This window comes from Lepidochelys kempii, chromosome 2 (genome assembly GCF_965140265.1).
Source record: "Lepidochelys kempii isolate rLepKem1 chromosome 2, rLepKem1.hap2, whole genome shotgun sequence".
Taxonomy (NCBI): Eukaryota; Metazoa; Chordata; order Testudines; family Cheloniidae; genus Lepidochelys; species Lepidochelys kempii.
This window is the reverse complement of record NC_133257.1, coordinates 156,839,896-156,900,843: the sequence shown is the minus strand read 5'-3', so window position 1 is coordinate 156,900,843 and position 60,948 is coordinate 156,839,896. Positions and strand designations below refer to the sequence as shown.

Here is a 60,948-nt window from a genome sequence, read left to right as displayed (position 1 = left end):
ATGATCCGCATCCCATCACGGCCGTGGTTCATCTCCGTAAGGGCTTTCACTTGATTTACCAGTTCCCTCAACATAGCACGGTCTTGAGCAGCCTGGTCCATCAGATGGCGATTAGTCTCTTGCTGCAGCCATACTGCCTCCTGTTGGGCGGCTGCCTGGACACGGGTAGCCTCCTGCTGGGCAGCTTTGGCTTGTATCAGTGTTCGCACTACCTCCTCCATGGTGGTGAAAAAAAATAAATAAACCCTCTCTCTTTTTTTTTTAAATAATAACACCCTCCTTCTGCTGCGCTGTGCGCACCAAATCCCACTCCTGACACGAGTTGTGACAAAGTTCCTCCTCTGCCTTGGTGGGTCCTGTGCTTATTGGCGGATTTTCTCGCCTCAGAGGTTCACAGCAGCCCTCAGTTGGCCACTTTCGTGGCTCAAATCTGCCGTGCACTCAGTTAGCCTCATCACTGGCCAGCATGGGGAAAGGAAGAAGAACAATCCCCGCAGTCTCTGCTGATCCACCTAGTAGACTGGGGAACAGGCCAGAGACCTTCCCCTCTGGTGGAACCCACAGTCCAGTTCAACTCCTCTGGTATGAAGTAGGGAGTTGCGGGGGATGGAGGGATGGGGGGGAACCCGGGCCCACCCTCTACTGCATTGTATACAGTAAGGTGGTTACTCTTCCCTTTATATTTATGACAACCTTACCCAGGGAAAAGGGACCAACTTAACCTGGGGCTAATATATCTGCCTTCTATTACTCTCCTGTTGCCATCTGGACCGACCCTGTCACATGCTTTACAAACATAGGAAAGAAAAGTCCTTAGTGCTAAACATTCATAATTGAATATCTATATACCAAAAAGAAAAAACAGCAGCAACAACAACAAAAACTGGTTGTTTGAGGTGATAGTGTAACAAACCAGGAGGAGACATGAAAACTTTAGTATGAGGGATGTGATAGGATGACTCCCCAGTTCAAAATCAGTTTATACGACTTGGTAGTTTTGCTAGATTTACATTCTTATTTCCTCTGTTTATACAGACTCCGGGTGGCTGGGCAGTGCAGCCGCAGCGCTCCCAGCCCCATGTGCTGGACGGCCAGCCCCAGAGTGCCGGCTGGCACAGCTGCAGCACCCCCAGCCCTGGTGCGCCAGCTCAGCACCAGCTGCCCTGAGTGTGGGAGGCAGACAAGCCAGCCATGGCAGAGCACTGGGCACTGCATGGGGGGCCTGGCCTGGGGCCAGAGCGTGGGTGGGGCCATGCTAGGCTGTTTGGGGAGGCACAGCCTCCCCCTGCCTACCATACCCACCACCCATGCCCCCAGGGCCCCAGTCACACTCTAAAATATCTAGTTATTTTTACCTTAATGAAATTGACACACCCAATTTAAAGTAAGTTAACTTCTTTTTTATTGTACTGTTGTGAAGCCTGTTGTGCCAGTTCCCATATGGTTTAGTATTTTGTTTGTAACAACTTAGTGTATCAGCAATGGTCTGTTATTACTAAACTAAATTGGTATGTGGATGCACATGGTGGTTTTTGAGCTGCTTGGTTTCTGTGGAAGATAAATAACCCCAACTCTAAGCTGGAATCTTGCTAAGAAAAGAATTTGCCTTATTCCTTATAAGGCATGGGCAGGCTCATAAATGGGTGTAGTTACACTTTCTTTGTGCTGTGAGCGCACTCTAGCACTGTCAGCTCTGCAGGCAGTCTCTGCAGGCTTGGAGCTCTACAAGGAAATTACAGTCAGCTCAAAACACATCTTAATCTTATAAGAGAAACTAAGTCAACAGAAGCTTCAGGTAACAATCAAGAACGTGGTCATGGGAAAGTCAGGTTGGTGAATATTTATATGGAGCTTGTTGTGAATACTTAATCTGTAGATTATGTAAACAAAGCTTGTATGCTAAAATCTTTCCTTGTGGTTTAAGAATTGCAAAAATGTTAGTGGCTTTGTCTTGTATAAGCTGATTGCTTTTATGCATACAATAACAGGAGTTTCTTTGTTTTGTGACAAAGGAATGTTTTCATTAGATTTAAAAATACTGTACAAAATGTATAAGACAAAACCAGTTACCATATTAGATATGACAGGTTTCAGAGTAACAGCCGTGTTAGTCTGTATTCGCAAAAAGAAAAGGAGTACTTGTGGTTAGTCTCTAAGGTGCCACAAATACTCCTTTTTGCATATTAGATATGGTGACTTTAATATTTAAGGTAGCTTTGCTTTTATGTATGCAGTTAGACTAACTATACAGTATTTGAAGCAGGATATTTATAATGATAAGCACCTTAGTTTTAAAACTGCAGTTGGTGTGTGGCTCTTACGTATAACTGAGGCAAATCATGTAGTTATAAATACGCTTATTGAATTAAGTTAAGTATTTCTTGCCTAGATGACCATATTCAGGAAACTGTTAGGATCAGCCTTTGGCTACAATTCAGCAGAATATAGTCTCTGGCTCTGCAGGGTTCATAGGTTTCACAGCTGTGTATCCTCCTCCCTGTTGTGAGGATGAAATCTACCCCCTCTGCTGCATTAGACATTCCACAGCTGTCCTCTTTGCACGGCTGAAGTCTGTGGATATGATTCTGATATCTCTAATGCTGGTGTAGATCAGAACAAATTCCACTGAAGTCACTGGAAATACACCTGTTTTACACCAGTGTGTCTGAGATCAGAACTGGGCCTAGGGCCAGCATGATGTCTTTGTATTAGTTATCAGATTTATGGAGCCGATGGAGATTTGCTTATTATGTTCAGTCGAGTCTATTAATGTGGGGATATGAGTTTTACCCAGTTGATTTTATATCTGTTAGTCTGAAGAATTTGAAAGGGCTCATGCCGCAAAGATACTAAACTATCTCACTGAAACTGCATTTCAGAGAAGGGGAAGAAGGGCATTATGCAATTTAAAGATTAATGCTCTGTCTACACACACAGTTGACAGGAACTGAAAACCAAACATAGCAGAAGAGGAGTTCTGACTCCAGTAAAATAGCTTTTAGATGGTGGAACAGAAGTTTCCTCTAATACAAATAGGTAACTTGAAAAAAAAATAGTCTAAGCACAGGCCAGGCCAGGCTTCAATCATGCCGTCCCCTGGCGGACACACAGGAGAAGTTACTCCACTAGAACACTTGTAACTCTCTTGCTCACATGGGGATATTGACTGTTCTGAGAAAAATAAGGGGCTAGTTGGGCATGAAAAATGGGGAACTTATTTACATATTCTCACCGCTGTGAAGCTGAATCATTTCTTTTGACACAAACAATGGATGGTCACCAATAAATGGCATATATAGGGCCTAGAAACTAGAACAGAGGACTTTCAGTTCTTAAAAATGCAGGCCTCTCCCAGTTAAGCTCAAGAAACATCTTCATTATCTGTCAGTTATGGTAGGGCTTTTTGACCTTATCTGTTTATTGGGAGTTGAATTGTGCCTTTAATCCTTGGAAGACCATATACCAGGTGCCATATCGTCAAAACCACTCAGCACCAATAATTAGGATCAGATTTTCAGACAGCTTATCATGTTGAGTGCTGAGGTCTTTAGAAAATCTGGTCATAAAAGATGAGACAATTGCAAAAACCTGAGCAGGACTTAATCCATCCAACAGAGGGAAGTAGGATACATACATTCTATGTCAGATGTTACGTGGCTAGCAAGTGAGTGCTCTTTGTAGTCACATGGCTCTGAAGGCTACAGACATTTTCAAATGGATTAGGTCCTTAGTAAATATGTTTGTGATTTAAATACCTATCCTGGTTCACCACTTCCAAATTTAACTATACAATTTTTAGATTGGAATAACAGTTTTATGCTATCAAGTTTTATGCTATCAAGTTAGTCTGTATCCACAAAAACAACAAGGAGTCTGGTAGCACCTTAAAGACTAACTGATTTATTTGGCCATGCATCTGAAGAAGTGCTTTTTTACCCACGAAAGCTTATGTCCAAATAAATCTGTTAGTCTTTAAGGTGCCACCAGACTCCTTGTTACTTTTATGGTAGTAGAATAAAAACAACAATCATCAGATAAATTAATAACTCAGTGCTACACCAATAAAGATTATGTTTAATTGGGCAAAAGTGGTGGAAATCAAAATAGGTGGAATCCAATTACAATTTGATTAAAATCTTTTTATCTTGGCATGGACATGGTCCATGTTTGAATACTGGTAATTCTGTGGATGATGAGATTAATCTCTGTAATAAATAACCGATTATGTTTCCCTGATACTTATTATTGAGCGTCAGTTGTGGCTTTTTTTCTGAAATTACTTCCAGTCTCTTACTGGTTTTTTTTAGTTTGCCAATCTTGACAGTTCTTGTGGGTGTAGTTTTTAGATAACCATTATACAAATACATCCCAGAAGTGGATTTTCTTTGGTTACTTAATAGGTGGTCCTCCTCCTTTTGAATCAGCACTGGGTGACCCAGCATGCTATCAGTGGGCAGTGTGTGTTGCTGGGGGTACATTCAGATATGATATATAAGTGAGGTCCTCATAGGTGCTGCTACAACCCCTGGCTTGACGTGGTTTCCATCACATACAGGACGTACAGTTTGGTTCAATCTCTCCGTACCTGCACTATACAAATTGTTCCAGCACCACTGGAGATCCTGACCATCTATCATTAAAAATCTTCCAGGCATACAATAAGAGTAGGGGTGTTGAGCCCTATGTCCTGGCCCTGTTCCCTCTTAGACAATTAGATTCACTGACTAATTTCTCTGTGCAATTTCAATTTGATGTAGTATTCTTCATTTCCTGTCCTGAACCATTCTGTGGTCTTTGCTCTTTAAATAACTGTGTGTTCCATACAGGTGGCTGCATTTCAGTGATAGGTGAACTGATTCCTAGTATATATTCAATGTTGTGAAGCTTAATTAATATTTGTAAAGCCCTTTAGGTAAAGATCCAAACTCCTGTGCAAATGTAATGTGCTCCACAGATCACATTTCTCATCCCAAATACCAAAGCATTCAATTAATGCTACCTCCTCACCAGCTACAAACTAAATCAGTTTATGAGTTCCCTAGGACAAGTAAATGCTAAACAGCCCTTACCTCCTTAACAAATTGATTTGTGCTGGCCCTACACACACAACCTTCTGGTGAGAGGATGGGGCAGGAGGCTTCCCCCCATTCCCCTACTCAGCCCTTGATGGGGCAGTATTGGCAGGAGGCCCCCCATACAAGCAGAGCTTTCTGCTCCAGGAGCTATATAGAACAAATTTTTTTTCAATGAAGAGTACATTTACCGAAAAATGCATTTGTGGAGGCACCCAAACTGTTTATGAATTCAAGTCAAATTTGGCAAATAGTTTAACCTGGAAAAACAGCCAGAAAACAAAAGTTTTGAAAATATTGAAATGTTTTGAATCAACATTTCAGGAAAGAAATGAAGATTTGACTTGACAGTTTGTTTGACATTCCGAATTTTCCGTTTCAACTCAAATGACTTTTTTTGTTTTGAGAAAAACCGAAAGAGTTGTTTCTGTTTGAAATTAATTTGTTTTTCCAGTTTGCCCATGGAACCAAAAGAAATCAATGATTCACTCAGTTCAGAGTCACAGGCTGGCCAAAGAACCGTACTCCTAACAGCAGCAGCTGTGCCCCTCCTACCGAGCACCTAATCTCAGTGGTTCTCAAAGTTTTGTTCTGGTGATCCCTTTCACACAGGAAGCCTCTGAGTACAACCCCCCTTATAAATTAAAAACACGTTTTAAATATATCTAACACTATTATAAATGCTGGAGGCAAAGCAGGATTTGGGGTGAAGGCTGATAGCTCACAACCCCCTGTGTAATAACCTCACGACCCCCAGTTTGAGCACCCCTGCCTTATCTGCAATGCCAGCCAGGTTCCCCCCTTACAGAGGCAGTTGCTCTCACCCTGCTCCCAAACAGTGGTGTGGGTAGTAGAACCATCTCTCTGAGCCTGCGGACAGATATCGCTACATGGGATATGTTTAGAAGATTTTGTTTGAAACTTTAAGGGCATTTTTAAAAAAAAAGGTAAGCCGAGGTTCTGCAGAAATTGATGCAAAGATTGCTATTTGCTGTGGGTGAGTGGGTTTTTCAAGCCCTAGTAGCGATATTTCTAAATTCCTAGCCTAGCAGTCAGACTGCCTTCTCGCTTTGTAATTTTAGAACATTGAACATGATAGCAATACTCCCGTCAGGACTAGAACATCCCCTCCCATGAAAATAACCCACTGGAGGACACACCAGTCAGGAAACTCCCCAGATTTTACCTACGTTTTCAGGAAATCATTCCTTTGGGGACAGTATTTGGGGCAGCCTTTCAACTCCATGAATCCTGGGGATCTGAAAGGAAAAGAATCTCTACATACTTCTTGACAAGAAATGACCACACCAGGGGCTGGCAATTCTATGCTGCTCTGTTGCTGTTGACCTCCACTCAGCAAGATTCCTAACAGCTGAATCCACTGCAGCTGTGCAGGGGCTCTGCAGCTTTAACTCCCATTTGGATGTCTGTAGGGCCAGCTGGCAATGATGTTTCAGAGAGGAGCTGGTTGCCAACCCCACCCTAGGCTCTGAGGAGCCTGATCCTTGCTGAGAACCCATAAATAAGCTTCTAAAGGTCCCTAGTGAAGGGGTGGAAGAATATTGCAAAACTGGCACTGCCTTTCTCTCCCTCCCCCTGCCCACTTTCCAGGCTCCAAGAAAGGCATTTTTAATTTGGGCGTTTTCTACTCCTGAGCAGACGGGATGGCCCGGGGATCTGTCACTAACTGCTCTTTGAAGTAATCTTGTTAATGTGGTATAAAATAACATCACATTAGGGGAGATTCAATAAGGAGTGACTCAGTAGATATTTTTCAGAGTAACAGCCGTGTTAGTCTGTATTCGCAAAAAGAAAAGGAGTACTTGTGGCACCTTAGAGACTAACCAATTTATTAGAGCATAAGCTTTCGTGAGCTACAGCTCACTTCATCAGATGCATATCGTGGAAACTGCAGCAGACTTTATATATACACAGAGAATATGAACCAATACCTCCTCCCACCCCACTGTCCTGCTGGTAATAGCTTATCTAAAGTGATCATCAGGTGGGCCATTTCCAGCACAAATCCAGGTTTTCTCACCGTCCACCCCCCCACACAAATTCACTCTCCTGCTGGTGATAGCCCATCCAAAGTGACAACTCTTTACACAATGTGCATGACAATCAAGTTGGGCTATTGCAAGGTAGCCTGTTTCCTCTTGTTTTTTCCTACCCCCCCCCCCAGATGTTCTGGTTTAACTTGGATTTAAACTTGAAGAGTGGTCAGTTTGGATGAGCTATTACCAGCAGGAGAGTGAGTTTGTGTGTGTATGGGGGTGGGGGGATGTGAGAACCTGGATTTGTGCAGGAAATAGCCCAACTTGACCCACTCCCCCACACCCTGCCTCCCAGCCACACTCACCTGCTCTGCTGGGAGGCTGAGACAGCAGCATAGCCAGGGCTGGTCCCGGGGTGGGGAATCGCTCTGGCCCCTCGGGAGTGACGTGATCAGCCGGCCCTGGCTGGGCTCCCTCAAAACGCACTTGCCTGGAGAGGCCCAGCCAAGCCCCCCACATTGTTCCCCCCACCCCCACCTGGCTGAGACTGGCCGGGCTTCTGCACCAGTCCCAGGTGGCTCAGGTCTGGGTGCCCCACAGGTGATAGGAAGCAGAGACTTCCTGGAGCCGGAGATGCATTGGGGTCTGGCCAGGGGGCAGAGAGGAGCGGGGGAGTGGCGTGGGGGGGTGGGGCCAGGGGTCAGAGAGAAGCCCTCGGCCAAGTGGTGGGCAGGCCAAGAGGAGCAACTGGTGGGCGGGGGGAACCAGTGGGGTCTCGGGGCGCAGTGCAAGTGGAGCAGGCTGGGGCCCCTTATGAGCATGGGCCCGGCTCCATGGCGCCACTGACGCCATTGTAAACCCGGCACTGCCTTTGGCGGTTCCCGGTCAGCCACGCAGCGGGGTGATAAGGCAGGCTTCCTGCCTGTCCTGGCATCGCGGACCCAGAAGGGGCCAGCAGCAGGTCCGGCTCCAACCCGCAGTTTAAAAACCACTGTTGTATATCCTCTTACATAGCCTTCTGTAAATATGAGTCAGAATTGAAAACAAAATAACTGTATCCGTGAGAAGTGAGTGAGCACTAGGAGTATCCTAGGTTGTACTGCCAGTTGAGCCAGTACAACAAATAAATAACTGATAAAATCCAAAAAGAATACAAATGATTACAAAAGAAAAACAAATTACTTTTCAGAATTTGTTTTAAACACAGTTACAGCTTTAGAAGCAAATGTCATTTTTCTCTTTAAGAAATGGGGGATAAATGCAACTTCTGGAAATATTCAAATGCCTTCCATTTCTTTATGCAGAGTGAGATACATCTTAAAGTGAGCTAAAATTCATGTCCCTGTTATGAAGCTGTTACACAAAATGTCTTTCGACACTTGTTGCAACTGCCTTGTTCTCGCTCGTAAGGAAAGTATCACAAGTTCACTGGAGACCCCATCTATTCATTTTCTGTGAAACCTGATGCACACAGGCTACCAAAATGATCATTCATTTTCTGTGTTTGTATGTTTTACCAGACCAGAGGGGATAGACAGGAGATGATGAATTAGTCTGTTAGCAACAGGATGTCCATGTTCAGGACCATTAGGGCAATTGCTGATCTTAGAAATGTTATCTCTTCTTATTATCTAAGGCTCTTTCTATACAAGGGATAGACTAAAAAAAGTGCTTTTTTTAAATCAAGCTACTTAATCCAGTTAAAAACACACAGACCTGCTTTTAGTCTGTTCCTTGTGTGGAAAGGCCCTAAATCAAACAAAGGATTCGAGATGCTATGTTTAAAAAAAATCAAAATACAGTATTCCTAACCAGCAAATAATGCTTTAGGCCAAAATCTGTCTTGCACTCCATGTAACCCTGCTGAAGTCAAAGGAGCTGCATGGTGTGTAAGAGAGTGCAGAATTTGGCTCTAATTTTGCATAGCACTTGCCCTTTAAACATGAGACTCACCAATGTTGCAGTAGATTGTGGCATATCTCCAATTCTTCCTGTTTATTGAAGGTTAAGTGCAGCCCACCTGTGCTCAAAACTGAAAAATGCTCAGAGCAAACATATCCGAGCAATTTAAAAGAGCAAGACAGACTGTACTTGTATGCAGTTCTATCTCAAGGTTCTTCATAAAGTAGAACTGCAAAACATGCTCTCTTTGTTGCTTTCTCCTAATCCAAAGGAAAACCGTTGGGTTTTTTTCAACAAGTTAATAAGGCATCACAAACATTTTTCCTTTACTAAAATTAGGTGAAAGTTATTCATCCAAGCAATGAGTCTTCTGGCGGTGTTGCCAAGTGGACAGAGCACTGGACTAGGATTGAGACCTGTGTTCTGTTCCCAGCTATGCCACTGGTTTCCTAGGTGACCTTGTACAGGTCACTTCAACACTGTGCTTTAGCTTGCCTGTCTGTACAATGGAGGTAATGATATTTATCTCCTTTGTACATTGTTTTGAGATCTAGTGATGACAAATGCTATATGAATGTGAGGTATTATTATTGTTATTATTATTATTTTATTTATTAATACAGTGGTAGTTTCTGCCTTTGCTTGTGTGGGTTTGAATTGCACATAATCACTGCTTCATATACACTGGAGAATCAGAAGTTTGGGTGGGAGAGAGTGTGCTATTTTGTATGTGTGCCATGCAGACTTAAGAGTGTGCCCACCTTCAGGAAGGTCATCATAGTAGTAGAGATAGCATCTGGTGCAAAAACTGCTGACAGGACCTTATGCATACAAAGACCACCCGATTGCAGTAATCCAGCCTTCAGGGCTTTATTGTGTCTATGTTGTGCACGTGTTCCAGAGTGTTCTGTGATATCTGACCCCAGAGTGAGGTAAGTCACATAAGTGCTAGCAGTGGGACTGAAGGAGTATTTCATAGTTCTAGTTTCATAGTGCAGCAGAAATCCAGGGATGTGAGTGTGCAAGGTAGATTACCAACTCCTTTTAAAGATTCATCCCATGGATTTAGAGGATGGCACACTGGTGTCCCCTCCCCCCTTGAGTTTCCTTTCCCCACTCTCCTCCCCAAGGGAAGGGCCCGATGTCAGGTAGCTGCTCCCCTAAAGAAATATGGAGGTGAGGGAGGGGGCCTGTAGGGGCAAGGTTGTGGAAGATTGGCGAGGAGCTAAGTGGTGGACTATGTGACTGGATGTAAGCGGAGGATGCAGGCAGTTTCAATTAACTTTCTCTGACAGACCCTGCCAAAATATATTGTTGCATAGCTCAGCATAGTTTTGCCTGTAAACAAGTTAGTTTATATAATAAGCATAAAGCAAACATATAAGAATGTAACCAGCTGTTGACCCCATGTAACCCCGAGATAAGCGCGGAGAATATAGCGCCGCAGAGGACTCCCCCCTGGCGGAGTCCTGCCTGGTCAACTGTCCCGAACGGCCAGAGTCCCCTGCAGCCCCTCCGCGCGTCCTAGGGGCTCTCCACGCAGATTGGAGCGTAAGTTCTTCTTTCCTTCCTTCAATAAAGCGTAGTTTACTATTCTTAGGCCTGAGTGTCCTCCTTTCACTGGTGTCTCCCGCCCAGCCCTTGCGGGCACAGGGCCAAAGGCTGCTATTCTCCCCCAAACCCTCAGAAGATCAAAATAAGGAAGGAGCAGGATGAGTCATTTGGAGGAAGAGGTTTTGGGCCTGCCTGAGGTCAACACAAATCTCTAAAGTTCACTGACAAGGAACCAGAATGAGTTTTAGATTTCCATAGAAACCATGTAATTTTCATGTGGTCTCAGGTTTCAGTGTGATCAGTTCACACAGCCATGTGTACTGCGCAAATAAATTATGGTATGATAAGGTAACTTGGAAGATAACCTGTGCCATCACTCTGGAGTCTTATGCAGCTGTTACTGTGATGGAGGGGTTCACAAATGATTTTATAATTAGAAAAAGCTCTTTAGGGTATGGACTGCTTCTGAATGTGTTTGTACAGTGGTTAGCCCAAATGGGGCCCAATCCTGGCTGGAGTCTCTAGGTCCTACTGTCATACAAATACTGTAATGAAATAAATTGGACCACATCTTCACAGAGTGTTGTGTGGACATTTTCCGTCCCTGTGGCAAATACAACAATTGTCTATGTGGTAAAAAAAAGTTAGGAAACTATTTAATGTATTTTAAGCGTATTTTAATGTGATCTAGAAACTGGAAAGAAGGAGCAATAAATCTCCATGGACAAGCAGCAAGACCTTGTTACGTGATGTGGCACATATACTATTGCATAGCCAGTGTAATGTAGAGAGAAATAGTGTGATGAGAAGAGATTCTGTCTTAACTTTAATGAGAGCTTGAGAGACATGAGCCTCACTGAAAATATAGCCCCCCCCCCATGTTGAGAAATGTGTAAGAAAAGGCAAGATGGGAGGGGAAAAAAATACAAAAATAGATCAAGGAAAATCCTCACCAAAAGGGATCTCATAGATTGAAATGAATGCTATTTTGAGCAGGTCTAACACACACACAAGAAAGTCCAGCATAAAAAAAAAAAACCCAGTGTTCCTGGAAACTGCGTCCCTTCCAGTCCATGTATAACTATAACCCCAAAACCTCTAGTGCCTTTTGGCAATACTTTCTCTGTGAACTTGAGGTACCGCACCAGGAGGTATTTTTTCTTAACTCCTGCCATGTGCAGGAAGTTACAAGAATGCTCCTCCCATTTTCTGGAAAGATGGAGTTGCCTCTTTGCTCTCCTAATACAGCATCCTTCACCCTGTGCGTACATAACTTTTTATTGCTTCTGTGTTTCCCATAATTATTGCAATTATTTCTTTTATTTGAAAGAGGGGAGCCTTAACAGTGGGAAAATTCAAAGTTTTGAAATGAGGGGAAGGAGAAATTCTATAATATTAAAATGGAGTAAGAAATATGAAATTTTAACTCCTTGATAGCATTCCAAAAGGTTTCATAATTAAAGTAGCAAAAATCCCCAACGGCCATGTGGTACTAGATGGAGAGGGCTCTAAGTTACTACAGATAATTCTTTCCCAGGTATCTGCCTTATGGGTCTTGCTCAAATGCTCAGGGTCTAACTGATTGCCATATTTGGGGTTAGGAAGGAATTTCTCCCCAGATCAGATTGGCAGAGACTCTGGGAGCTTTTTGCCTTCTTCTGCAGCATGGGGCACTGGTCACTTGCAGGTTTAAACTACTGTAAATGGTGGATTCTGTGTAACTTGAAGTCTTTAAACCATGATCTGAGGACTAGTAACTCATCCAGAGGTTATGGGTCTATTTCAGAAGTGGATGAGTGAGGTTCTGTGGCCTGCAACGTGCAGGAGGTCAGACTAGATGATCACAATGGTCCCTTCTGGCCTTAGAGTCTATAAAGACCATCCTGAGGCCTTTGGGACCTTAGGCATGTGGAACAAAGTGAGGCACAGGATAGGTATAGCTGTGGACTTTTAACTTCTCACCCAAATCAGAAATCTCAGGTATTTCTCCACAGAAGGGCTGTTATTGTAGGGGAATAAAATGATTAAATAAAGATTACTGTAGCTGGTCTTGCTTCAGAGTAGGACGTTTGTCCCAGTACATTTAATTATATCTGTACTATGTGTTATGATATTCCCATTTTTATTTCAGAGTCATAGCTTTACTAATAAAAGGTAAGTTATAAAATACCTATCATAGGTGAACACAATATGACATGTACAAACCAGCACAGCTTCTACTAAGGCTCTGAAGCACCTTTCTAATCCCCTGATCCTGGGTCAAACAAAGACCAAGAGAGCTCCTGGCATAATTTAGCCTGGAAATTCTCACTAACTCTTACTTTCAGTGTCTGGCTTCTCAGTTAATGGCATGTCACTGAAATGGAAAACTAGAATTCCTTCCAAAACAAACTAAAAGATTTTTGGCAGTTTGGAGTCTCTACTTGCATATCAGAGCACACAGATCCTTGGGTGGGACGGGGGGAGCAAAAATAGCACATGGCCCTGAGATCATGGTGGATAATTGCTCATTTATATAGTTGTTCTATAGTAGCTTTTTTGTGGGAGTGGGAAAAGAGCAGAGAAAGAGACAGAGAAACTCTAGGCAAAATTAAGTAATCTTTGCTAAGCCTTGAGGAAATTGTTGGTATTGTCAGCTGTGTCTGTTACTTATTTGCTTTTGTAAGCCAAAATGTGAGTGCAAAAATAATTTTCAGTGCTATGTTTCTGCTAATACGTTGAGTGACTATTTACATGATCTTGTAAATCTCTGGACTCTTTGGCTAGTATTTTTCTCTTTTGCTCTTGCTGTTATTGGAGATATTTGTGTCACAGTTCCTGAGTTAACTATACTTCCAAACCTCCATGGTCCCCATGAGTGTATCTCATTAGGTCTTAGGCCTTTAGCTGTCACCTTTCTCAGGGCAAGATCCCACAATCCTCTCCCTCCAGACATGACTACATACCTGTCATTCTGTGATCACCTCAGCACCTCTCACTTCAGAGGCAATGACAAGGTTATTCAGTGACCAACCAGCTCTCATAAAGTAGCATACTATTTTTTTAGAACAAAAACATTTCAGCTCAAACATATCTTAAAAAACAATAAACAGCTCATAAGCTCATGGTTTTTCAGGTGGTCATCCATCTTTCATATGGAAACCCTGGCAGGCTTTAAAGCACTTCAGGTCCTCTCACAGGGCCTGTCTATGGGCACAGACTCATGTCAGCTCTTTGATCAAGTGTGAATGACCCTCTCCCAGGTCAGGGCTGTCACTGTGTACAGTTTCAGGTCCTCTGTATTCATAGGCTTCTTGAACTAGGTCAAACCAATATACGCTATTTCTGCAAGGAGACGTAATTTCAAAAACTTATCTGCATTGTTTCAGAATTGGGGATGTTCATTAACTGTCATCCATTGATTTACTGCAGGAAACATTTTTAACTTACCCATTGAGCCAGGGATGCTCACTTGCAAGCCCACAAAGATACATATAACATTTATATAATAGTCATTGAATAGTCCATGTTGTTAGGGGGCTTATTCCTTCACCCGCTTACTTCCATGGTCCTTCTCGCATGAACAGAGAGCAACAATAACCGAAGTCCGAAGGTGCAAACAATTCAATGTTTATTGGGGTAAACTTCCAGCAAGCAATGATTCCAATTTCCTTCCTTAGTGTCCCCCTTCCCAGCTCTGACACCACAGAGCCTTGCCTGTGTCCCTGTTCCCATTCCCCCCTTCAGCAAAACATGATTCCAATTCCCCCACCCCCATTCCTTGTTCCCATTCCACCCCTTACTTCCTGATTGACTGTAGACTATATAGTAAAACTTGAGTTCGGCTGAGCTATACCTTAACCAATCATTTTACTGAAATTTAACTAACCAATCCTAACATATTGTAACATGATTATCTAACCAATTATATCCCACCACCTTATTTAGTTTACACCCAGCAAAATTAATTATACAGCAGACAGAAACAATCACAGAACCAAACAGAGATTATACAGACAAACAATAGGGAAATAGGGACTACAGTGATAGAACAACAAAGAAATGAGGATTTCACATCCCACCTATTGATAAGTGAGTTCTTGCCGGATAGGGTGCTATCAAACTAAGTTTCCTTTAAATCTTCTAGGCTCTTCCCTTTCTCTGGAGGTGATAGATCCGATCACCTTTTTAAGAGCCCTAGATTGCCTTATTTCAATGTGACGAGTTTGATATGTGAGGATGTGACCATACACTTCCCAGCTTATGGCTGCCTCTGCTGCTTAGCCAAAGATCTTAGCCTAAGAACATGGCCTTAGACTATCATAGTGAGAGAAGGCCTATAAACAGGTAGACTGTGATTTTGATTCTTGTTTTGTACCTCTATAACTAGCTAAGTGATAAGAATACACCTAAAGTTTTAAAGTATAGGCCTTTACAGATAGGCCTGCATATCTATATCCTAACACATGTTTCAAAAGCATCTGTCACAATTTGTATTTGAATAAAAGCTCTCTCCCTTGCTGTCCAAGATTTTCCACTGTTTGATACAGGACAGAAGTGCTAATCCACTGTAGATGACATCAGTCAGTCATCGTGGAATTTGATTAGTTGTTGCATGCAGTAGTATGGCTCTTATTCCGGCAAGTGCAGCTTGGAGCATGCAGATGCAACTCCTAAAGCAATCTCTGAGCCAAATTCAGTGATAACAAAAATGGTGGCGTAAATTGTTCAGAAAATGGGTGTATGTGAGTTTAAGAGGAAAAGTGGTATAACTGGCACCAATTTGGCATTTAAAGGTATGAAAAGTGAGTACAGAATACAAGTGGAAGGAAAAACATCTTACAGGAAGATGTAGGGGAGGATGCTAGGCTGGTTTCTTTTAATAAAGTTACATCACCCAGAAAACTCCCATTGCCAAATTCAGACCTGCATAAGTGAACACAAGTCACATTGACTTCAGTGGAAGTTGTTAATCTTTATTTCAGGGATTAGTTTAATGTTTATTTAATGTCAAACTGGTGCAAATCACACTGTTCTGCCACTCAACACTCATTCATAGTGTCTTCTGACGAATGTACACCTGTCATTTTACTGTACATAACTAAGGCTAAAATTTTTCCATGGAGGTCACAGAAGACACGGAATCCATGACTTCCAGCGACCTCCATGAATTCAGCCCTGTCAGCCAGGAGCTGCAGGTTCTCCTGCCACCCTCCGTGGCCACAGGCCCCTCGGAGCGTCCAGCCGCCACGGGAGCGGGGATGTAGCTCCTGGCCGCCGCAGGCAGCAGGGGCCCCCAGTAGCTCCCGGCCAGTGGTGTGGGCCCTCTGAGAGCTCCTGGCCGATGTGGTCGGCAGGGGCCCCCACAGCTCTGAGCTGTTTCAGGTGGCCGCCTCCCTCCCCCGCTCCCAGCCCAACGCAGGCGGTGGGGCCCCCAGAGCTCGGAGCGGCAAGGGACCCAGGAGCTTCGAGCCACCCTGGGTCCTTCAAAGCTCCCGGCCCCTGCAGGTGGTGGGGGGACCCTGGAGCTCCGAACCCGCACAGGCAGTGGGGGCCCCCAGAGCTCGGAGTGGCCCACTCAGCTCCCCAGCCTCTGCAGGCAGTGTATTGAGAAGAAATTTAGGAAAACATAAGGTTAATAACAGGAAAAACTTCCCAACCAGGAGGTGAAATAAACTGGAAATGATTTTACAGGGGAAGAGTTGGAAGTCCTGTTGTTTAGGATATTTAAAAATAGACTCGATAAAACATAATTAAATGGATAATAGTGAACAATTCTGCATCACTGGGGAGTTGGAATTAACATTCTAATGGGAATTGTCCTCTTGTAGAGCAGCAGTAGTTAAAGTTGAAACTAGCTTCCCATTTAAGGTTTGTATATATATTTTTTTCTTTTTCAAATCCAAACCGTCTCCAAAAGAAACTGAAACTTCACACACCACAGCTTATCCTAAAGTATAGTTTCTCTGTGAAGTTTGGAAAAATTCAGCAAAACCGTTGTAAATCTATGATGTCTCAAAATTTCCCTTGTTCATTTTTTGAAACCTTTCCTAATGGCTTTTTGGCTCATTGCATCTAGGAAACTCCAGTCTCTGCAAACTTCTTACTGCCGTCAACAAAGTGAGTTGCTCCTGCTTCACTATTCCAGTGACACCATATATCACTACTTATTCACCCCTTGTTTGCTGTCTTAAAGGTGAAGATTACCAGGGTATAAAAATAAACATCTTAAAGTTTTTGAAAAAGCAAATTTTTACAAGAAACAAAACAATCCTTTCCTGTCTCGCCTCTCAATATTTGTGGTGATTGTTTCAGTCTTTAACCCCTGATTTGTATTTTCAATTCCTCATACATTTTTTTTCTAGTACTGGGTGATGGGGAGTGGTGTGGGGGGGAGAGTGACTTTATGCAATGTATACTTCAAAATATTTGCATATATCTTAACATAGTCTTTTGACTATCTGTACAGGGGGGGTTGACATATGTAGAATGGTCCTGTATAAAAAACTCCTTTATTTTTATTCATCATCATAATATAATGCTACTTATATAGTGTCCTTCCAAAAAAGTATCTCAAAGGGCCTGATTCTGATTTACACTCAGGTTACACTTATGACCTAGCAGTATAAAAGGGCCTTAAATTATGCTTACTTTAAGACCTCTTTACACTGCTACCGTGGTGTAAAAGAGCCTTATTGTTCTGTGTTCTGCAGGCATTAATCAATAATGATCAATTAATAATCAATTAACCCACATAACTCCCTCTTGAGGTCATAGGTAGGTATTTAAATATATATAACACCTTTCGAAATTCTTAGATGTAAAGCACTTGCTATATTTCTGGCTTCATTTCATTCTGCTCATAGGTAATTAGGGTGGTACAGCTCTGTTGTTATTTCACTGAACAGCGCACACAGTATTCTTTGGATTCATTCAGAGTGCTCTACCAGCTTCCCAATATATTTCAAGTTTTCTTTTCCTGATTTTAATGAAGCCTGTATTTGATAGACCTTTCCAATATTTTGCATTATTTCAGCTTCCAAACAATTTGCTGAAGAGGTCTTAAAAGCCCACAATGACTACAGGAAGAAGCATGGCGTCCCGCCACTGAAGCTTTGCAAGAAGTTAAACAGTGGAGCACAACAGTGAGTTCAACCTTTCCTTTCTTGTAATGAGACTTTTATCACATATATGAATTACGCATAGCACATTCTATTTATTCTATTACCCAGCGCTGGGATTGCCTATGCATAGCCCAGAAATATGTGCACTTTGCCATGTATTGTCTTTTGTTGAGGTGTTGCCTCCAATGTATGATGCTTCCATAAATGATGCTTCCGTACCAGTGAATCTCTCATGGTGGTGGAGGTATTCATATTCCTAGCTTCTAAGGCCAGAAGGGACCATTCTGATAGTCTAGTCTGACCTCCTGTATAGCACAGACCATAGAACTTCCCCCAAATAATTCCTAAAGCAGATCTTTTAGCAAAACATCCAGTTTTGATTTTAAAAATGCCAGTAATGGAGAACCCACCACGACCTTTGGTAAAATTGTTCCAATGGTTAATTACTCTCACTGTTAAAAATTTACACCTTATTTCCAGTCTGAATTGGTCTAACTTCAACTTCCATCCATTGGAGTGTGTTACATCTTTCTCTGTTAGACTGAAGAGTCCATTATTAAATATTGGTTTCCCTCATAGGTACTTATACATGGCAATCAAGTTACCTCTTAATCTTCTCTTAAGATAAATAGATTTTGCTTCTTGAGTCTTATCACTGTAAGGCATGTTTTCTAATGCTTTAATCATTCTTATGGTTCTTCTCTGAACCCTCTCCAGTTTATCAACATTCTTCACAAATTGTGGGCACCAGAATTGGACACAGTATTCCACTAGTGGTTGCACCAGTACCAAATACAGGGATAAAATAACCTCTCTACTCCTACTCGAGATTCCCCTGTCTATGCATCCCAGGATCCTACTCTTGTCATCTCCAAAAGTACCCTATTCTGGAGATGGAATAGTGGAGAGATACAATAATTTCACATAGCTTTGACTAATATAATAAGACCAGAGCTTTGATTAATACACATTTTTGTGAGACTACTATTTTGTGCTCTGAGGGAAGGAGGACGGAAGAAATCCTCTTTTAGAAACGTAGGAACTACCACACTGCATCAGCACACTAGTCTTTCTAGGGTCCCTGAAAGTAGGTGTACTAGAACATACAAAAGAAGGTATACAAAATCTGAGAATGGACAATATATGAAATAACCGACCCTTAAAATAAGTTTCTTTCTACTCCTGACAGATAGATAGTGGTTGGTTTGTGTCCTAAAGCATGTAAGCTTATATCCTTTTATCCTTCTAATGTAACTGTGTAGTAAACAAGTCTTCTTGTTATCTATATCAATAAATCATTTTTGAGTATTACTAAATTTTGACCTCAATAAATCATGCAGTAGTGAGAACCCCAGGTTAATTAGGGCTTGATTTTAAAAAATGCTTCAAAATTTGTTGTGTTATAATTATATCTGATGTCCCCTTGTTTTATTTGAGATGCTTCCAATTGCCTTTCTCTACACCATTAATTATTGTACATCTCTCTTGGGTTCCCTTGTATTTGTCTTCTCTCTAAAATGAATAGTCCTGCTATTTTCAGTCTTTCCTTCAGGAGCCTCCCCATTTCTACAGTCCTTTTCATTGGTCACTTTTGGACGACTCCTACTTCTCTCATATTCTTTTTGAGATGCAGTGACCAGTATGCAGTTTCCACAGTATGCATCCGAGTCCTGTAGTGAGCTGTAGCTCACGAAAGCTTATGCTCAAATAAATTGGTTAGTCTCTAAGGTGCCACAAGTATTCCTTTTCTTTAAGTGACCAGAACTTAGCCCCATATTCCAGGTGGTGCCACACTATTGATTGTATATAAACAGTAATATTCTTACTGTTCTCTAACCCATTCTTTATGCATCCTAAATTTTTGGTATTTTAACTGATTGCCTTACACTGGGTTGTCCACAGCCACCCTAGGTCTTCTCCTGCATGATTACAGTTAATATAAACAACAATGTTTATGAATAGCTCAAATTATTCTTTCAAATGTGTATTACCTTGCATTTGTCTCTATTGAATGTCATCTGCCATTGTGCTGCCCAATTGTGTAGTATTGTTAAGTTCTGGAATTCCTCACAATCCTCTCTGTTCTTGACTAATTTACCACTTAACTTTTCCCAGTATGGCATGGAACGGAGAGAAACCTTTGCTTGACTGATGTTAGTCGCCTTGGTGTACAGTATTTATTTATTTTAACTTTGGAAGGCACTCAGATACTAGTGTAAACAGGCACTACAAGCACCTAATAACTTTTGTGTCATTGCAGATGTAAGCCCCTATTCCAATCATTAATATATTAAATACCGGTCCTAGTAGAGCACCTTGGACAACTTCGCTGTACACCCTCAATCAAGCAATTCCCTGTCATTAACTGATGCCTCCCACTGTGCAGAAGACTTCACAGAAAACTTGGGCATTGGTGGCACCTTGGTCTCTCCTCTTCTGCTTGTGGCACACAACAGTTTAGTCTCCTGATGACTGAAATGCTTTTTTTATTAAAAAAAATTAATACATCACTGGGTTCAGTTTAGAGGTCTCTGTGTGAAATGCCGAGTGATAGACATGAGGACAGAGTAGATCTATGGCTCCCAAACTGGACTGATTCACATACTACCTTCCTAAAAAAATTTATGTTTGAGATACCACATGAAAATTTGTCCTTGTTGTGCATATTTATTTTAGGCCTTAATAGGCTTACCTTATGCATTTCCAGAATCTATAGAAAAATAAATGCATACAGAAGCCTAAAATATTTTATTATAATATCATTTGAAAACATCTCAGGTTTTTAGACAGTGCAACAAGAAGCAGCACATTGAAGCAGCCATTATTATAATTGGCCTTTTGTAGTACTCGGATTACAAGGAAACAGTTAAATATCTCATCCATGATGCATTGATCTGTGTCAGTATGCGGTTGTACTACATGCAGTGGCTTGACTTTTTAAATCATCTCATTTAAATTCAGAGTTCCTGCTAATTCTTATCTGGATGGTCACTGAACACAAGCCAAAGGTCACGTTGTTTTCCTTTCGCAAGATGTAAATCAAGAAAAACACAAAATACTTTGAGTAGCTCTCAGAGAAAAAGAACAGTACCATTAATGAAAAGGGGGTGTATATGTGTGAAAGGGCTGGGGGACTCAGGGGGTAGGGTAGAGAGGTGAGGACAGTGCTTAAAGTTGTCTGAAAGAAGGGGTGGGGGTTCTATCATAACCTGGGAGCAGCACCTTTGGTAAAACAGTGCTTACAGTGCACCCCTCAGCAACCCAGCTTGAGTTTAAATTTCTTTTGCTAGGTCTGTCATCTTTTGCATGCTCCTTCCTGCCCCCTCCACTTTAAGCGATGGTGGAAGAGTCTTTGCTGGAAGTTGGGGCCTTTATCTGGGCACCAGGCAGGTTCAGCTCCAGGAGACCTTTTGCTCCTCAGCAGTTCTAGCCTCCACGCCCAAACAGGGCCCATGGACATCTGCAATCCTGGGCAAACTGCACAGTGGCCCCCACTCTTAGGATGAAGCTCAGATTGCAGCCAGAGCACTGTGACTCTGCTTAGTCCTGTAGCCAGGCTTTTATTCACTGGACTTGACCAGCTGCCACCCCACCCTCCTGGCCTCCCTGCAGAGACAGGGGGCATTCTGCATGCATCCCCTGCCTTCCAGCTCTGCAGGGGTCAGGCCTCAGCCTCTGTGGGGCAGGAAGTGCAAAGGAACTCTGCAGCGGTTACTTATGTGTGTGGTGGGGGTAAGGAGGCCTTCAATCCCATGGTTCCCTGTGACTGTGAGCTTTGCAGCTGCCCTGAACCAGCCCTGCCTGTCTGTGTCTTTTCGGATGAGAGGAGCTCTTGTGGCACGACAGGGAACTTTGCGAGTTTGCTACAATAACTTGAGCAGTGCAGCCCAGTACAAGTAGAAGACTAGTCTGGCCTTCTGTTCTGTGTGCAGTGCCTAGCACAACTGGGGCCTTGTCCGTGACTGAGGCTCCTAGGCACTACAGTGACGCAAATAATAATATATCAGAAAGGCAGCTAGCTGGGTGTCTGGTGAGAGTAGAGCGCCCCGGTGGACAGCCACAGCACTCAGCACACCACCGAATAAAACTACTGCACCGGAGCAATTGGCAAGTCATTCACCTTTGTGGCTGAAAGTGCCATGTGGCTTCTTGAAGTCCAGTGGCACCTTAAAGACTAACAGATTTATTGGGGTAAAAAAAAGCTTTCATGGTGCATCTGAAGAAGTGGGTTTTTTAGCCACAAAAGCCTTTGCCCAAATAAATCTATTAGTCTTTAAGGTGCCACCAGACTCCTCATTGGTTTTGTGGACACAGACTAACATGGCTACCCCCGATACATGTTGCTTCTTGGGCATTTTTTGGTCTCCGCAGTGCAGGCAACGACTGTTCCTTTGAAACCGAAAGGGTTTTTTAGAGTTTTGGATGTAACCCTTCCAACAGGCTCCCATCCCGTGTTCATGTACTGCGGTTTGGGAGTCGCTGGACTAGATGATCTAATGGTTCTTCTGGGCTTAAATGCTTTGAAATCACCTCTGTCCACACTGAAAATGGACTATTTATTTACTGCTCACTCTTTTTTGTCTCTTAAACAGTCTCTAATCCATGACTATTTACCTCTTATACCACAATTAATTTGTTCTCTTAATAGCTTCTGGCCGGGGACTTGGGAACCCTGCCCCCAAATATATTCTAATTTATAATCCATATTGTCCCTATGCAGATTTTTCCTATACAGGGGACTAAAAACTATAGGAATTGGCACTTACAGCAGTTTCTGCAGGCTCTTCTCCATACACAGAAGTGGCAGAGGCTGCAGCTCCTGGATTCTCCAGGATCTACGCAGATCTCAGTGACATGAGACTTTGTACCTTGTTGCCTCCAAAGCCTCTGTGGCAGAGAGTCATGCTGTAATAGAAGTGCAGAGGCCCTAGAGGCAATAAGAAGGCAGAAGGGCTCTGGACTCTTCTCCTCATGCTGCTGAGATCTGTGTTGATCTCGGAGCACCCACTACTTTAGGCACCTGGAAATTCAGTAACAGGATTATAAACCCCCAGGTCAGTGTGACTGCTCTCTGCATGCGATATTAGCTGGTACTGCTCTGTCACTGGCATATGATTCCTTTGCTAGGTATGCAGAAACACTGGCTAGCACCAGGGTCCTCCAACACAGCCCTGAGTCTTCAAATGGAAAATGTGGAGAAAATCTAGCGTGGGCTTCCTATGATCAGCCAGGTAAGTTTGGTCTTTGCTCCTAACTCATAGATGTTAAGTAAACAAGCCTCCTTAAAGAAAAGGAGTACTTGTGGCACCTTAGAGACTAACCAAAATTGGTTAGTCTCTAAGGTGCCACAAGTACTCCTTTTCTTTTTGCGAATACAGACTAACACAGCTGTTACTCTGAAGCCTCCTTAGTCATTTTGAATTAGGAATGTAAATACTTATAATACAAAGGCCCAGATCCCATCCTGGCTGTTCGGGTGGCTCAGAGCAATGGCACTGGTAGATATTTCTTCAGCTCCAGAAATCTTGACAGTATGGACATGGTTCCATGGGACTGGCTTAGGGGATGTGCAGTGGTGGACACTTAAACTGCTGTGCTGAAAAGAAGATGTGCATGCTGCAGCTAGCATGGTCTGCTAACGGCAGGTGACAGACAGCTAGTGTGCTGGGTCTGCGTGGTGTGAGTAGCAGGCCATGCCCCTTTGGTGCTGTGGTGCACGGGTTGACTTAGTAGCCAAGCCCCAGACCTAGAGCTCTCCAGAGTGCTCAAGGGATATTCTCCCTGCTGCTTGCATGGGAGCAGAGAAGACGAAGGCTCCTACGCCTTCTCTATTCCCTGTCCCAATTTTGCACCAGCGCAGCAAAGGAGAGTCGTTGACCCAACATTGCCAAGAAGCTTAAGGGCTTGTCTGCCCTTGAAACACTACATTGGCACAGCTGCAGCAACACTTCAGTGTAGACCCATACTACAGCAACCGGAGGGATTCCACACACCCCTGAGAGATGTAGTTAGGCTGATGTAGGATTTCAGTGTAGATCAGCCCTAAGTGAATGCTAATTGCTCCTGCATTCTCCTCTCTAAGTATGGGAACTGCTATGTGAATAAATACTTTCTAAAGACCTTTGCCCTGGTCTACACTAGGACTTTAGGTCGAATTTAGCAGCGTTAAATTGATGTAAACCTGCACCTGTCCACACGATGAAGCCCTTTATTTCGGGCTCTTATAAAGGGCTCTTAAAATCGATTTCCTTACTCCACCCCTGACAAGTGGATTAGCGCTTAAATCGGCCTTGCCGGCTCGAATTTGGGGTACTGTGGACACAGATCAACGGTATTGGCCTCCGGGAGCTATCCCAGAGTGCTCCCTTGTGACCGCTCTAGACAGCACTCTCAACTCAGATGCACTGGCCAGGTAGACAGGAAAAGAACCGTGAACTTCTGAATCTCATTTCCTGTTTGGCCAGCGTGGCAAGATGCAGGTGACCATGCAGAGCTCATCAGCAGAGGTGACCATGATGGAGTCCCAGAATTGCAAAAGAGCTCCAGCATGGACCGAACGGGAGGTATGGGATCTGATTCCTGTATGGGGAGAGGAATCCGTGCTATCAGAACTCCGTTCCAGTTTTCGAAATGCCAAAACCTTTGTCAAAATCTCCCAGGGCATGAAGGACAGAGGCCATAACAGGGACCCGAAGCAGTGCCGCATGAAACTTAAGGAGCTGAGGCAAGCCTACCAGAAAACCAGAGAGGCGAACGGCCGCTCCGGGTCAGAGCCCCAAACATACCGCTTCTATGATGAGCTGCATGCCATTTTAGGAGGTTCAGCCACCACTACCCCAGCCGTGTTGTTTGACTCCTTCAATGGAGATGGAGGCAACACGGAAGCAGGTTTTGGGGATGAAGAAGATAGCTCACAGCAAGCAAGCGGAGAAACCGGTTTTCCCGACAGCCAGGAATTGTTTCTCACCCTGGACCTGGACCCAGTACTTCCTGAACCCACCCAAGGCTGCTTCCTGGACCCGGCAGGTGGAGAAGGGACCTCCGGTGAGTGTACCTTTTAAAATACTATACATGGTTTAAAAGCAAGCATGTGAAAGGATTACTTTGCCCTGGCATTCGCGGCTCTCCTGGATGTACTCCCAAAGCCTTTGCAAAAGGTTTCTGGGGAGGGCAGCCTTATTGCATCCTTCATGGTAGGACACTTTACCACTCCAGGCCAGTAACACGTACTCGGGAATCATTGTACAACAAAGCATTGCAGTGTATGTTTGCTGGCGTTCAAACAACATCCATTCTTTATCTCTCTGTGTTATCCTCAGGAGAGTGAGATATAATTCATGGTCACCTGGTTGAAATAGGGTGCTTGTCTTCAGGGGACACTCAGCGGAGCCCGTTCCTGCTGGGCTGTTTGCCTGTGGCTAAACAGAAATGTTTCCCCGCTGTTAGCCACGGGGAGGGGGGAGGGTTGAGGGGTAGCCACGCGGTGGGGGGAGGCAAAATGTGACCTCGTAACGAAAGCACATGTGCTATGTATGTAATGTTAACAGCAAGGTTTACCCTGAAAGAGTGTAGCCACTGTTTTATAAAATGTGTCTTTTTAAATACCGCTGTCCCTTTTTTTTTCTCCACCAGCTGCATATGTTTCAGTGATCACAGGATCTTCTCCTTCCCAGAGGCTAGTGAAGCTTAGAAAGAAAAAAAAAACGCACTCGCGATGAAATGTTCTCCGAGCTCATGCTGTCCTCCCACACTGACAGAGAACAGACGAATGCGTGGAGGCAAATAATGTCAGAGTGCAGGAAAGCACAAAATGACCGGAGGAGAGGTGGCGGGCTGAAGAGAGTAAGTGGCGGGCTGAAGACAGGGCTGAAGCTCAAATGTGGCGGCAGCGTGATGAGAGGAGGCAGGATTCAACGCTGAGGCTGCTGGAGGACCAAACCAGTATGCTCCAGTGTATGGTTGAGCTGCAGCAAAGGCAGCTGGAGCACAGACGGCCACTACAGTCCCTGTGTAACCAACCGCCCTCCTCCCCAAGTTCCATAGCCTCCACACCCAGACGCCCAAGAATGCAGCGGGGGGGCCACCGGCCAACCAGCCACTCCACCACAGAGGATTGCCCCAAAAAAAGAAGGCTGGCATTCAATAAATTTTAAAGTTGTAAACTTTTAAAGTGCTGTGTGGCATTTTCCTTCCCTCTTCCACCACCCCTCCTGGGCTACCTTGGTAGTCATCCCCCTATTTGTGTGATGAATGAATAAAGAATGCATGAATGTGAAGCAACAATGACTTTATTGCCTCTGCAAGCGGTGATCGAAGGAAGGAGGGGAGGGTGGTTAGCTTACAGGGAAGTAGAATGAACCAAGGGGCAGGGGGTTTCATCAAGGAGAAACAAACAGAACTTTCACACCGTAGCCTGGCCAGTCATGAAACTGGTTTTCAAAGCTTCTCTTATGCGTACCGTGCCCTCCTGTGCTCTTCTAACCGCCCTGGTGTCTGGCTGCGCGTAACCAGCAGCCAGGCGATTTGCCTCAACCTCCGACCCCGCCATAAACATCTCCCCCTTACTCTCACAGATATTGTGGAGCACACAGCAAGCAGTAATAACAGTGGGAATGTTGGTTTCGCTGAGGTCTAAGCGAGTCAGTAAACTGCGCCAGCGCGCCTTTAAACGTCCAAATGCACATTCTACCACCATTCTGCACTTGCTCAGCCTGTAGTTGAACAGCTCCTGACTACTGTCCAGGCTGCCTGTGTACGGCCCTGGCATTAAGGGGTAGGCTGGGTCCCCAACGATACATATAGGCATTTCAACATCCCCAACAGTTATTTTCTGGTCTGGGAATAAAGTCCCTTCCTGCAGCTTTTGAAACAGTCCAGAGTTCCTGAAGATGCGAGCGTCATGTACCTTTCCCGGCCATCCCACGTTGATGTTGGTGAAACGTCCCTTGTGATCCACCAGAGCTTGCAGTACTATTGAAAAGTACCCCTTGCGGTTTATGTACTCGGCGGCTTGGTGCTCCGGTGCCAAGATAGGGATATGGGTTCCGTCTATGGCCCCACCACAGTTAGGGAATCCCATTGCAGCAAAGCCATCCACTATGACCTGCACATTTCCCAGGGTCACTACCCTTGATATCAGCAGATCTTTGATTGAGTGGGCTACTTGCATCACAGCAGCCCCAACAGTAGATTTGCCCAATCCAAATTGATTCCCAACTGACCGGTAGCTGTCTGGCGTTGCAAGCTTCCACAGGGCTATCGCCACTCACTTCTCAACTGTGAGGGCTGCTCTCATCTTGGTATTCATGCGCTTCAGGGCAGGGGAAAGCAAGTCACAAAGTTCCATGAAAGTGCCCTTACGCATGCGAAAGTTTCGCAGCCACTGGGAATCGTCCGAGACCTGCAACACTATGCGGGCCCACCAGTCTGTGCTTGTTTCCCGAGCCCAGAATTGGCGTTCCACAGCATGAACCTGCCCCATTAGCACCATGATGCATGCATTGGCAGAGCCCATGCTTTCAGAGAAATCTGTGTCCATGTCCTGATCACTCACGTGACCACGCTGACGTCGCCTCCTCGCCCGGTATCACTTTGCCAGGTTCTGGTGCTGCATATACTGCTGGATAATGTGTGTGGTGTTTAATGTGCTCCTAATTGCCAAAGTGAGCTGAGCGGCCTCCATGCTTGCCTTGGTATGGCGTCCGCACAGAAAAAAGGCGCGGAACGATTGTCTGCCGTTGCACTGACGGAGGGAGGGGCGACTGATGACACAGCTTACAGGGTTGGCTTCAGGGAGCTAAAATCAACAAAGGGGGTGGCTTCATATCAAGGAGTATTTCAGGCAGGACTTCACGGAGGGTTCCAATAAGAAATGGTGCACCTCAGTTATTGTTCTTATTGGAACAAGGAGGTTAGTCTGGCCTCTGATTGATACATGGCTAGATTTACCTCGCTGCACCTTCTCTGTGAGTGACTCCAGTGTGACCTAGAGGAATGAGTCCCCTAGATGGGGGAGGAGGCAAATGAGTACAAAACAAATCTGGTCTATTTCTTGTTTTGATCCACTCCATTTATCTTTTACATCTTTGGCTGGCAGCAGACGGTGCAGAAGGACTGCATGCCATCCACATCTCATGGCTGCTCGGCAGAAGATGGTGCAGTAGGACTGCTAGCCATCCTCATCTCTTGCCTGCCCGGCAGAAGATGATACAATAGGACAGCTAGCAATCCGTATCGCCTGCCTGCTCACCATAAGACGGTTCAATAGGACTGACTGCAGGACTAAAGAGAATGACCTGGTCAAGTCACTCCAAATTTAGTCCCTGCGCCCATGTCTGCCCAGGCGCTCATGGCCGACGTGGCCAGGAGCACCTCGGACATGACGATGACGGCTACCAGTCGCACTGTACCGTCTGCTGCCACAAGGCAATGGGTTGCTGCTACTGTGCAGCAATGCAGTACCACGTCTGCCAGCACCCAGGAGACATACGGTGACGGTTACCTGAGCGGGCTCCATGCTTGCCGTGGTATGGCATCTGCACAGGTAACTCAGGAAAAAGGCGCGAAACGATTGTCTGCCCTTGCTTTCACGGAGGGAGGGAGGGAAGGGGGGCCTGACGATATATACCCAGAACCACCCGCGACAATGTTTTAGCCCCATCAGGCATTGGGATCTCAACCCAGAATTCCAATGGGCGGTGGAGACTGCGGGAACTGTGGGATAGCTACCCACAGTGCAACGCTCCGGAAGTCGACTCTAGCCTCGGTACTGTGGAAGCGCTCCGCCGAGTTAATGCACTTAATGCACTTAGAGCATTTTCTGTGGGGACACACACACTCGAATATATAAAACCGATTTCTAAAAAACTGACTTCTATAAATTGGACCTTATTCCATAGTGTAGACATACCCTTTGTGTCAACACCTTTGTGATCCCTCTTGAATCACCAGTGCAAATACTTTCTGACCTAAAAGAGAGATGACTTTTATGTGGGTTAGTTTAGACACGTGTGACGAACTGAGCTCTTAGTAAAACTATCTCACATAGGCAGCATGTGGTGAGTGCTCAGGAAGAACAATTTTCACTGAGCTCCCATTCATCCCTTCTCCAGTCCCTTATTTTAGTGACTTTAAGGCTTGCTTTCCCGCTGCTGGGACCCAGCAATGCAGTAGGTTAGGAAGAGCATTTGACTTAGAAGAAACATAGTTTCATACTGTCACCTTAGACCATGATTTTCAAAAGAGCCCTGGGGAGGTCGGAACCCAAATCCCATTGTTATTAGGCCTCTAAGCGCCTTTGAAAATCCCAGACATCCCTTAATGGATATTCGTTCACAGTGAAAAATCATTAAACGCTTTGGCTCACTTCAGAACTATTAGCATGATGTCCTTTGGAATAGCATGAAACGTGCTTTTGGGGCAACATGGGGGAGCATAGTTGTTTGAAGTTAGCACAGGGCTTGTCCCTTGCTAGCTGTACTTTATTTCCTCCTTTTTATTAGCACTAATGTTCCAAAAACATTTTTTAACAGTTTATATGATGACTTTGTTCGACAACTTAGCAAAGAAAAAAAAAACCCTCTACATTATATAATCCGTACTTCTTCACGGAGCAGCTTTTTCTTCTACATGCTGTTTCCACAGCTGTTTTGTCTACTCTGCACCGAGAGCTTTTTACATGGCTGTATCTAATTTATTTATTTACAGTGTTGCACATCCTGCTGAGCAGTCTGAGCCATGTCCTCTCCTTTTTCCCCAAAATGATAACTTTTATGATACAAATCTTTTGAGACAACTACACTGTCTATAGAGCAGGGCCTTTTTAAGCACTTGTGAGTGAAAACTAGTTGTGTGCAGAAAATTGTTCTCAGCTGTTGGCTTAGGCTATGCCCCTGTGGAGTTGGTTCTCTTTCCACTTTTTTCCTTGTCCAGTTCCATCCAAATAATTAATTTGTGTCATGCTGAATGAGGCTGGAAACTGGCTGTATTATGGAGTCTATTCAAGTAGTTAACAAAGGGAGTTAGTGTCTTCCAATTTCCTTTCCAGATGAAGGAAACATCAGTAAGTCTCCAACTTGGCATGCAGTCTCTCTAAAAAGAGCTGTTGCATTGCTGGATTCTTAGTGTTCGACAAGAATGCTGGCATAGTTGGGTTTCATGTGTCAGAAAAAAACTAGGGTTTGAAAATGTAATGCCTTAACTGTGCGTTTTTAGAATTTCTTTACATTTCATTATAAGAGTTCCAGAGTAAAACGGTCTGTGGCTGTTGTTTGAAATTTATTTAGCCCTGTATTCTACCAAGTATGCATCGGTCATTTGCTCCCTCTGATCTTGAGGAAGTTGAGTTGCAGACTTTCTTTTTCTATGCTCAGATGAGTGACATCATCATCACCATTTACCTAGTGTATTCTACCTCTCTCTTCTTTGGACTGCTCTGGTACACCACACACCTGATGGCATGCCAGGTGTCTCGTGAACTTGAAGGCAGGTACTAGAGACGCTTAGGACAATATTCTGACTAGACCCTATGTGGTGGGAAGTACAAGAGGGCACCTTGTGATCCATGAAAGGGCCATAGAGGAATGCAGGCTGTGCATTCTGGGGAGAAAAGGGACTTCACTATTCTACTGCCCAGGGGACACATGATTTCCCAAAGGATTGGAAGGATGCAGGCCCTAGCCTATGGAGATGGATCAGCATGCAGAAGGGAACAAGCTTCACCACAATAAAGGAGTGTAGTAGCAGGCATGCCTTGAGACTTCCCGATACGCCTCGTGGCAAGGATGGCTCCTTACCACTCAGTGCAGAGTCGCACACTACGGACTTGATCAGTATAAAGGTTTGTATAGGCTGGAGCACCTGGTGCGTTGCAGCAGCACACACTGCATGTCTACTAGAAAGACCTGTATGAGGGCTGGCAAAAAAGAAAGTTTCAATATTATAAATAAATATTGGTTACAGTAAGCAAATACGTGGTTTATTTTTGAGGGGAAACAAATCTACATTTCCTCATAATTCTAAGACAGTTTTTGTTTAAAAATGAAATTAGAAAAATGTTATTTTTTTTAAAATCAAGCCCAATTCCGCTGCTTTTCTTTACAAGGAATAATATCTAACTCTGTTAGTCTACTTACGAAAATCACTAGGATTACTCATGGAGTAACGTACTACTCAGTATGAGGAAAGGCACCACAAGATATTAAGGAAGTGTACAAAAAAGCGAGTGAGAGAGAGAAGAGGTTTTAGAGGGAGCAGTATAATGCATACCTCTTCTCCATCTTCACTATAAAATCACTATCATCACAATAGAGCAGTATCAACTCTTAGAACATAAAGTTTCTGCTTATCGGGTTGACCTGTTCTTATTATCCATGTTCTGTCATCAACATGCTATATGGGATTTTAGCAGCTTTTCCTCACAGCCAGGACATGTCAAAAACCATCCAAGACTGTCAGTTCACACTTCAGAGAGGCATGCCAGGATTGCTGTCTAGTAGGGGCCATCAGTCAGACATTGTCAGGAACAGCTGTGTTTCCTTAGAAAAGTTTTGCAATTTCAGCTGTGGTTCACAGCAGTAAAATCAAGTAAAGTTTGTTTTTTTTTAAAGTGTTAGCACATTGCTCTGCAACTAAGCCCAGCAGAAAGGAAGCTCCGGAAGTGATTTAAAAAAAGATCACATCTGTTTGCACACTGCTTGCACCCACCACTTCCACTATGATCTGGTAACTGTCATCTAGGGTAGGTGGGTGTGGTTGGTTTGTTTGGCTTTTTCCTTTAAACTAAAATGTACTTCTTAGGAGTGCCAGCTCAGCCAAATGTTTCCTTTTTGGGGTTTTGTTTGTTTGTTGTTGCTGTTGTTTTACAAAAGGTTTATTCAAATGTAAAGTAAAACGGTGGCATTTAATATAAAATTACGTTGCTCAATAAAAAATCAGTTCAGGTGGGTTAACTAGAAATGTGGTGGTGAGTTCTCTATATCATCAAACTTGGGGAAATAGATGATGTTACAGTTACTGGCTAACTGCACTTCTGACACCCCTTCCCGCCCCCCCCCCCCCGGTCTCTTGGCGTTCACCCCTTCTCAGATCTCTAGCCATCACCTGTCTTAAAGTGGAATTGTGCCATTCTCCTATTCTCAGGCTGGTCTCTGGCTGCAGTCTTCTGTGCATGATTCTGTGCTTATCTGAGCAGGTCTGAATTTATATCCAGCACCTGCAAGCCTGTTCCCTCTGGAAGCTATGACAGTGGTACCCAGTGACCGGACAGGCTTTTTAAAGTAAAGTGTCAAATATTAACACACAAGCATTTAAGAGAAAAAAAGATCTTAAGAACAATACTGCCAACCTTATGCGATCAAAAATAATAAGTCAGACCCTCTCTTGAGATCCAAACTCATGAATCATGCCCTCAAATCATGAGATTGGCCCCCAAAATAGTCTTTTTTTTTAAATCAAATCATGGTTTTTATTCTGTCTTTTGACTTTTTAAGTCCCCTTTATTCCCCTGCCAATGTGTGTGGGACAATTTCAGGTAGAAAAGTCAACCTGTAATGCACACAACAATTCATACCTCTCCAGGCTGCTCAGATGGAAACTCCACTTGCCCTCTCCTCACCCTTAACCTAGAGGAACTGCCATTCATCTCATGTTTTGAATAAGGGAAAATTCATGAGTTGGCAACCAATCATCATATTTTTATGAAACAGATAAACACCCCAAAATTGCTAAAGTGATGATAAAATTGTGAATAATAAAGCAGATTGTACTTATAGCTAGTTTACAAGGTATTTAACTATTATCCATATGGGGCTCCTCATAGGGCTAAGCTTCCGATAAATCCCACAAAACCTCTGGGGTCTGGCTGGCATAATTACTTCCATTAATGCAACCCATTTCTCTCTCCCAGCCTCAGCAAAAACAGTGGCTCTCCCTGCAGCTCCCAGCTGTTTGCTGCTGCCTCACCTGACAGCTGCAGTTGCCATCTTGCTGGCTCCAGCAGCTGCCGTGCAGGGAGGGGGCCCAGCAGCACCACGTGACCAAGCACCACCAGCAAACCATGGCAAAAATCAGGGGGGACGACATGATCCCATGTGCTTCCCTATGCATCACCTCTGTGCCCAGAGGGAGGGGGGTTTCAGGGCTTCAGCCCTGAGGAGTGCACCTGTCGGGGCTCGGGGCTTCAGCAAGAGCAGGGCTGAAGCCCTGAGTCCCAGGAGGTGCTTCCCATGGGTCTGAAGCCCCGAGATCCTCCTCCCCACAGGGCCGAATCCCCAAGGCCCGGCAGGCAAACCCTAGTCCTTGAATTTCTGAAGATTGTCATATGCATCTTAGAGGGTCAGTGAGTTTGACCACCCCCAGTATGCATTAGATTAAGGCATTCATACAGAAAATTCTAATAGCCCAGTATAAAGTAACTTTACCTCACTGACCAGGTCACATAGAGAATTCATAAAATTCTTACCTAGTAGAATTCTTAAAATATTACATAACAACTCCATGTCTGTCATTGGTTCGTCATCTCTTGCATATTCTCTGTTCTGTTCCTGGTAAGTTCTTTCTTCATATGAAGTCTGAAAGCATCTATCAGACCTAGAATAAAGACTGTGGGCTTAATTCATTCCTGTGTTACTGTGTAATGCTGTGCATTTACACTGACCTATAGCAGGAATAACATAGGGTGCATTCAGATTCTGCAGCTGAAGAAAAGGTTGCAATTGGAGCCACTTAACCAGGAAGAATTATATTTTGACATGCACTCGATTTAACGGAGATGTTGATACAAAAACATCACATTCAAAATAAGCTCATAGCATCAAGAAGATCTTGGTTTGGGCCTCATTGATTGATTGAGCAATTTATTTTAGACACGTTACTCTTGAATGAAGCACAAAGCGTCTATGATTTGTCTTCAGTGTGCAGGTGTAACTTCTGTTAGCATTAATGGGAATCACACTTGCAAATCTAGGTGCACAGAGATCACCCCACCCCGCCTATGCAGCTCCGAAACAGGTCTTGTTTCAATGGCTTTTCTTGGGCCAAAACTCAAGAGAAGGCAGAGGGGGAGAGAGAAGAGCCCATAATTATGCTTGAAACAATTGCTTCAGAAAGTGTCTGAGTGAGATGCAGTTTACTTTTACCACCAGTTTATGTGTCAAATGTAAACTAACACCTGCTGGAGAGCACCAGGATGGCAAACAGTCATGTGTAGGTCACTACATAATGCATTCAGTTCATAGATTTGTATCACAGACAGCACTTCACTTGCTCTTTGTCTTCAGGGCGGAGCATTGACTTAACCCTCTTGCAGTGATGAGCTGCCAAAATCTTAACTACGGGTTCCCTCCTCACCCCACGAGGGGGTCATTGCCCGCCCCCTGGGACTACTGCCCCATCCAACCCCCACGTTCCTTGACGCCCGCCCCCCAGGACCCCTGCCCCATCCACCCCTGTCCCCTGACTGCCCCCAGAACCAGGCAGGAGGGTCTCGTGGGCCACCATAGTGCGTGCCCACCCCACCCCTAAGAGCCAGAGGGACCTGCCGGGGGGGCGAGGTGGGGAGTCCTGCGGTCCTTACTTGGGGCAGCTCCCAGGAAGCATCCAGCAGGTCACTCTGGCTCCTAGGGGTGCGGGAGCATAGCTGGGGGGGGAGCAGGGGGAGCAGCCACTCCCCCCACTGATCACATCAAAAGTGGCGCCTTAGGTGCCGACTCTGTGGGTGCTCCAGGGCTGGAGCACCCATGGGGAAAATTTGGTGGGTGCAGAGCACCCACCAGCAGCTCCCCACCCTGTGCCCGGCCCCAGATCACCTCACCTCCGCTCTGCCTCCACCCCTGAACGCACCGCCCTGCTCTGTTTCTCTGCGCCCCGCACCCACCCACTTCCCACGAATCAGCTGTTCAGCGGGAAGCCTGGGAGGGCTGAGAAGCAGGCGGCGGCTTCCCGCTCAGGCTGAGGGTAGCAGAGGTGAGCTGGGATGGGAAGCGGTTCCCCTACGTGCCGCCCCGCCCAGGTTACCTGCTGTGGCGCAGGCGGCCCTCCTCGCGTCCCCCCGCCCCAGCTCACCTCTGCCTCCCTGGGCCTGAGTGCGAAGCCGCCGCCTGCTTCTCAGCCCGCCCCGGCTTCCCACGTGAACAGCTGATTCGCGGGAAGCCTGATCCGCGGGTGGGGCGGAGAAGCAGAGCGGGGCACTGCGTTCAGGGGAGGAGGCGGAGGCAGAGCGGAGGTGAACTGTGGCCGGGGGTGGGGTGGGGAGCTGCTGATGGGTGCTCTGCACCCACCAAATTTTCCCCTTGGGTGCTCCAGACCTGGAGCACCCATGGAGTCGGTGCCTAAGGCGCCACTTCTGGCCGGTTAAATTTAGAAGCCTTTTTAGAACCGGTTGTCCTTCACGGAACAACTGGTTCTAAAAGGGCTTCTAAATTTAACAACTGGTTCTAGCGAACTGGTGCAAACCGGCTCCAGCTCACCACTGCCCTCTTGTCAACTAAGGCCGGGAGGTTAGTGAAGTCATAATTCTATGGGAGCATGTAAGTGGAGGGGTTGAGTGTGTTGCATCCTGAGAACTGAAGCCACACACATATGAACAGTAGAGTTCAGTTTGAGAAATTGGTAGCTGTCGAAGACTAAAACTGCCTGTGAAATAGCAAAACATGAGTCATTGCTGTTCTGCAGTCAGAGAATTAACTAGGGCCCAACATTGTGCATGTTTGTAGGCCTATCAGCTTTGGCAGCATTAACTGACTTATTACTCTCCTTCCTGGAATGTTAAGCAGAGATAACATAGCTGATGGGGGTGGGAGACAAATCTAGGCCCTTTGATGCTTGTTATAAGCAATCTCTGAAAATTGTGGTTGTGGGGTTTTTTTTCAAATTGACTTCAGAGAGAGTGCTTTGCATCTGCAAATTGTGTTTGGAGCCCCTGCCTTCAGTATTTTCTGTTCTGGCTTACTTATTACAGATTAATCGACTGGGAAACCAGATACACGAAAGCATAAATTAGAGCAGGGTTATTTATTTGATAAACTTTTCCTTGTCCACAGAGCGACATTCATCTGTGGTGCTGCATAAATTATCGTAATTATGTAAAAATCACCCCCTTTCCGCTTTGGGTTGGTCGGGAGCAGGCAGCACTCACCTGTGTGCTGGAGAACCTGATGTTGACAATAAAGGAGATCCTGAGTATTCCAGTGGTGGTGTTGGATAGGTGGAAATCCTGACACCCTCCACTGCAGTCCTTTTATTTGTAGAGGAAATTAAAATTGGTGGTGCCTCCCCCTGGCTGGGCCCTGTCCACACTCAATGGTGTGCCTTGGGAACCTCCAGGAGTAACCCTGAGCTAATCTGTGCAATTGGTCTAACTCAACAATTCCAATTATAAACAATGTACTCCCAATATACACTTAGATTTGAATTAACACACCTTTACTTAACAACTTTAAAAAACATGATATAACAGACTGAGATTAAATGTCACCTCTAATTTAAATCGGCAGGGGGAGCAGTTCAATAAATCAATTAACAAATATAGTTTACAATAGTAAATGAAACGTATCTAACTTGCCTTTACCCTGCCACCATTTGCCCTTCCCCAAAGTGGACATTCCTCTGGATTTCAGAGTTCTCAACACTTGCTTGGCTGGGCGTGCTTGGAGATCTTGAAACTGGAGATAGCACTCCCTTGGTCCAGTGAATCCATCCAGCCAAGGCAACAAGCTGCACAACCCCTCTGAAGATTGTTTCAACCAAATGTCAGAAATCCTGGTTCTTGTTTGATGAGAAGACCACTCTGCCTCTTCTCAGACTCAGACAACCCCTTAGAGTCTCTTTGCTGTGCCCCTTCCCATACAAATGCTTTCCCAAACCAGGCTGATGGTTACTCACACACTGCCTTCACCTGAGGCCCACCTCAGTCAGCTCCAGGAACAGCAACAGTCTCTTCCCTGGCTCCAGTGAAGCCACCAACCACCTCTGAGGCTCCCTGTTTGGTCAAAGCCGCAGCAGGCTCTCAGTAGTAGCTTCTGGCTTCCTGGCAGTAGGTTAGCAGCAGCTCCTGGGATGGACAGTGATCCACAAAAGCAATCTCAGCTCTTCTCCCAAAAACGGAGCCCACCACACGCTCCCCCTGCACTCCCTGGGAGAGGATGACTCTCTCCCTTCCCCAAGGCATTATGGGAGTTGTAATCTCCAAGGCGGGATTGCAGCACTCAGGATCTTCCCAGTTAAATTCAGAGGTATGGAGAGGCAGCTCAAAACTCAGTTGGTACCCATGGAAGCCACCCAAAATACAGCTAGACTCCCTATGGTCTGAGTTTGCAAATCCCCCAGGACACTCTCAATTTATTGATCCTGCAAGTTCTTGATTGGTTCCTGAGGGGTGCAAAGCACCTTCAACTCCCATTTTGAATTCCAACAGTTAACAACTGTCAGGAAGTAATGGTGAACTTGCAGGATTAGTCCCTCATGGAAGAGAGGCAAAATGAAATGGCTGTTGGCCTCCTCAAAGTTGCAGACACAAAAGAACCTGACAGTAAACAGAAGAGCAAATAAACCTTCCATCCTCAACAGCTTTCCCCTTCCTCCCCCAAAACAAAGAACGAAAATAGAGCCAAATTCATCACTTAAGTAAACTCAAAGCCAGCCTTAGAGGCAGTCAAGTTGTATGCCAACCTTTTTCTCAGCTGATCTGCTTGTATGTGTGCATGCATGCCAAAAACATTTTCCTCCCTGGGTGGCAAAACGCCTAGGCCAGCCTTGCTCCATGCACTGCCATACAGTTTAGTGGAACTACATGGTCAATGATCAGTTCGCCCCATTAAACACAATCTGTTCCACATAAAATGTCTTGTTAGGGGGCTTATTCGTTCACCCAGTTTCTTCCCTGGTCCTTCTCGCATGAACAGAGAGCAACAATACCCGAAGTCCAAAGGTGCAAACAATTCAATGTTTATTGGGATGAACTTCCAGCAAGCATGATTCCAGTTTCCTTCCTTAGTGTCCCCCTTCCCAGCTCTGACACCACCGAGCCTTACCTGTGTCCCTGTTCCCATTCCTGCCCTTAGCCAAACATGATTCCAATTCCCCCACCCCCATTCCCTGTTCCCATTTCCCCCTTTAGCAAAACATGATTCCAATTTCCCCACCCCCATTCCCTGTTCCCATTTCCCACCCACTTCCTGATTGACTGCAGACTATATAGTAAATCTTGAGTTCTGCTTAGCTATACCTTAACCAATCATTTTCCTGAAATTTAACTAACCGATCCTAACATATTGTAACATGATTATTTAACCAATTATATCCCCCAACCTTAATTAGTTTACACCCAGCAAAATTAATTATACAGCAGACAGAAACAATCACAGAACCAGACAGAGATTATACAGACAAACAATGGGGAAATGGGGACTACAGTGATAGAACAAACACAGAAATGAGGATTTCACATCCCAGCTATCGATAAGTGAGTTCTTGCCAGACAGGATGCTATCAAACTAAGTTTCCTTTTACGTCCTCTAGGCACTCCCCTTTCTCTGGAGGTGATAGGCATTATCAGGACAGGACTGTATTCCTAACAGCCCAATAGCACCTTATTTCAATGTGACTAGTTTGGAATGTGAGGATGTGATCGTTTGATTCCCAGCTTATGGCTGCCTCTGTTGCTTAGCCAAAGGCCTTAGCCCAAGAACAGGGTTATTTCAACGTGACTAGTTTGGAATGTGAGGAGGTGACCATTCGCTTCCCAGCTTATGGCTGCCTCAGTTGCTTAGCCAAAGATCTTAGCCTAAGAACAGAGCCTCAGACTGTCACAGTAAGACAAGGCTCTTACACCGGCAGACAGTGATTTTAATTCTTTCTTGTATACCTCTATAACTAGCTAAGTGATAAGAATACACCTAATTTCTTAGAGTATAGGTCTTTACAGACAGGCCTGAATATCTATATCCTAACACCTCTGAACTCCAACAAACTGCAAGCCTTGTTTTGCCAAGGCTGGGAATAAACAGATCACAGGGCTATAAACATTAACAAAGCCACGATGCAATGCTACTAACAAATGATAAAACTCTTAACTCAAGACAGAGCTTGCCTGAGTCATTTTTTTTGTTCTAAGGATTTGTGTAGTATAATCAAAGTTTCTTAATTTCATTGCAGGACAAAAAAGGATTAAAATAGCAGAAGATGGTAAATAGTAAAAACAGCTATTGAAATATGGTTCTGGTCAGATAGCTCCTGGAGTGGAGGTGAACAGTGCCGCTCAGGTGTGTCAGCAAGGGTAGCTTAAAGCTCACATTGTTACCTCCCTGATCCTGGTACTGGCTTTATGCAGGGCCAGTCCCTGTGAACTGAAGGCTACCCTAAGAAATGGCCCCAGGGATTTTAACTGCAGCCAAGGATTGGTGTATCACAGAGGTGTCTTTGCCTTGCCCCCCTTTCCCTAATCTACTTGCAGTAGGGAATGGTGCAGGACTCTCTACATCAGCTCTGTCCCACCAGAGGATTACCCTCACACTGACATGATCTTCCCTGGTTCACTTACATTGGTTTAGATCAAGACTATGCTTTCCATGTGACTCCAAGCACCTACACTGCACTGGCTAATCTGGTCTAGTGTCTTTAATAACTCATTCAAAAAGTTTAGAAGAGCAGCTGTAGTAGTTGACTGTATCAGAAGCTTAACAAGAAAATTGGACCACATAGATGTTCTCCAAATGGTGCAGGAGCTGTATAGAATTAAAATGCCGGGGACAGGGATTGACTGCACAACAGCCAGCATTGAAAAACACACACACAACACAAACTCTACAGCACAGGCACAGTATTCGGTAAGTTCAGTGCTTACAATGGGGAGGGGGTGTTACACTTATCCCTGATCAAAAGAATACTGCAGAGGAGACCTGCTTTGAATTTTTTGTAGAGTCTCAAGTGGCTCCTTCTTTCCTTTAACTGGCTTTTCTTTGGTGGTGGATAGAGGAACCTTCTTGACGCTCTGTGACTTTTTCCTTACTGACTTCTGGAGTGCACCTGCTGTGACGCTTCCCAGCTTACCCAGGGTTGTGAGGCACCTCGCTGTCACCTGCCCTTCGCATGAGGAAGTCTTATCTGCCTGGTGTGGATCAGCACCATAACTCCACCAGCCTCTGGCAAAACAAGCACTGCCTTCCAGGCCTCCACAGGCTTCACTCTCTCTGTATGGGTTAGCAATAGGCACACACCAATCCCCAAGTCCTCTGTGCATCCCTCTGCAGTGCCCAGCCCCTATTCCACTGAACACTCACAGAACTATCAGGTTGGCTACTCCCAAAGGAATAGTACGCAGCAGCTTACTAGTTTCACCTCAGGATCACCATTCCACTTAACACGGAGCACTTGGATACATTTATAGTGAAAGCAAGTTTGTCATCAAAGAATGGAGATTCAAATGATAGTCAGAAAGAATACTGGAAACAACTGGTTACGTGTAAAACAAAATGATAATATGCTTGCTAGAGCCTATAACACACAAGACGAATAGCCCTGCCTCACAAAGATTAGCTTCCCCCAAGTCCTTTCCCCAGCCTTTTCAACCAGAATGGCTGAGACCTGCTTTCATAAGATCAAGCCTGCTGGCAGCTTGTCCTCACAGACTGAAGGATACCTGGTGTACCTCCGTACCCCCAGTTTTGCCCCCAAAAGTTCATTGTCTTTACTCATAAACAGGATAACCCCTGCTGGTTTTGTTTTTTCCTGCAGCACTCGCAGTCTGACTGAAAGACTTCCTTTGTAAGATTCACAATGGTCGTCTCCCACCTCCTATCTGGGGAAGTCTGTCTCAGTGACACTACCTCTAAGTGGCCAGCCTTTAGCTACAAGGCCTTATGAATATAATTTTCAGTATACATTTCCACATTCTGCCCATACATTTCACAATGATTTGATGACCACTGTGACACAGGCTTTCAGCAAAGACTTTATCTGACCTGCTTTGGTGAACCCCTGTGCCCTCTGCCAATGGACATCAAGAGGTTCTTGGGTCACACCTGCCATCCAGAGAGGGCCCAATAATTTGAACTGCAAGCCTTTTCATATTCTTCTCTAGCCGAAGTTCATTGAGACAGAGGAAATTGTCTCAAAGATATCAGGGAAATTAAGTCTTCCCAGTGAATGCATTAGCTTAAAGCTGCTGGTAACTGCTTTATATTGGGACCAAATATTATCATTGCTTTTGATTTATTGCTTTTCTATTTTTTCATGTTTTGAGGGGGTTATAAATCTGACAGGCTTGGATTACCATTGGGGTTTTTGGTGGGGTTGGGAAAGGGGTATTTCTGCTTTATTTGGTGGATAAATTTGCTAGGTGTAATAATCATACTGCCCTCTGCTATTCGGATCACAGGGAATAAATAAGACTAGAAATCACCCAGACATGTGGAAATGGGGGTGGTGGGAGCATTGCCCTTGTCCACAAATCCCCAAGCAGAAACCCCTCTGTAAAAGACCAGCACTTCATCCTTAACTTATTCTGTTCTGTGTAAATAATACAGACAGTGGATAATTTTACTGTACATGTCATCAGCCAACAGGGTGAGTTAATCTTTCTGAAACCTCACTTTAGTGCTCATCCTTTTGGGTAGGTTTGTGGTTTTTAATTTTAATTCTCTCTGAAAGTACATCATCCTGTTTAGGGTGTGGCCTTTTATGTCTCTTTCTGTTGCTGTTTCTCAGAAAGGGCCTAGGGTTTTCTTCTGTTACAGAAAGCATCCATCAGCACACTGTTTCTCTTTTCTTGCTCTAATTCCTTTTATAATGGAATGCTGTATTTGAGTATGATGGTAATTGGGGAGTGGGACGGGAAGGCCACTTGTAACTAAGAACTTCCCTTGATTCAAGAAGAAGCTTAAAATTATTACTCATTCTATGTTTATATGACTCCATTGAATCATCAAGAGTTCTTGCTGATCTATTAACAGAAGAATCTTGTGGGCAAGGAGATGTGAGTTGCAGTTTGCTGAGTTCACTCTGTCTGTTGCAATTCCACAGCATCATTTATTTTGTCTTGCAGGAAAGGAAGTAGCTGAAAGATGGTACACTGAAATAAAAAATTACAGCTTTCAAAACCCAGGGTTTTCTTCTGGGACAGGTGAGCTCAGGCTGTGCACTGCTCCTTCAAAGATGCAGCTCTTACTTTAAAAAGTTGTTAAAGCTACTTTCTCACTATTTTTCAAAAATCAGCTGTTTAAAAAAAAATTCAGGTGTGTGTGTAAAAGACCAGTGTTAGAATTGCTCACAGGAAAATGACAAGAACTGGAAGGATAAAAGGAAACTGTGACTCTGAGGGGAATGAGAAAGTAAACAAAATTTGTATTAGAAACAAAGTAGATATATTTTTTAAAATGTCTCAGTCTTTTTCCTTCAACTGTCATTATTAAAAGGTGTTGGTTTTGAGGACAAATGCACTTTATTTCCCACAAATTATCAAAATTGTAATAATAGAAACCGTACAGCTGTTTAATTAAAGATACTGTGCTGATGTGTGCCTTGGTTTACATCTCCTATCATCTAATTCCATTGATGTCAATGAAGTGTTACCTAGAGTAGAAATTGGGGCCAAATGTTGGCTCCTTAGTTGCCTGTTAGCAACTTAGTATGAGATGAAAATACCGTTGTTCTTGGAATTGGCAGGAAACAATGAGAGAGATTTCAAAAGTTTTTCATAGGAAAGTTCATTTATCTGTAACTGTGCATAGAGGGAACAGCTGGTGGAATAGGTTCTGAGAGACAGCCACTCCACAACTGTCAGAAGAGACTAGAAAAAAGCCAGGGAAGTTAATGTTTCACTAATGCTATTAACTTATGCTGTGCACCATGGAAACATAGTCGGAGGAATCAGAACGTTGAAGCAGGTGGGGAACAGTCAGTGGTAGGATGGTTACTTTGTCAGCCATACTGCTGGGAGAGAAGGGGCTGGGATCATTGCTGGGCATGGTATGATGCCTACCCAGGGTCTTGAATCTGGGGCTTTTGTACTTGATGTTCATCAAGGCCTGGTTATCTCCACGTAACTTTTCCTATGTATTTTGGTTTTGGAACAGAGCAAGGAGCTCATGAGTGCAGTGGAGAACCATATTGGCTGTCTTTCTAAAAACAAACTATTCGATCAGCTGCATTTTTTTTTTTCACCCTCTAGGCTTGTTATCCTGTCAGAGAAAGAAACTAACTTAGTTTGGTGTGACTTGTTTTTGCTCAATCACTAGAAATCCAAAGTCCAAAGATAATGTGTTTATTTGACCTTTTTCCTCTTAGGTCACTTTACAGCAATGGTTTGGAAGAACACAAAGAAGATGGGAATTGGAAAAGCCACAGCAAATGATGGCTCCACATTTGTGGTGGCCAGATACGATCCACCTGGAAATGTAGTAAATCCAGGTTTCTATGAAGAAAACGTTCTTCCTCCAAAGAAATAATAAAAAGACAGTTTTTTTGGTTAATGAAAAGTGTACTTGTGGACTGAAGACATCTTTAAAATTAAATAAAATCAAATGATATTCCGTGCTTGATACTACCGCTCACCTGTCACTACGAGGCAACAACTATGTTACTTGAATGAGTCCATACAGTAGATCTATACAACTTCAGAGATATGTCCTTGTTCTGAACTAATTCATTTGAGAAGTACTAAAGCATGGATATGTGCAAACTCCAAGATTTTGATTTTGCCAAACATGTAAAGGGCAAGAATTTATGTGGATTTTTAATAGTTTGTGTGAACTGTGTGTGGCTTTTTTGTAAAGCAAACAAGTTTGTAACTTTATAACTTTGTAACTAAAAATATCACCTTGTAATAATCTATCACTGTATTCCAGTTTTCCAGTATTTTTTAATGCGACGCCATCTGTACGTTATTGTTTTAGGATCCAATTCTGCAGTCTTGAGCCACGCAACACTCTCTTAGACTTCAGTAGGAAGTTACATACAAGTAAGGGCGGCGGGACCAGATCCATAAATATCTATCAAGAGTAAAATCTTGTTGAATGCTATCCGAAACACAGCCGGTGAAACCATACAAATCAATCAGCTCTGTAATTAATGTCTGGTACAAAAGTTGTCAAAAATGTTTATATTCAATTGGTAGATTTTAAGTTTTAGTAGCTAAACTAGTTTTTGAACAGAATATATTTTCAATTCATATAATCCCTTAGATTTTACGGTACTTATGTTGCCTTACTTTAATATACATCAAATTGGAGATAGATATTAAATGCACATGTCCTGTTTATTTCATTACAAAAAAAACGAAATATCCCCCTTTCTTTAGCTTCTTGCACTCTCTGACTCACTAAATGTTGCCACAACTTGCCCTTTTAGAACTAATCTAAGGAACTACTAGTTTACTTACCATCAAAATGTACTAAACTTTCTCTTAGACATCTATTGCCTGACATAGGTCCAGAGATTGTGCTGGTGGCTCATGCTCCCATGCAGAAGGAATAATAATTAGTACTGGGGCCCTAGAGGAAGAATTTCAGTGGAGCGTCTTGGATTTTGCATTTTTGTTCAATGAACTAATTTTTGCTGCCAAATGAATATCAAGTACATCCCTCATACTAGAAGATCAGTAATGTTCCAGAGTCCTATTCTGTTATCCCCTAGAACAATCCTATGGGGTTGCACTGGATATAAATGAGGCAACACTTTGGTCCACAGTGTTTACTTTGAGTTTGGACTATGCAGTAATAAGAAAATAAGAATAATATTTTTCTATGCAGGATGAATGTGTGAACCAATCCAAGGTTAAATTATCTCTTTAAAAATTGGCTGCAGGCATTTTCCCCCCTATTAAATATAAAAAGGGGATCAGTGTTATCGCAGAGCTAGAAGGCCATGCACTGATACCCTGACTCCTATTGGGTACTCCTATTCGTAGGTCAGAATCTGGCCCACAGAGAGTATCAGTATGGAAAGGCTTTTTGTTTACACAATTTTGGTATATTGCAGTGTTATGGCTTAGTTATAGGTCACTGTAGTAGTGTGTTAGATTCCTTTTGCTGTAACCCAAGAATTTAACACCAAAAAGTGAAAATCTGAAAATGAAAATAAATATTTTTCTTACGAATTACTGCTAGATAATTGTAGCCTAATTTGAATCACTTATCTCAGGCTATATCGGGGCGGCCAACCTGTGACTCCGGAGCCGCATGCGGCTCTTCAGAGGTTAATATGCGGCTCCTTGCATAGGCGCTGACTCTGGGGCTGGAGCTACAGGCACCAACTTACCAATGTGCTGGGGGGTGCTCACTCCTCAACCCCCTGCTCTGCCCCAGGCCCTGACCCCACTCCACCCCTTCCACCAAGGCCCCTGCCCCTTCCCCCAAGCCTGCCATGCCCTCGCTCCTCCCCCTCCCCCACAGAGCCTCCTGCGCATGCGAAACAGCTGATTGCGGCAGGTGGGAGGAGCTGGGGGGCTGGAGGGTGGGATCTGATGTAGGGCTGCTGGCGTATTACTGTGGCTCTTTGGCAATGTACATTGGTAAATTCTGGCTCCTTCTCAGGCTCAGGTTGGCCACCCCTGGTCTATATTAACGAATCCAGAAGCTTTATTTTCAGAATTAATTATATTGTTATAACTTTTACAATGCAGTGCACGGGAGTGGTGATTGTTTTGATCCAGTAAAGAAAGGAGTAGGGGGGAAACCCCCAACAAGTTGTAGATGATACAGCAGATCACAAATATTGCATACCTCCTGTATGAGGTCTGAATTAACACTTGCTCCCAGATAGGTGCAAGGTTGCACACATCTTAGAAGCAGGACTTACAATGTTCTTTTCATCTTTTTATTTATTTTAATTTCACACATGCTCAGTAGAAGAGTCTCACTTTGGCCCTGATCCTGGCAAACTCTTACATAGGGTACCTAAGTGTTCGCAAGTTTGGGGACTTCGTGTCCAAGAACTCAGTCTGAGAAATGCTGGAACCAAGCAACTCCAGAAAGTCTCCTACCATCCGTGCAACATACTATCTTCTCCAGAGGTGAAAATGGAAGAGTTTTAACAAAATTTTAGACAAAACTGATCATTTGAAACACCAACTTTATTACCTTATTTGAATAAATATATGCTTGTTATACTGACAGCCCTGAGACTGGCTGTATTGTTTCTTGAACAAGGAACTAGACCCAGGAAAACTTGGCCACCTATAGATCTGTTAGTGTGAATCGTTATGCATCCTAGGTTAGTAAAAGAATTGGCTAGTGAACTTTCTCTGCCTGCTAACAATTTCTTAAATATCATGGAGAACTTGGGGGATAGGGACAAGGATAACCAAGTAAATCAAAACCTAGCAACAATCTTAAAAAAATTTAGTGACAAGAAGTTGTTCTCCAAACGGTTCATAAGCTGTTTAGAAATAGCAGTCTGTGGCAGTTTAGCTGTGCAAAACAGAATAAAAATTGAAAAACACATAAAGACATTCAGACACAAACAACTCTACAGCAGTCACAATAAGCCAGTTCCATGTTTACAAAGCAAGTTCTCAAACATGGCAAGCAGCCAAGAAATGCCAATGTGGTTCTCAGTGCCCCACACATAAGACATGGAATGTTGATACACAGAGTGTGTGCATAATGTGTTCAGTCCACACCCTAAATCCTGGTCCAGGTTTGATTCCATGTTCATTGGGAGTGGTAGCATCTCCCAAAGAGAACTGGAGCTTTGGGTAGTTCCATGATTGAGCCCAGCTAGTCAGAGCCTATAGAGAATAACCTCCAAATGATCATGTTTATTAGTGCAGGTCAACTTATGTAAAGCAAATCATTCCCACCTTCTCTTAGCGGGATATGAAGCTGACTGGGGGATTAGGAGCATGGTAACAATAGTTACATGCTGTACTAATGTAGAGTTGTGTTTACAATAGGGCTCCTTTGGGGCTATACCCGTAGCAAGAGTTGCAACAGTCCTAGGAACAGGCTTGATCTAATGCCACTGAAGTCAATGGAAAGATTCCTGCTGACTTTACTGGGCTCAGGATCAAACCCTAAGTTTTCTCTATGCAGTCACAGGTAGGATGCTAACTAGAGCTGGCCTCCATCTCTAATCAACCAGGCTACGTAGTAAAAAAAATGTACAAGATGGGTAAATGTTCTCCCACGCCTGATCACAAAGTATGCTGGACAGGAATCCTGCCTCTAATCACCATTTTATTTTGGTAGCCTCCCCACTTCACCTCTCATGGGTGTAGAGACAACTGCAGGCTTTAACCTCTCCCCGCCCAGAAATTCAGGGATTGCATTAACAAATAAAGGAAACGCTGAGTTTGGCACAGAACATCGTTTATTCCAGTTTACTAAAAGTGGACACATTTAGCCATGATACAGTACTACTAATTATAGCATTACTTTTTAAAACTTAAGAAAAATGAATGGCTTACAAATGTGAAAAAGTTCCAAATGACGGTTTTCACCCTGGGTTTGTGGAATGAATTCTTCTGGAACATCTATAAGTTGTACATCTGCACTTTTGTGCTTATGTACACGTAAAGTCATACACCTGTTGAGCTATGATTGTCACATTGTAATTAGAAACCATTTTTAATACAATGTAGAGCACTGAAACTATGCTCACTTACAGCACGGCTTGCCAGTTCATCAAAATCATTTTTATCAACTTCACCACTTTGGAAATCAGCCAGCCCTCAGTTTGGCTGAGCAAACTAAGCTATTTCTGAACTGATTTCAGTGACTGTTCTGTAAAATGATAGTTGGCTTGCAAGAGATGAAGCTGAGTAATTAATCTATCGTGGCTGAAATTAGAACCAGGCACCTCAAGTACATCTCAAACTTGCATTTCTGTTATGTTTGGAGTCATTATTAGAGTTTCAAGATTTTGAATAGATTTTAGTATCTGTACAAATCTTGATTGAATACCAGACATTGTAAAATCAGCTATTTAGAAGTAGGTGTATTTATAAAATTCCTTTGCTAAGTTTGGGTAGCTGGGTTCTCCTATTCCCATTTGCTTTTTCTTGGGAACTTTTCTCTTCCTTGGAAGCTCAGGCATTCGGACTATCTCCAATTTTTGACTTTTCTGGTGGAGTTGCTCCCAGAATAAATTGTAAGTGTTTATCTGATCAGATGGACTGACGTGAATTAGGTGCCATTTATTTAAGAGATTGGCTTTCTGTTGCTGAAAACCTCCAGCCCTTGCAGAATTTGGGGCAGACTGACTACCATGTTTAGGACTTTTTGACCTAGTTCAATACCAGAGAAGAAGTTAAGCTTCAATTTGAGCTTCTATGATACCATAGCTCTCATTTCAGGATCTTTTGCAACATCCTTCACAACCTCCCAAGTTGCACACAATCCAAGGTAGTTCTCAGAAACTGAAACCAATGCTTCTACTTGGAAAGTCCATCTTGTCAGACAGGAGACACAGATGCCTGGTAATTTACTTAACACTTCATATTTTATGTCATGAAATATAGTATCTCATCTGAGTGATTTTTTTTAAATTATGATTTAATGCACAGTTTCAAGAGTATTTCTTCGGAGAGTAGCATTTTTAATAAGGTCCTGGCATGCCAAATTCAAAGCATCCCGATAGCAATGAGCATGTCACTCAGGGTTCTTCCTGTTGTAATCTGGTTGCTACACTTGATTCTAAGCGTGCCATGGTAGTAGCACCGCCATAGCATTGTCCATGACAACTGTTGATCCTCCAATTTAGAGGCAATTATATCTTTAATTACTGATGCGATTACCTCCACCAATTTGCAGGCTTCATTGTACAATCCAGTGACCTCTTCATGACCATCTCACCGTCCATATATTGCAGGCACAACCATTACTGGAGAACTCTACCATAGTTGTAGAGCACTTTGCAGATTTTTTTTCAGAAACAGCCCTCGCAGTTTGAAGAGTCATGATTTCCACCATCTCATTTTGAATAACCAACTTGTCTTGACTCTTTTTTGACCACTTTGAAATATCAGGATCATATTCTTCCTGTAAACAAAGCAGCTGAATAATGTTGCACTCAAGCTCTCCACTTAAGAGTGTATTTTCAGTTTGTTCAGTATCATGGCAAGTCCTTGTCTGGAAAGACAACATATACTACTTAGTAGTTCCATTACAATCTTGCTTTTTTCTTCTTTCTTTTGAGTACTGAAAACTTAGCATGTCACCAATGTGCTCCATAGTCTTCTGAGGAATATCAACTACTTTGTGGTGACACAAAGAACCTTGGTGCCCCTTAAATTTGTCTTAAACCTTTTTCATCTGTATACTTGGTCAAAAATAGCTTGTGCCTAAAAGCTGTACAATAGCAGAAACGAAGTACACTGTCACTAGCTTCAGAATAATGGCTCCATTCAAAATCATTAAATCAGGATAAGCAGAAAGAATAGCCTTATTTTCCAAAGTTATGTGCAGGGAAAGACTTAAGTGGTGGTTGATGTGGTGTCTCAGAAATGCTAACTATCAGGCAACTGGCATTTGGTTCCTGTTGCAGGTGATGGAGGAGAGAACTCAGGACTACAAGCCGCAGAAATTGGTCCACTTCTTGTTGGAAGTGCAGTTTCCGCCTTTTTAATCAGCCAGGATTTAAGTGATTTCATTTAGCACTTTGAAAATACACCCTTTGTTTTTGTAGTTCACTCAATCAGTATTCAGTCAGAATGGTGCAACATCACAGAAGTAACAAACACACATAGTGTTCGCAAAAAGAAAAGGAGGACTTGTGGCACCTTAGAGACTAACCAATTTATTTGATGCGTCTGATGAAGTGAACTGTAGCTCACGAAAGCTTATGCGCAAATAAATTGGTTAGTCTCTAAGGTGCCACAAGTACTCCTTTTCTTTTTGCGAATACAGACTAACACGGCTGTTACTCTGAAACCTGACACACAGTGTTGTATTGAAAAACTGAAGCATTTACTTGGTTTCTTCATTTTATATAGACACTATGTTCTTTGTAGAACAGTCTGGAATGTGGGAGAATGAAACGGGAGCAGCTTATACCTGAGTAGTTGATTAACAGGAAAATAACTGCTTTTATATTTTGCTTATGTAAGCTAGGGTTCCTCTCTCACCCAGAGACTCTGACAAGGACAAGACCACAAATAAGATGGCAGCTGGAGGATCTTTTACCCCTCCAGGCATGATGGGACTGGGGTCAGAGGCTGCAAAAGGACTGTCAAAATCATGGGGCCTATGATGTCTGGCTTCCACTTGCCTTTGTGAAAAGAACCCATGGAACTCATGCCAGGGGAGGGAGAGGGGAAGAAGAAAAGAACCAATCAGGGAAGCTCTCATTAGTCCCAGAGAAATGGCAGTGGGCTGGACCTGTCCCAGGTCTTCCTAAAGAGAGAGGATCAGAAATCCTTGAGTGGAATTCGGCTTGTTTTTGTTTTTTTTTAAAGTTGCTTTAATTTTATGAGAGTTGTAGGTTGCGGGCTTGTATTATTTGACAGTCACTTATCTGGGGTTTTTTGTAATAGGTGACAGCGGGCGCCCAGCTCTGAAGGCAGCGCCGCCAGCAAGAGCGCAGAAGTAAGGGTGCAGTGGTATGGTGTGTTGCCACCCTTACTTCTGCCCTGCTGCTGTTGGCGGCGCTGCCTTCAGAGCTGGGTGTCTGAGGATACCTATTACAAAAAGCCCAAATAATTTTTTTAAATCTCCAGGGATAATTTACTACTGGCTACGTGAGACCTCCCCAGTCTGTCTCCCATTAGGAAGTGCCCCATGCTAACCCAATTGTTTTCCCACAAGTCACAGACAGGTGCTAAAGGAGAACCTGAACATGCTCCCTGGTTTGGATTCAGTGAACTCTACCAGCCCCGCACTGGGCTGGGCTGGGCTGAGTTAGCAGATTGATCCTCGGATCTGGGATTCTCAATAACCAAGAACTTTAAACAGGTAATGATGTGTCTAATGTCAAGAGCCACCAAGCCCACAACTTTGCTCCTCTCTCCCCTTCCTATACAGGTTGTCACCAGTGACACTAACATTCCAGTCAGACACATGGTCCCCCCAGGTTTCCCAGTTCTACCCACTTTCCCCTCCTCAGTGAGAATTTCCAACTCCTCTTCCTTATTGCCCAGACTCCAGTGCTAACAGCAGTGTTCCTTCCCTTCACGCGTGAGTATCTTGCAGGGCACAGACACCGCAGCACAGCATTCCCCTGAGTCCACACTTTTGTTTCCGCAGGAGGGTTATCTGCAGAGAAGCTGCATGGGGGAGGGAGCATGTGGGCTTAAGTGCCACCCCCCCCCCACCCTGAGTTGCTGCTTGGCTTGTACTCAGCATGCTCACATGGACTGAACATGCTCAGTAACACTGCTGAAGCCATCTGCCCTCATTCTGTCCCATCCCCTCCCCCAAACCATTGGAAGGCCTGGGTCATCCCGGGTTATCTGTAAGCCAGGGAGAGACTCCAAAACACACATCACATTCTTCCCACCATTGGAAGGTGCCGTGGGAGAAAGATAACATGTCCCCAGGGCTGAGGAAGAATGGGATTGCTGGCATTGCAGCATGCTCTCCAGGAATCCTCAAGCCTTCCGTATCAGCTCTGCAGCATCAGAACAGCAAAGCCTGGATTGGAGAATCCTTCTCTCAGGGCTGGAGCATTTAGAGCAGAAATCCCTGTGGGAGTTAATGTTGCTCTAAACAGACCTGCCAAGGGGTGTGCATCTTCTTGACACACCATGGGAAGTGATCAGTTTGTAGAGAGGCACAAAGCCCTACACGGATTGCTCTGAGAGTATCCCCCCCCCAAGTAGTAGGGGGAGGAAACCTTATTCCTTACCTCTCATGACAGGGCTGTATGAGAGCTTGTAAAGAGCCAGAGGCAGCTCTCTAGGGGGTTAATTCAGAAATTCCCATGGAACCTAGAGGCTGCGGCCTATGCCAGGAAGGAGCCAGGTGGTTGTTGGAGTGACTCCAGGAGGAATGCTGTGGGATGGCTCTCTGATAACCTCTTCACTCTGCTTCTTCCCACACCCACTATAGGGGTAAGTCCACCACCTCCTCCTTAGCCCTCGGCTGCTGCGTGTGGCCTGGAATCCAGATAGGGCAGTAGAGTGTTGCCCACTCAGCCCGTGCACAGGGGGATCCATTGCTGCTCAAGACCTCCTGCTTTTCACAGCCCAAAGGAATTCATGGCACCCAGACTGGACTCTGTGACTGCATTAGTCTCCCACATGTGAGTGTGGCAGGAGAGAGCACTTGACATGTCTGCAAACAGCTTCTTCTGGACTGCTGGGGTGGAGGGAGAGAGGCCAGATGCCGCCTGGCTCCTTCAACGCTCTGAGGCACTCCAATGAACAGATCAGAAACAAAGGGTAGGAATAAATGGTCAGTCTTCAGAATGGTGAGAGGTAAATAGGGTGTCCCCCAGGGGTCTTTACTGGGACCAGTGCTGTTTAACATATTCCTCAGCGATCTGGAAAAAGGGATAAAGAATGAAGTGGCAACATTTGCAGATGATATAAAATAACTCAAGATAGTTAAGTCCAAAGCTGACTGCAAAGGGTTGCAAAAGGATCTCACAAAAGTGGGTGACTGGGCAACTCAATGGCAAATGAAATTCAGTGTTGATAAATGCAAAGTAAGGCACATGCCAAAATATAATCCTGACTTTACATACAAAATGATGGTATCTAAATTAGCTGTTACCTGTCAAGAAAGAGATCATGGAGTCACTGTGGATAGGTCTCTGAAAACATCTGCTTAACGTGCAGTGGTAAGCAAAAAAGGGAATAGAATGTTGGGAATCAATAGGAAAGGGATAGATAATAAGACAGAAAATATCATATTGCCTCTATATAAATCCATAGCATGTCCACATCATGAATGCTGCATGTGGATCTGGTCACCCCATCTCAAAAAAGATATATTGGCTTTGGGAAAGGTTCAGAGAAGGGCAACAGAAATGATTAGGGGTGTGGAACTGCTTCTGTATGAGGAGAGATGAAAAAGACAGGGACTTTTCAGCATAGAAAAGAGACGACTAAGGGGGATATGATAGAGGTCTATAAAACCATGACTGCTGTAGAGAAAATAAATAAGGAAGTGTTATTTACTCCTTCATATAATACAAGAACTAGGCGTCACCCAATGAAATTAATAGGCAGCAGATTTAAAACAAACAAAAGAAAGTATTTCTTCATAGTCAACCCGTGGCACTCTTTGCCAGGGGATGTTGTGAAGGCCAAAACTATAACAGGATTCAAAGAAGAACTAGATAAGTTGATGGAGAATAGGTCCATCAATGGCTCTTAGCCAGGATGGGCAAGGATGCAACACCATATTCGGCATGTCCCTAGCCTGTTTGGCAGAAGCTGGGAGCGGGCAACAGGGGATGAATCGCCTGACGATTGCCTGTTCTGTTCATTCCCTCTGAAGCACCTGCTATTGGCCACCGTTGGAAGACAAGATACTGGGCTAGATGGACCATTGGTCTGATGTTCTTCTATAGAAACCCAGATGTATCTGTCCCCCACTGTAACCCACTAGACACCCCCTCCCCTCCCAGAGCTGGGATAGAACCCAGAGGTCTTGATGGGGTCTCTCTCTCTCTCTCTCTCTCTGCAGAATTACTAACAAAGTCAGAATATACATTAAAATTTTAACCAGTGTCCCTTAAGTGACTTGCCACAAGATGTCAGAACATGTTAGTATAAAAGTTCATTGGGTCTAATATTTAATTTTCTCTCTTTTATATAGGAATTAGGTACAGTGCTCCTGTCAGCTAATTACTAAGTTATCTGCAAAAAAAACCCACCAAAAAACAAAAAAACAAAAACCAGAGCTTTCAGGTGCCTAAATAGCCCCTGTGTGACTTTATCTAATTAAAATATGACCATGTAGATCATTGTTGCTACCACTGTTATATAATTGCAACAGATCTTGCACAAAGTATGTCAAATAAGGTGTCCATGGAAAGGTTATGATTTGTTGAATATGGTTATGCTATTTGTATGCATGTATCATTTTTGTATCTGAAGTTATGAATATTAACTATGGGCCTGTATTCCAAATGTTTGCTCCTGTGGTAACACCTACAAGGTATTTAGCCTGCACATCTTGAAGGGGCTATTCAAGTTAAATGGCTCATCCAGGTATACTTAACTCACAATGGACCATGGAAGACACCTATCTACACTTAATGGACTTTCCTGTGAACATTCTAACTATGACTAAGCGAAGCATGCATGGGCATGTGACTTACTCATGTGACTCCAAACCCCATCTTGTTACCTGTGATTTTCCACTAGCTGTGCTGAAGGCTTTGTTTGAAACAACGGGTTTCTGTCTACCTGGCAGAAACTATAAAAGGCCCTGGAAACATCTCCATTTTGCCTCTTTCCTGCTCAAAAAACTCTGGACTGTGGATTTATACTAATGGGAGCATTTTAACCAAGGGACTAAGGACCTTCCAATGATTTGGAAGCAACCAGAGACTTAACAAGTCAGCAATTTATTCCATAACTGTTACAAGCCTGATTCAAGAACTTTGCTGCATTTCTGACTTCTTGTTAGCCAGTGTGGTGAGTTAGAAGTTTACTTTTGTTGCTGGTTTGGTATATCCCATGGAAGAATAGCCACCAGTTTTGGGTGGGTGTCTTCCGTGTCTCTCTCAGCAGTTTGTCGTGAATTTGGTATTCTCAGTTGTGACCCACGGAGGCACAGTGAGACACTGGAATCATGGATAAATTGCGCACCCCCCCCCACCATCACCAAAATTTGAAATGGTGCCCCTGAGTCCACAGTACCCTGCCGTGCTCCCCCACAAGAGCTGCATTAACAGGTAACTCTGCAAGTGACCCCCATGCCCCTCTATAACCTTGGCCACATGTATTGTGTCCTTTTTCTGGTGGCTAGTTCAGAAACAGAGAACACGAGCTCTCTATTGCTGCCACCTGAGGGATTTGTTGGGTTGAGATTAGCTGGTAGAAGCATGCAATAGCAACAGCATCTGAGACTTCAAACTCCTAGAGGGACCTCTTACCTTTATAGACCTGCCCTTTCATCATACACAGCTATTTTAAAGTTTAGGGTGATAGTAAAGAGACCCATTTTCAATCCTTCACTACACAAGACAAAGCCCACAGTATTCATCATTAACTATTTATTTCTACTCTCCTGACTTCCAAACTGCTTTTCTTCCCTGAGGGATAGCTCAGTGGTTTGAGCATTGGCCTGCTAAACCCAGGGTTGTGAGTTAAATCCTTGAGGGGGCCATTTAGGGATCTGGGGCAAAAATTGGGGACTGGTCCTGCTTTGAGCAGGGGGTTGGACTAGATGACCTCCTGAGGTCCCTTCCAACCCTGATATTCTATGATTACTGCCGCCAGTCACCTTTGAATTCTCCCTCTTCTGTCCCCGGCTCTGCTTACTTGATTGCAGCAGCTCAGCGGATGGTCCAGCTTTGCTCTTTCACTTCCATTCTTCACTTCTTTGGATGGCTGCATTTGCCATTGAGCAGCCTGATGGAAATACCTGAGTCCTCTGTCTAGGGACGCAGGCCCAGAAGCTAAAGCCAAAGCCCCACTGAGAGCAGTGGGAGATTAGCTTGGAGTGTCAGGAGTGGAGGCTTGGCCCATGGGGACCCCAGGCACTCCAGCTGCTGCCACCTACATAGTGAATCCTCCAACCCATCGCCAAACAGCTCTTCCACATTCTGCAAACTGGCCTCACTGGTTGACCGACTATCTAGGAGAAAATAAATCCTTTGTGAGACCAGGAGAGTCTCTTCAATGCAGCACACTTTCCACGGCTCCCAGAGGGTCACAGTGAAACACCTGCGAGTCTCTAGGAGTCTTTCAAGGAGTTCCCTGCTCAGTCTCTTGGCACCCACTAGCAATGGTCTCTGACAGTGGCATTGCAGAGTGGGACTCAGCACACAGTCCCTTCTATGGCTTCCTGAAAGGGAGGGAGTTTGCTCTTGTCATTTAAGTACTGGCTGTCAGAGGCAGGGCTCCTGGGTTCTCTGGCTTTGGAAGTGGGTGTGGTCTAGCGGTTGGAGCTGGACTGGTATCAGAACCGTGCTTCAGTCCTGCCTCTGTCAGTGACACTGTGGGTGGACTTTGCAGCCAGTTGCTTTCCATCCCTGTGCCCCAGCTAACAGGGACAATACTGACCCACCTCAGAGAGGCTGGCAGGGGTCACTACTGTCATGGGTCAAGTTGGAGTGAGTTGTGCTGGATGCCCAGGGTGTCTGTATGTGGCCGTGGTTTTACTCACCTAGCATTACAGGCTGTTTAGCCTGTTCCTGGCCATGCATGGAGCACCTGCTCGTGGCCCTCTCTGGCACACAGCTCCATCACACACAAGGACATGGCCCTCCGAGGACAATCTATCAGCTCCCATCTGGTGTTCAGCTCTAGGATGGACGGTGAGCCCTAGTCAGACCATAGAAAGACAGGGTGGTGTCCTCCAGTGGGAACTGTTGGAGCTTCAGCCTCTGCCCCAACCTACACCTCTAAGCAAAGGATTTCAAAACTGGTCCCTGATCCCAGGTCAAGAAAGTAGCTCGGCCGAGGCCAGGGTGGGTGGAATTACTGCCGGGACTGATCCTAAGAGAAGAGGAGATTTCTCCTCCGCTCTAGGGAGATTCCCATAGGAAAAGCAGCTGGGTGGGGGTGGGGGCGATACAAGCACTGCCCATCAGCCCTGGAACAGCAGGCAACTAGGACTCTGGGAGCCAAGGGATTGGTGTGTCTTGCTAGAGGGAGCAGAGCTGGAGAGCAGAAAAGGGCATTGGAGAAATTGTACAAAAGTCAGTGTCACGGCCAGGTCAGGGGCAGCCAGACCTAGTGGCCAGGGGCAGAGTCCACACTCGCAAGACAGGAGTCAAGAGTCAGCTGGGTCAGGATACTGGAAGGTCCAAAGTAAAAGACAATATTGCAATCAGAACCACAAATCGGATGCCACGAGTCTCACCGAGTCTGGATGCCAGGAAATCAAGCCGGGGGAGCAGGAACAGGTAGCACCCGGTCCAGAAGAGGGAGGAGCTCGGGTGTTCAGACAGCTTCCTGTCCGTGCTGCTGGCTTAAGGAGGACCCATGAGCCAATTAGCTGGTCTGGGACTCCACCAATAGGCCTCCGGGCTGGAGCCTCAAAGTGGGGCTAGACTTCATGGGTCCTAGGTAAGCAGTTGTTAGTAGGCTTCCAGGTGGAGGGCTGGAGTGTGGCTGCTCCCATGAGCCCTGCAGACCCGGGTTAAAGACCCATGGGTTAAGACAGTGAGTGATCTCTCCCCGCTCAAACCTCCTGCAGGAAAGAATCTCCAGGATCCCAGACACATCCTCTGAGAATAAAAGAAGGATGTCATGATGACACATAGGTCTCTCTACTAGGGCTGGGATCAAAGAATAGGGAAAGTTCCCAGGCAGGCTATGTAGCAGGAGCGCCCTCTTTGTCGCAAACGCCCCAAATGCCCAGAAGAGTAAACAGTCTTTACCTCCAAGAGATGCATGGGATCTTCCATCTAAGCCTCAATGAGACCCATGTTGCTTGGTTTGACAGGATGAAATCACTGTCCCCACTGCTCCCTGAGCTGGGCTGGCTGCAGGATACATCTGTGTGAGAGGCTGGGACAGAGCCTGGAAGACAGATGTGACAATCAGGGTTCAGGCATCCCAGGGGGAGAACAGAGGGTCTGAAACCAAAAGCCTAAGCAATTAAATCAACTGATTTGATAGAGAATTATTGTACTATAGAGGGACATCAAGTAAGGTCTGTCAGGAGAACACACTGGTCAAGAATATCCTTGTGTGATCTAGGTCCAGATGGAGTATAAGGACTCGTGTATGTGTGCTGGAAGTGTCTCTGTTATTGGGGCAGGAAGAATAAATTGTTATTACCCTGATTATGGGAACTGTGCTTGGAACTGTACGTGGCCTTTTGTTATGATGGAGGGACTCACCATCAACTAAGTAGCACTCGCTAGGCAAAGGTCATGGGTTCCAAAACTGTGTGAACGGAGAGAGGCTGGGGACAAGTAGTAATACTTGGTGGCATGGGCCCCTTGGTGAGGGCCTTACATGCTAATTGCACTTCCTCCTCTCTCCACTGTGGAATATCAGAGCTAATTTTGATTTCATTAGAAGTCTAGTTATAGGCTGCTGAGCTCACTTTGGGCTGACAGTGCACCAGCACTGGGGCTCCCCTACTACAAGCTGAATTCACCTAAGAGCTGAAATCACTGAGTGTTGTGTTAAGTAGTGGGGGAGCCTGAAGATATATTGTGGAGCAGTTGGCGGACCGGCTGGTGGAGCAGTTTGTGGCTGGCAGGAGCTGCTTGTGGGGCCGCGGAGCTGAGCGAAGGAGTTCGTGGGGCGGCTGGCGGAGCGGAGCGCCGCTATGGAGCTATGGGGCGGTCAGCTTCAGATCATGTAAGGTGCCTCTTACCCCCGTCCCATTTCCACCCAGGTTGGGAGGTAAAGCTCCGCAGATAAACTTTCGATCTCTGGGGCTGCCCTGACCAGGGACAGAGACTTTTGGGGCATTGGACTTTTGGGACTTTGGGTGATTTGGGGTTGCTGGACTCAAGAACCAAAGGGAAAGGGGCATGCCCCAATTTGCTTGGGGTGGGTTTTTTTGCTCATGGGTTGTGTTATGAATCCTGTTGGTGGTGTTTCCCCAACATAATGCCACATTGTTTCTCTCTGTTATTAAAAGGCTTTTGCTACACTCAGACTATGTGCTTGCGAGAGGGGAAGTATTGCCCCTTGGAGGCGCCCAGCGGGGGTGGTATATATTTGTCCCAGGTCACTGGGTGGGGGCTCGAGCCGGTTTGCATTGTGTTATTGGAATGGATCCCCTAGATATTGAACCCGGCCCTTGTTGCTGCCAACTCTGACGGGCAGAAGGGTTACATTTTTGGGGGCTCGTCCGGGATTTGCCTGGGTCAGTACCCCTCGCAAGCACCTGTTGAGTGATCCACTACATTGGGAAACAATTTATATTTTTTTTTGTTTGTGCTTATATTTTGAGGAAATTACTGTTTGTATAATGGCTAATATGTCAGGTTTGTTGGGCCCTGGCTCAGCAGCTTCTAGCTCAGAGGCTGCAGCTTCGGCTGATGATTGGACAAAAGCTCTGGGGCAAACATTGGAAAAGGTTGTGCTGCCCCATGCTGAGTCAGACTCTTGTCGTAAGTTAAGATTATTTGCTGGGGAGGAGGAGTTTGAACCCTGGTTAGAGCATACCACTGAAATGCTGCAAGAGAGGGCCATACCAGATGCAGAAAAGCAAAGATGCCTTATAGAGAGCCTTGGCGGCCCAGCATTAGATGTGATTCGCACCCTGAAGCTCATTGACCCTGGGGTCAGTGTGAAGGACTGCCTAGAGGCCCTTGAACACAACTTTGGGAGCGTAGAGGGCCCTGAAGACAGCTACTGTAAGTTCCTTAATTCCCGACAACAAAAGGGCGAGAAGGCTTCAGCCTACATACAGAGACTGGAGAGACTGCTTCAGAGAGCTGTCATGAGGGGAGCAGTGACTGCTGAGCAGATGGATCAGACCAGACTGGCTCAAATTGTAAGAGGAACTCAGTATCAGAACCCGATTCTACTTCATCTCCAGCTAAGAGAACGACGGGAACATCCCCCAAGTTACTCCCAGCTGATAAAAGAGGTCAGAGAGGAGGAAGAAAGGCAGGCTGCCAGTGAGTTTTGGGAAGCCCAAACATCGGAGCCAGCCAGCACAACACCACTGCAAACGGCCAGTGTACTGATGGTGAGCACCAGAGAGGAACTTGCCCAACAAATGCAGGTCCTGATGGAACGGATAGCTGAGCTGCAAAGTACCGTTGACCGAGTTAAGACTTCCAGGAATAAGAAGCCTCAACCTGTGGTGATTGAGAAGCCCGCACTTAGAGCCACCATCCCCCCCAGGCGAAGGGGGAAAAAGGTCAATTCTTCTGCTACGATGTGGTCACGATGGACACAGTGCTGCCAAGTGCCGTAATGAAGAAAACCCCTCCTTAGTGTATGGAAAGCTGAGGATCAGTTGGGAGAGATCCGGTAGCTGCCAGAGGGTCTGGGGATGGGGACCCCCCAGGTCTGCAGGATTTGAAGATTCCCCCAGAAAAGACTGTCCAGCTGGGATCCCCGCAGGACTGATAGGGCCTCGAGCAAAGGTCACGGTGAGGATCGAAGGGGTGGAATGTAAAGCAGTGCTTGACACTGGATCTCAAGTGACTGTTATATTTCAGTCATTCTACCAACAGATGCTTAGGCACCTGCCTATACAGCCACTGACTGGCCTTGGCCTGTGTGGCCTCAGCATGGATGAATACCCCTACCAAGGGTATGTCATAGTGCACCTGGAATTCCCAGAGGAGGTTGCTGGGGTAAGAGAAGAGGTAGACACAGCTGCCTTAATATGCCCTGACCCTAAAGGGACTTCTGATGTGTCTGTACTGATAGGGACCAACTCCAGTCTCTTCAAGGTACTCGCGGATTACTGCAGAAGGCAGGCTGGGGACCAATACCTGAATACCCTGATGATCCATACGCTTTGTGCTGAAGCCTATAGGAAAATTGAGAGCGCTAAAAGGGACACATCTGAGCTACCGCTTGGGGCACTGAAGTACGCGGGCACGACCCCCTTAGTAGTGCCTGCAAGGACGGAGCAAGAAGTGCTTGTCGTGAGTACCTGTCTGAAAGGCAGTAAAGGGACGTTAGCAATGATAGAGCAGCCGATGGGAGGAGAGCTCCCTGAAGGAGTGCTGGTCCCCAGTGGAGTCATAACCCTACCTGCTGAAGCCCAGGAAAGGGTGACTATACTGATTGCTAATGAAACGAGTCGTGATGTTGTTGTGAAGCAAGGACAAAAGATAGCAGACCTCTTTGAGCCTGAGTCGATTGTAAAACCCCAGTGTGAAACTCAAGTTCCGACAATAGACCCAGCAAAGTTTGACTTTGGAGATTCACCAGTGTCCGAGGACTGGAAAGATCGCCTGAGGAAGAAACTTTGTGAAAGATCCAAGGTGTTCTCACTGCATGAGTGGGATGTGGGATGTGCAAAAGGAGTAGAGCACAATATCAGACTACATGACTCTCGACCTTTCAGGGAGAGATCTAGGAAGATTGCTCTCTCTGAGATGGAAGATGTGCGACATCATCTTCAGGAGCTGGCTGCAAATGGCATCATTACAGAGTCCCGCAGCCCATACGCCTCACCCATTGTGGTAGTCCACAAAAAGAATGGGGAAAATCCGGATGTGTATTGACTACCGCACCCTAAACAGCCGTACTGTGGTCGACCAGTACACTATGCCTCGAGTGCAAGATGCCTTAGACTGTTTGCTGGGAAGCCAGTGGTTCTCTGTGTTGGATCTTCG

At 44.8% G+C, this 60,948-nt stretch overlaps 1 protein-coding gene across 3 annotated transcripts; it reads left to right on the top strand.

The window, feature by feature from the left end:
* The first annotated feature begins 1,670 nt into the window (after positions 1-1,670).
* On the top strand, positions 1,671-44,663 carry GLIPR2 (GLI pathogenesis related 2). Of its 3 annotated transcripts, XM_073332545.1 has the most exons (5): positions 1,672-1,829; positions 17,541-17,649; positions 22,756-22,859; positions 41,666-41,743; positions 42,907-44,663. In XM_073332545.1, exons 1-5 carry the CDS (start codon positions 1,817-1,819, stop codon positions 43,065-43,067), a joined length of 465 nt encoding a protein of 154 aa, XP_073188646.1. In that variant the 5' UTR covers positions 1,672-1,816; the 3' UTR covers positions 43,068-44,663. The 3 variants fall into 3 exon arrangements, with proteins under 3 accessions (XP_073188648.1, XP_073188646.1, XP_073188645.1); XM_073332547.1 differs by lacking the exon at positions 41,666-41,743 and having other exon boundaries at positions 1,671-1,829; XM_073332544.1 differs by lacking the exons at positions 1,672-1,829; positions 17,541-17,649; positions 41,666-41,743; positions 42,907-44,663 and adding exons at positions 24,288-24,672; positions 25,261-26,372 and having other exon boundaries at positions 22,772-22,859.
* The last annotated feature ends 16,285 nt before the right edge of the window (positions 44,664-60,948 follow it).

Bases quoted from the DNA above. Each gene is read 5' to 3' on its own strand.
- GLIPR2 (XM_073332544.1), top strand. The intron at 24,673-25,260 runs GTGAGTGTACCT...TTTCTCCACCAG, and splicing joins AGGTGGAGAAGGGACCTCCG to CTGCATATGTTTCAGTGATC.